We start from the raw sequence: 72,089 nt of genomic DNA, 5'->3' as shown, positions 1-72,089 counted from the left end.
GACAAAACCCTAATATTTAGGGTTTGCACCCTATTTAAACACTTTATCTCGTCCCAAGACAGCCTTCATCACCCTCCCAACTCAGAGAAACCCTAGATTGAAACCCTAAACCCTTTGTGAGTGATTTTGAGCTCTTGTGCCATTTTTTGCAAGTTAGAAGGTTGAAGAGAAAAACAATGAGCTTGGGATTTCAGAAGGAGCAAGGAGATCCAGAGGATTTACTTCATTTCCTGATTATTGGAGGTAAAAAGTCCAGACCTTGCTTCTTCTTTCATTAGATACTCTTTTTGGAGTAACTTAGGGTTTTTGGAAGCCATTTTGGAGCCATGCTTGGATGTAATCACGATTTTGGGATAAGGACTTCAGATCTGGAACCCTTGAGGGTTCCCATGGCATAAAGGTGCCAACTTTATGGCCATGGGAGACCCATGCATCATATAATACCCTTTTTATGGCTTTTTGAGCCAAAGGCCTCATGCATGTAAACCAAGTTTGAAGCTTTACGTATAAAATGGACCCTAGGAGGACAGATCTATGGTTTTGACGCGTTAAGACCCATTATAACTGACTGTATAGTTTTGGACAAAGAGGGACTCGGTGTGACATCCCCTAATTTCTCGGCCAGAAAAGACCGATTTAATTTATGCTCTTTAAAATAAAGTCAGAGAAATCCTTTTAAAAGATGTTGCGGAATTGGTCCCCAAAATAAAACATGATAAAAGTTTATCAAAACCTTTCTTTAAGAAATATATAATTTCATTTCATATCAAAACCTCGGGATGTCATGTTCCGATACAGATCAAAAGCATAAACAAGACATTATAAGCCTTACAACAGTTATTTACAACTATCGGCCTATAATCCAAAAAATCTCTCATCATCCTCCGACTATGCTCGGGGTCCACTACCTGTAACATAAAAAGCTGAGTGGGTCAGGCTTGGGAGCCTGATGAGCATATAGGGTTTTCAACCCACAATAATAATAAACTTATTAAGTTCACCAATCAACAATAACCCTGATTACCCATTCTCGTTATCCTCACTTTACGTCCCTAAATACCTATCACAAAGGGACCTAGCCTAAAGAATATCATCGGGATGGACACTGCTGCTAAGGGGACTCCTCAGCCATACATGTCCTAAAGGCAACCATGAGGGGGATGGAGTACAACAAATGAACACCCAAGCTCATTAATACCTACAGGTTGCGAGCCTGCCAGCGTTCCACTGGACTGTCTAGAAAAGTCTGTGGTCGTCATCCATACTCCGCTAGATGACTGGATCACAATCACATCGAGGCCTCTCATCATTTTAACACACATCGGCTATTTCGTCTACCCATGTTTTACCCAACATATTTGTAGATAAAATACATATATAGTTTAAAACTTGTATAAAACATCTATTCAACAGTCACCTCAATTAAACAATTAATATAATTACACATAGCACGTATTTTATAGAAAATACTTCATATCTAGGTGTAAGATGAAGGTGACTACACACTCACTTTATTTAATGATAATCAGGCAGCACTTCGTTTCCTAAAACGATCGTTTCTAATAAAACCGGGAGTTTTATTGAGAAACCGGGCTCTGCGAGGGTCGGGCTTCGAAACCGAAAAGATAAATTTCTCGGGCTTCTCGGGCACTTCGAGATGTATTTCGGGTGTTTGGTATAATACCGGGGCTTTTGGGGAAGTTGGAATGAAAGAAATATTGTTTAAAGGGTTAAAAATGACAAGTTTCCAAATTATCCCAGGGAGGTCTCGCACCCATCTATTTATAGGGGCGAGGCTTCTGATCGGACGGTTGAGAGGCTACCAGGTGGCAGCAGATCCGAAGAGGAAGCACATGGCTCGCACGTGCGAGGGTCCTGGTGTAGGCTTCTGATTGGACCGAAGTCTAGGTCCGAGGGGGGAGTCGTGGCGCCTGCGAAGCTCGGACACGCTTCTAATGACACACCGAGATCGGACACGGGGCAGCTTCCGATTGGACCGAACCTCGGACTCGAGAAGAACGCGACACGCCTCGGCAGGTGGCCTCGGTGATTCAGCAGTTTCGGAAACGTGGCGCGCATGCAGCGAAGGTGACGTGGCCGAAGTCCCCCCATGCGAAATTTCTCGGATTTGACATTTTTTCTCGATTTTTGTGCAAAACTTCTAAAATCCATAACTTTCACATACAAGCTCCGTTTTTGACGTTCTTTATATGCACGCGTAGGTAAAATTACGCTCTACAACTTTTGCTTAGACTTCGTCGGCTAATTTTGACTTTAATTTTTATATTATTATTTTTAACAGACCGGGACAGAAAACTCGTTAAAAATTCATAACTTCTTCATCCGACGTCCGTTTTCGTCTGTCTTTTTACCGTTGTACTACTATTGACGAGACATTCGATTCTCGTTTAGGTTGTGTCGGCTAAAAATCACTCGATCTAAAATTCGAGTTTTTAGTTGTCTACTACTAAGCTGAAACTTAGAAAAATCATAACTTCCTCATACGAAGTCAGATTTGGACGTTCTTTTTATACATACTCTCGGTTTAACGAACACTACGACTTTCGTTTAGATCACTAAGGCTAAAAAGTAGTTTATCAAAAACTCACTTTTTACGACATTCGGCACCGTGCTGGTTTTGTCGCGAAACTTCGACAGGTCATAACTTCTTCGTTATAACTCAGATTTCGGTATTCTTTATATATCTGTAATCCTTGTCACGACCACTACAACTTTCTTAATAGATATCGGCTTTATCTAATATTTATTTTCGACGCTCATTTTTATTCTTATTTAATTAAATCCTAGTAATTAAGCATAAAACACATAATTTTCACATAATTCCTTTTCATTTCTTCAAAATGAGTTACAAAGGTTAACCTAGACTATCACATCAATATTAATGCCTAGCCTAGAAACACGGGCGTTACAATTTTCTCCCCCTTAGGATGATTCCGTCCCCGGAATCACACATCAACAAACAAATGCGGGTAGCGACTCATCATGTTAATCTCCGTTTCCCAGGTGAGATTTGGCCCATTCGTATGTTTCCATCGCACAAGCACTAAATCGACCATCTTGCGTCGCAACTTCTTAGTCTTACGGTCAACGATTGCCTCAGGTTCTTCAATTAACCTCTTGTTTTCATCCAACCTTAATTCAGAAAAGGGAATTATGTCGGGCACATCTCCCGTGAAATTTCTCAAATAACACACATGAAATGTATTATGAATACCCTCCGATTCTTCCGGTAATTATAGCTTGTAAGCTTGATTTCCGATCCTCTGAAGAACTTTAAACGGTCCAATAAACCTTGGACTCAACTTTCCCCTTTTACCAAATCTTATAAGTCCCTTCCACGGCGAGACTTTAAGTAAAACCGAATCTCCAACTTCGAATGATATCGGTTGTCTTTTCTTGTCAGCATAGCTCTTTTTTCGATCTTAAGCAGCTAACATCCTTTCCCTAATCACTTTCAACTTTTCAGCAGCCTGATGGACTATTTCAGGTCCCATAAACTGCTTTTCCCCAGCTTCCAGCCAACATGACGGCGTTCGAAACTTTTCTCCATACAAAGCGTGATAAGGTGCCATCTTGATGCTCGAGTGGAAACTATTATTATAGGAAAATTCTACTAGAGGTAAGTGTTCATCCTAGTTACCTTGGAATTCCAGGGTACATGCTCTCAGCATATCCTCCAATGTTTGAATTGTTCGTTCGCTTTGACCATCGGTTTGCGGATAGTAAGTTGTACTCAAAAACAACTTGGTACCCAATTCCTCTTGTAGACTTCTCCAAAACCTTGAGGTAAAATGGCTGTCACGATCGGATACAATCATTAACGGAACACCGTGAAGCCTCACAATTTCCTTCACGTAAGAATTCGCAAGTTTATCCATAGATCATTTCTCATTGGCTGCTATGAAATGCGCACTCTTAATGAAGCAATCAACGACCACCCAAATCATGTCGTGACCGTTCCTTGTTCTGGGCAGTTTAGTCACAAAATCCATAGTGATGTCTTCCCGTTTACCCATACGTACAGGTAAAGGTTCTAAACTCCCATACGGTTTCTAATGTTGTGCCTTAACCCTAGCACAAGTTACACACTCGGCCACATACTTAGCAACATCGAGCTTCATCGTCGGCCACCAGTAATAGGGTTTTAGATCCCTATACATTTTTGTACTGCTGGGATGAATCGAGTACATGGTCTTGTGAGCTTCTTCCATCAGAAGATTTCTTACTCCTCCCGTCTTAGGTACCCAAATCCTATCTTTTAATACCTTTAGTCCTTGAGCGTTTGAATCAAACATCGACGTTTTACCCAAACGTTCCTCCTTTTGGTCATTTTTCTCTAAAGCTTCCTCTTGAGCTTTCTTTATACTTTCCACAATTGTCGAGACAACTTCAATTCTCAACGCTCTTGGCCTTTTCTTTTCAAGATTTACCTTCCGACTGAGAGCATCAGCAACAACATTTGCTTTACCAGGGTGGTAAAGTATCTCACAGTCTTAGTCCTTGAGTAACTCTAGACAGCGCCGTTGCCTCATGTTCAATTCCTTCTGATTAAAGAGGTATTGAAGACTCTTATGATCAGTTAAAAGTTTGCATTTAGTACCATAAAGATAGTGCCTCCATATCTTTAAGGCGAATACTATCGCTGCCAACTCCAGATCATGAGTGGGGTAGTTCTTTTCATGCTCTTTCAATGGCCTCGATGCATACGCTATCACTTTATCCCTTTGGGTCAGAACACAACCTAACCCAGCTCCAGAGGCATCACTATAAACTGCGAAGTCATCAACTCCTTCAGGTAACAAAAGAATCGGTGCTTCACACAATCTCTTCTTTAACTTATCAAAGGCTTCCTTATGCTTCTCATTCCAAGTATAAGTAGCTCCTCTGTGGGTCAAAGCTGTTAATGGAGTAGCGATTGAAGAAAAGCCTTGGATAAATCGGCGATAATATCCAGCTAATCCTAAAAAGCTTCGAATCTCCGTAGGACTTTTTGGTTGTTCCCACTTCATCACAGCTTCAATCTTTGCTGGGTCAACCATTATTCCTTCTTGGTTAACCACATGACCTAAAAATTGGACTTCTTGAATCCAAAATTCACATTTGGAGAACTTTGCATACAACTTCTCCTTTTTCAGAACTTCTAGCACTTCACGCAGATGCTTGTCATGCTCCTGCTTGCTTTTTGAATAAATCAAGATATCATCTATGAATACTATCACAGATTTATCAAGGTATGGTTTACAAACCCTGTTCATCAAATCCATGAAAGTTGCTGGGGCATTGGTTAGTCCGAACGACATAACCAAAAATTCATAGTGTCCATATCTTGTTCTGAACGCAGTCTTCTCGATATCCTGCTCTCTCACCTTTAGTTGATGATATCATGACCTAAGATCGATCTTCGAGAAATAGCTCGAACCTTGCAACTGATCGAACAGGTCATCAATCCTCGGCAACGGGTACTTGTTCTTTATTGTCGCTTTATTCAGCTCTCTGTAATCGATGCACATTCTCATGCTCCCGTCTTTCTTCTTTACAAATAACACCGGGGCTCCCCAGGGTGATGAACTAGGTCGAATAAAACCTTTGTCCAATAACTCCTGAAGTTGTATCATAAGTTCTTTCATCTCTGTTGGTGTTAATCGATACGGTGCTTTTGCTATCGGTGTCGTTCCTGGTAACAAGTCGATACGGAATTCTACTTGTCGATCAGGGGGCAATCCGGGAAGATCTTCGGGAAAGACTTCCGGATAATTACACACCACCGGAATATTCTGCACCTCCTTCTTTTCCTTCTTAGCATCGATCGCCAACGCTAGATATGATGTGCATCCCTTGGCCAAACACTTTCTGGCTTTCATTAGGGAAATGATTCCAGAGTTTACTCTGCGTTTGTCTCCATACACCATAAACGATTCTTTCCCTGGCAGGTTTACTTTTACTATCTTCTTTCTACACAATATTTCGGCATCATTGGCGCTAAGCCAATCCATTCCTAAAACTATGTCGAAACCATTTAACTCGATAGGTAATAATTCCTCGTGGAACTTATTCCCATTCAAGTCAATGAGGATGTTTTTCATACGATGTCTAACAGGTACAAACTTGCCACTAGCAATCTCGACTAATAAAGCATTAACTAGTCTATCAACAGGCAAAGCTAGTTTTCTACCAAATTCATGCGAAAAAAAGGAGTAATTGGCTCTAGAATCAAAAAAAATTTGGACAAGCAATTCATTTACGAGAAAGGTACCTGAAGTGACATCGGTTTCTTCTTTCGCAGCTTCAAGTGTCATCTGAAAGGCTCTCGCCTTCGGCTTTGGTGGAAGATTGGGCTTTGTTGCATCCTTCTTCTTCGAATAGTCTTTCAAAACGTGCCATTCTTCGTTACATCCAAAGCATACCCTCTTGTTGGACGGACACTCGTTGGAATAATGCCCAGTCTTTCCACATTTGTAGCAAGTCACCCCCTCACTACATTTCCCAGACTGCTTATTCTTGCACTTCTCACACCATTTCACTTCGCCTCCTCCTCCTTCAAACTTCTTAGACTTTAAAAATTTGCTTTTCTTGTTGGAACCTGAAGTTCCTTCAAACTTTCTCTTTTCGCCAACTTTTGCCCTCTCCAGACCTTTCTCTCTGATCTGAGTCTCAACATTCTTTGCAGCCCAGATAGCGGCTTTCAAAGTGGTTGCTTGCTTTACCATCGGACCAAAGTCCGCTGGTAATCCGAGGGCAAACTTGTTGACCTTGGAGAGTTCAGTTGGAACTAGATAAGGAACAAGCTTCATCTTTTCCGTAAAACTAGCAGCGTATTCAGTAACGCTCATCTTTCCCTTCTTCAAATTCTGGAACTCATTGTTGATTTCCAGAAGATCCTGCTCAGAGCAGTATTGCAATTTCAGTTGTACCACAAAGTCTTCCCAAGACATCTTGCTAGCTTCTCCCTTGGGCATCGAATCAGCTAGTAACTTCCACCAGCTCAATACACCAGATTTTAACAGAGGAATTGCAAGTGCGGTCTTCTGTTTGTTGTTGCACTCACCACTTTCAAACATTGTCTCCATTTCAGAGATCCAATTCATGACTTCCACCGGTGTCGGACTTCCAGATAGACACGGTGGTTTGGATGCCATGAAATCTTTGTATTTGCATCCATGTCCATCAACTCCTCCATCCTGGTTGTTTTGTCTAACTATCGGTGGGTTGGCTTGACCAAGAGTCCCACTGTAGTTCCCTCCTACTGATTGCCCTTCATTCAATTCGGGTTGTTCAACAGGTATCGTAGTTTCCTCCCTATTCTGTTGTAGTAATCGTCTTGTCTCGTCCATTTGGCGATCTAACATCATCTGCATCATTGCATGTACCCCAGCCATCGTCATTGGCTCAGGTGCAGCTCCTATAACAGGTACTTGCTCAACTACTTGGGGTTGAGGTTGTTGATTCCTGTTTCCGTTTTCATTCCCAACTCCACTGCGAGTTCTTGCCATTATAATCTATATACCGAATAAGGCGAATTTAGGTCTTTATCCTCGATAGATATTTTAATTCCCTTATCACTCCGAAACGTTTACATGTTAGTTCTAATATCGTAATCGTACGCTAGAATCCTACACACATAAGGTTTCCAGATCCGGTCGGCAACAGACCATAGATCCGAACAAATAATGGCATATATGGCAAACATATAACATTTAGCACATAAAAGCATTTTAGGCACCTTTCCTAAAATAAACTAGTGCTCGTGTCTAAAATATGGTAGACACTCATCTCACAATCATCACTTAGCATTCTAAGTTTAAGTTTAGAAATCCTACAAATTCCTAGTTCGCTTAAACTAATGCTCTGATACCAACTGTGACATCCCCTAATTTCTCGGCCAGAAAAGACCGATTTAATTTATGATTTTTAAAATAAAGTCATAGAAATCCTTTTAAAAGATGTTGCGGAATTGGTCCCCAAAATAAAACATGATAAAAGTTTATCAAAACCTTTCTTTATGAAATATATAATTTCATTTCATATCAAAACCTCGGGATGTCATGTTCCGATACAGATCAAAAGCATAAACAAGACATTATAAGCCTTACAACAGTTATTTACAACTACTGGCCTATAATCCAAAAATCTCTCATCATCCTCCGACTATGCTCGGGGTCCACTACCTGTAACATAAAAAGCTAAGTGGGTCAGGCTTGGGAGCCTGGTGAGCATATAGGGTTTTCAACCCACAATAATAATAAACTTATTAAGTTCACCAATCAACAATAACCCTGATTACCCATTCCCGTTATCCTCACTTTACGTCCCTAAACACCTATCACAAAGGGACCTAGCCTAAAGAATATCATTGGGATGGACACTACTGCTAAGGGGACTCCTCAGCCATACATGTCCTAAAGGCAACCATGAGGGGGGTGGAGTACAACAAATGAACACCCAAGCTCATTAACACCTACAGTTTGCGAGCCTGCCAGCGTTCCACTGGACTGTCTAGAAAAGTCTGTGGTCGTCATCCATACTCCGCTAGATGACTGGATCACAATCACATCGAGGCCTCTCATCATTTTAACACACATCGGCTATTTCGTCTACCAATGTTTTACCCAACATATTTGTAGATAAAATACATATATAGTTTAAAACTTGTATAAAACATCTATTCAACAGTCACCTCAATTAAACAATTAATATAATTACACATAGCACGTATTTTATAGAAAATACTTCATATCTAGGTGTAAGATGAAGGTGACTACACACTCACTTTATTTAATGATAATCAGGCAGCACTTCGTTTCCTAAAACGATCGTTTCTAATAAAACCGGGAGTTTTATTGAGAAACCGGGCTCTGCGAGGGTCGGGCTTCGAAACCGAAAAGATAAATTTCTCGGGCTTCTCGGGCACTTCGGGATGTATTTCGGGTGTTTGGTATAATACCGGGGCTTTTGGGGAAGTTGGAATGAAAGAAATATTGTTTAAAGGGTTAAAAATGACAAGTTTCCAAATTATCCCAGGGAGGTCTCGCACCCATCTATTTATAGGGGCGAGGCTTCTGATCGGACGGTTGAGAGGCTACCAGGTGGCAGCAGATCCGAAGAGGAAGCACATGGCTCGCACGTGCGAGGGTCCTGGTGTAGGCTTCTGATTGGACCGAAGTCTAGGTCCGAGGGGGGAGTCGTGGCGCCTGCGAAGCTCGGACACACTTCTGATGACACACCGAGATCGGACACGGGGCAGCTTCCGATTGGACCGAATTTCGGACTAGAGAAGAACGCGACATGCCTCGCCAGGTGGCCTCGGTGACTCAGCAGTTTCGGACACGTGGCGCGCATGCAGCGAAGGTAACATGGCCAAAGTCCCCCCATGCGAAATTTCTCGGATTTGACATTTTTTCTAGATTTTTGTGCAAAAACTTCTAAAATCCATAACTTTCGCATACGGGCTCCGTTTTTTACGTTCTTTATATACACGTGTAGGTAAAATTACGCTCTACAACTTTCGTTTAGACTTCGTCAGCTAACTTTGAATTTAATTTTTATATTATTATTTTTAACAGACCGGGATAGAAAATTCGTTAAAAATTCATAACTTCTTTATCTGCGTCCGTTTTCATCTGTCTTTGTACCGTTGTACTACTATTGACGAGACATTCGATTCTCGTTTAGGTTGTGTCGGCTAAAAATCACTCGATCTAAAATCCGAGTTTTTAGCTGTCTACTGCTAAGCTGAAACTTAGAAAAATCATAACTTCCTCATACGAAGTCAGATTTGGATGTTCTTTTTATACATACTCTTGGTTTAACGAACACTACGACTTTCATTTAGATCACTAAGGCTAAAAAGTAGTTTATCAAAAACTCACTTTTTACGACATTCGGCACCGTGCCGGTTTCGTCGCGAAACTTCGACAGGTCATAACTTCTTCGTTATAACTCGGATTTCGGTATTCTTTATATATCCGTAATCCTTGTCACGACCACTACAACTTTCTTAATAGATATAGACTTTATCTAATATTTATTTTCGACGCTCATTTTTATTCTTAATTAATTAAATCCTAGTAATTAAGCATAAAACACATAATTTTCACATAATTCCTTTTCATTTCTTCAAAATGAGTTACAAAGGTTAACCTAGACTATCACATCAATATTAATGCCTAGCCTAGAAACATGGGTGTTACACTCGGCGAGTCACTTGGGTGACTCGGCGAGTCGGGACGCTTTTCCCCCAAAATGTCTTCTAGAAATGGTTTTGATTTAGTTGAAGGAACACTCAGCCTGCTAGGGGTTTGTCTTGGACCTGGAAGTCATAGGACTCGGCGAGTGTATGAACAAACTCGGCGAGTCCAAGGCAATCTCCCAACCCATGAAGATGAACTCGACGAGTTGTTCATACAACTCGACGAGTCATAGACTGAACACATTCTTATGAGGGAGATGAACTCGACGAGTTCAAGGGGAACTCGACGAGTTCAAGGGGAACTCGACGAGTCGGTTGAGGATGGTCCCGATATTATGGTTGAAGAAGGACCCGTCGAGTTGTTTCTAGACTCGACGAGTAGAGTCGGGAGTTGGATCATTTTGGAGGAATAGGGACTCGACGAGTTGGTAGACCAACTCAGCGATTCAAGTCAACTGGAGGTTGAATTTAACCAAAGTTGACTTTAACCATGATTTGGGTTGACCCTTATGGGGGTTGTGGGTACGAAATTGATAACTTAGTAGAGTTTTCGTGTAGGGATTGAGGAGTCGAGGAAAGTCGATTTTCACGCCGGGGACAGTTCAGACACTACGCGACATTGAGGTGAGTTACCTTCCAGTAGAAGTGGGTCTAAGGCACCAAGGCCGACCCACTAGTAGTTGATTAGAGTTGAGATGATTGTCTTTGTGATAATTGTCTGGTTTGCTATTACTTGATATGTTCTATGTGCCAGTATGCTAAGTTCTATGTGATAGTGGTAGTGCGAGGGGACTAGTCCCACGATCGATTGTTAGGACCGAAGGGTAGGTCGGACACCCCAGATATGTCTGACAACATGTTTATGATAGTTTATTATGTGATAGTAGTAGGGGGTGAAATAGTCCCTGTGACCGGGTGAGATAGACCGGAGGGTAGGCAGGCACCCCAGAATGGCCTGACACGGGTAGTCAGCACCCCAGAATGGCTTGACACGGGTAGTCAGCACCCCAGAATGGCTTGACATGGGTAGGTCGGGCACCCCAGAATTGCCTGACAACTTGTATGATTGTATATAGTATGTGGTGTGATGGGGGAACTCACTAAGCTTTGTGCTTATAGTTTCAGTTTCGGTTTCAGGTACCTCTTCATCCAAGGGGAAGGAGTCGGCGGCGTAGCAGCGCATCACACACACACATGGTTTCCGCAATGAGTTTTCTGGGATTGTACTTTGATTTATATTACTGTTCGATGTTTTGATTTTGAGACATGTTCATGATGGTTTATGGATTGATATGATATTGACAATGTTTTCAGTAAACGACTTTATAAATTACTTCATTACAAACGAAATTTTTAGACTCGAAATTTGGGATGTTACAATCATTCTTATTTATTAGGGTAGATTTGCATTTGAATTGACATACGATATATCTAGTAGGTTAGTTTTTTACTTTTTTTTTTGGTTGAAGGTAATAGAACGCATAAGTTTCAAATTAGTTAAAAAGGCTAACGTTGCAATTAGTTACGGAAAATTAATTTTTTTATTTTTAATTTTTAGAAAAATAAACTAACTTTTAATTTTTAGTTTTCATTAGAAAAATTAGAAATCTTATTTAGTTAAAGGGTAATTATGGTGGTGATGGTGGATGGATTTGTGTGTTTGGGTGGGGGGGTGGTGCTTGGGATTGGTTTTCAAAGTGTTTAATTTTATATATTAGAAATGTTTAATTTTATATATAAGAACCATTGATTCACATACTCATTAATCATATTTTTAAGTCTATCATTTTGGTTTATCACGAGACTTGAACCTTCAACCATTTGGAGGATGGATGCTTTATCAATACAACTAATACGGTTGTGCTACAAGCCCTTTGGTATGTTTAATATAAGTATGAAGATTTAAAAACAGACAATAAGTTGTGTCACTATCCATTTCTCAATGGCAAAACCATCTAATCCGTTAAACTTTATTGATGAGCTCTACAAACGCTGGTGCAAGAAAACCAAGACTATCAAATGTGAGAGGTTCATTGTTGTCCATTACGGGTTATTATGGACTCAATGGAAAGTAATGAATGATCGACTATTTCACACGAAGCCAAATACACCATCAAAAGTGGCTGGAAATGTCAAATCTCTAGTGTATTTATGGATTAAGCAAGGGGAAAAATGACATTTGTAACCAAATGTTTCCCCATTTTCATTACTGTAATTGCTTTCTATTGTACTCTTGTTATTGCCCTTGTTTAACTACTTGTTTGCGAGGGTCGTTCTTATAAAATTTTCCGTTTCCAATATATATATATATATATATATATATATATATATATATATATATATATATATATATATATATATATATATATATATATATATATATATATATATAGAGAGAGAGAGAGAGAGAGAGAGAGTTAGGTTCAAATGTTTTTAACAACTATTGTGTGCCTCTTAGCACCAATCAAAATTCAGGAAATATGAAATAATTAACAAATTGTTTTGGGGGTATAATAGTAATCTTTACTTATTTAATTTTAGTAATTATTCAAAACATTTAATATCCCTTTTTGTCACAACTAGGAATTATGATGCTTTGTAAAACCCTTAACAAAGATAACATTGTAGTTAAAACTTGAAAACATGTATGGTGCTTATTCAATGACCACAAAATTCCATCAAATACTCTATACAAACATTCAAATAGTCAACAAAAGGTTGGAAACCCTAAAAATCCCGGTTCAAGTCCATTTTGGACTAGGATTTTCTTATTGGGCCTAATGGACCAATAAGCTTCCAATTTGACTATTTTGGGCTTAGAACTCTTATATGGGCTCTAATTGGACCCATTAGCATGAAACTTAACATTTTGGGCCTCATAAGCCTAAAATGGACTAGTTTATCTTTAATGGGCCTTATTGGGCCATAACAAATCTAATTAGCCCTAATGGGCCATAAAACTCATACTTTGATGAATATTGGGCCGTGAATTACTCTAAAAGGCCCAATGGGCCGAAAATCATCAAAATGGGCCCATAATATGGACTCAAGAACAAAAAGGCCCAAACCATTCTTTACCCTTACCCTCTCTCGGCCCAAGTAGAAAGAAAAAAAAAGGGGAGAAATTAAGGGATTAAGGAGGGTTAGCCACCTCCTTATTACTCATTGGATTTCCATACAAAACTCACATACCTCCATGCATCCATCCTTTCACCTCTCTCTCTCTTCTCCTTCTACTACTCTCGGCCGAGAGTATCAACACAGACACACACACTTATTTCACTTCTAAATCCTCTAAAGAACTCACAACAACTTCTTCACTTCTCCTTCAAAATTTTCGAGAGTTAGGGCTCTTCAAGGAGGTTATTCCATAATAATCATCATCATTGGTAAGTTATTGTTTAGATCCATAACCTAGTCTCTTTATTTCATTAAAACTTCTTCCTAACTCACACCATTTTCGTGATCTACTCCTTAGAAGCTTCTTAAGTTCGAAATCAACCCAAGAAAGCTTGCTAGGGCCGAAAAATAGCATCAAACTCTTCCCTTTCTTCTTCAAATCGAAAACAACAATCAAAGGTGAGTTCATACCCCTCTATTTTCGGTTTTCACAAGTTTTATGGCGGAGAATACAAGTAAAATGTGTAGATCTATGTGTATGTGTATGTTATGTGTGATTTCATGTGTTTATGTGGTAAATATGTAACAAAAAGGAAAGAAATCTCGAGATCTATGGCACAAGAAGGAAAATAAACATGATCTAAGGTATATTACACTAAACAAGTCAAGAAAAATTACCCTCTAAGGTTATAATAAACATATTGCAACATAAAACTCATTTTTGGACTATATTTGTCAAATAAGCAAAAGTTGGGTTAAAAATTGTCATTCACGGTTTTCTTAAGGACCAAAAGAGTTAAAATACTTAAAATAAATGTTTTTATGAATATTATGCTCTTCAAAGGACTAGAAATGTGATTTGTAGCCTAATGGGCCGATTTTTGGGCTTTTCGGCCCATAGGCCCAAAAATTGCGAAAAATGTGATTTTCAAGGGGTTGAAATGGTAAATTTCTCAAAACAGGGGGTAAAAGGGTAAACAAAACTATTTCAGGGGTTAAAATGATTTTTTTTCCAAAAAGGATCAAAAATGTAAAGTTTTTGGAATTTGGGTCAAAATTGTAAAAGTTGCGAAAAGTTTGGACTGTAACTGAAAAACTCTTTGCTGAAAGGGATGAAACTGCCAAAGAGTAAATTTTGAGCTAAAAACATTACTTAAACAAGTCTATGGATCAAAAATGTCAAGAAAATGGTTTTAGGGACCTAAAATGTCTTTTTTTTAAATAAGGGACTAAGATTGTCATTTTTATTGAAGAAGGGTTGAATAGGTCAAACCAATATTTTGAATCAATTATTTTATTATTAAAATACTTGGGTCAAAAATACCAAATTACAACTTATGAAAATAAAATAAAGAATATACATTTATTTTCAAATATCGTTATAAACAATCGACAAGCCTCGTGCCGTTGCGAATATTAACAATTGTTCAATCAAGCTTCCGACAATTATACTATACCTAAAACAACTAAATATTCAAATTGTTGGGCTTGAAAGATCCTAATCATGCTTATTGGGCCTTCGTGGCCCATTGACATGACTTTCGGGCCTAACAATGATAACACATGTCTATTGGGCCTCCTGTGACCCAATTACATGTTTAAGGGACCCTCAATGGCTTTTATGTGCTATTGAGCCTCAGTGGCCCATTAGCATTGCTAGTAAGGTCCAAATAAATCAAATGTGAAATGGGCCAACGCGTCCTTCGTATACCCAACAGCCTTAAATAACACACGTAATTAGCAGGACCTCGTAATCCTCTTCTCCTCGTTTGTTAGGCTTACCTTCAATTCAAGTAAACAAATACAGGTCGTTAATCAATGGTAATCAATTTCGTTTGGATTAAGTGAGTAATAACGGGCAACACCTCTAAGTGTCGTTCGTAGTCTGTAGTTATAATCGAAGTCTCCTGGAGGGAGAGCGAGAGTTTGTATATAGATCTATACGGGGGTGACTCCCCCACACCTCAGCTGTTCGCTACAGTTAGACTCGGCCAGTCTAGGGTGACAAAATCTTAAGATCAATTCCGGCGTTCGCTAGAATGCCAAGACAGACGAACTAGTCATTATCATGCATGGTTATAACGACTCACATAAATAAATAAATCCAATACTATCCGAGTAATCAAGGAAAATCATAATCATTCGTTGTGACGGTATAGCAATTTGAAACAATTATATTATCTTATCGGAAAACATCGGGTTTTTCGAGGAAATCAACACCATTTACTTGTACTTTTCAATAACTATAATGCAAAACTTCTCATTTATACACGCTTTGAAATCATTCATGCACAAACTTATGGACCTTCACACTTTGGTATAAACAATTGTCTTTTCAGAAAATATCGGATTTTCTGGGTTTTATAAACTAGACAAAACATTTTTATAACAACCCTGCTTATGAACTCACCAACATTCCATATGTTGACGTTTTTCAAGATAACTTGTATTCTCAGGTAACAGGTAAGCTGAAGAGTAATACCAAGTATGTTAGGGTGTTATGCTTTGAAAAACTTTCAAACAATTTATGATATGAATATGTAATATTTAAACAATGTACTTGATGTGAACAATGTCAGTTGTAATGTATTAATGCATGGTGAAGTTTATGTTGTGTTTCATGTATATTCATTGTGGTGATATTCAAGTTGAGTCACGCGAGCCCTCAGACGTTTCCGCCGTCTGGTTCGGAGGTGTGACAGGTTGGTATCAGAGCTCTGTTTATAGTGAACTGGCATATCTAACCACACATTGATATGCAACTATAAACCAAAGAGGGACTAAAACAACTCTGAACAAAACAAATAAAACACAACGATAAAACACCTCTACTTGTACGATATAGGAAAAAGAACATAATACCAAATCAAATAAGATGATACTGACATCTCGGTTAAGTCGGGACTGTTCATAGTTGTATTAAGGGGTGAATGTAGCCTGATCAACTACATTTCCTCCAAAGTACAACTATCACATGCCCCGGGGAAATCGCGATGGTCGTTAAACCTAAAAACATACCCCTTTTTTACCAAGAAGAGAACATCAACTCAATTTACATAATAATTAGAACATCTAAGGAATAATATTAGTATATTTATACACTCTCGCAGACAGTATGGCCGGCTTCCATCACCCCGGAGATCCGTATTTCCCTAATCAGGGGAATAACGGATGGTTGGAGGAGGAACCTGAAGAAGACCCTGAGGAGGAGTCTGAAGAGGAACCTGAGGCAGAATGATCGAGGACGAACCCGAGGGAGATCAAGGGGGAGCACACGGCGTTGGGCCCGAAGAGTACACGGACACAGACTATGAGTTTGATGGGACCGATGACGACATGGAGGAAGAACAAGACACAGACGAGGATTCCGTCACACCACCTACCAGCGAGACGCAGCAGAACCACCCTGCCCCACCAGGGAATCCCGCGAGAGAGAATCGTTCTCCGGAAGCTGAGATTGCCGCTCTGCGGCAACAGCTATTCGCCATGGAAGCACGAGCGGTGCAGGCCGAACAGGAAAGAGATGAATTCATTGGAGAAATGACTGAGATGGCCCAGTTGTTGGCACAACACTTCGGTATATGACCTCGCTGCCGCCGTCGGGCGCTCCTTAGGGTGTTAGGACCAGCTTTACCCTACTAGTACTATGATCCATGCTATGTACCATCGACTCTATGTTTAAGTGATTACACTACTCATAGAGTCGTTACGCTGCCGAACTTGCACCACTTATGTATGCTCTTTCGAGCAAATTTTCATGTATCAAAGTACGGATATTATTAATGGAAAAATATATGTGTTCTATTGTGATGTTGTTATCTGTTATGTGTTATGTATCCATGATTTTATGTTAATATGTGAAAATACTTAAGTACATGCAATACACCTAGTTTATAGGACCACAAACTCACAAAAATCATAGGCACTCAACATCTTTCCGTTCCATGACAGAAAGATGCCTCAACGACCAACCCGTGGAAACCCTGAGCCAACCCCACCAGAAATCAACTCAGCTACTTTCAAGCAGCTGTATCTGCTGCAGTCACGGTAGCCATGGCACAAATCCACCAAGGGAACAATGGTGGAGGCAATGGACAAGGGGCTGGAAGTTCGAACAACGGAATAAATCAAGGACCTACCAAGACATGCTCTTACAAGGACTTCACCAACGCCAAGCCACGAACCTTTAATGGCACAGGTGGAATGATAACCCTAAAGAGATGGATTGAAAAGGTGGAATCGGTATTTGAGATATGCAAATGCCCCGAGGAGATGAAAGTGAAGTTTGCCGCATGCACATTCGTTGATCAAGCTCTCACCTGGTGGAATGGACACGTAGAAGCCATGACTCTCCCCGTAGCCAACGCCATGTTGTGGGCGGAGTTGAAAGAGATGCTGATGGCCGAGTACTGCCCGCGAGGCGAAATTCAGAAAATGGAGCAAGAGTTATGGAATCTCACCGTCCGAAACTCCGACATTGATGCATACATATCAAGGTTTAGCGAACTGTCACTGTTGTGCCCTGGCATGATTACTTCATAGGGAAAGAAAATCGAACGATTCATCTGGGGATTAACCTCCCCAATTCAAGGAAATGTGATAGCTGCAAATCTTGAAACCTTTGACAGTGCCAAGAGGTTGGCCAAGAAACTGTACGACCACAACAACAACAAGGGCGAGAAGCCAGGGGAAACTGAAGGCAAGAAGGAGAGTGACAACAAGAAAGGAAAGAATAACAAGAGAAAGGGGCGACAAGGCTCAGAGTCGTCAAAGAAGCAACAAACAGTGACAGTCAATGCTGCAACCACCCAAGTTCCCTCCACACCACATGCTCCAGTCTCAGCTACTCCAAGTGCCCCTAGGCAGTATTCCGAGAATCTCCCAAAGTGCAACAAGTGCAGCCTCCATCATAATGGCGAATGCAGGGAGATGCATTGTACCAGTTGCAATCGAAAGGGCCACACGGCAAAATATTGCAGGACCTATCCTCCCTAGAACCAACAGCAAGGAAACAACAACAACAACAACACCAACAACAGCGGAAATAATGCGGGACCAAGCCACACCTGCTATGGGTGTGGAAAGACTGGGCATTTCCGTCGAAACTGCCCAACATCAACAACTGTGGGAATGGAGGAGCAGGGAGAGTGCTGACTATGGGTCAGGGAGAAGCGGTTCAGGATCCCGCTGTTGTCACCGGTACGTTTCTACTAAACCACACTTATGCATGCATCCTATTTGATACCGGGGCAGAACGAAGCTTTGTGAGTAATAGATTCAAACACTTGTTAAAACAACAACCCCGGAAGCTTAATGAAACCTTTATGGTGGAAATGGCTAATGGGAAAACAGAATCCACTGGGGAAATCTACATCGGATGTACCCTGACCTTGAACCATCACGTCTTTCAAATAAACTTAATGCCTATATCCATTAGGAGTTTTGATGTGATTATCGGCATGGACTGGTTAAGCCCCCACCATGCTGAAATTATGTGTCACGAGAAGGCCGTTCGCCTTCACCTCCCAAATCGCGAAACCCTAATTATATACGGAGACAAACCCAACACTAACCTTCGTCTTATCTCGTGCATTAAGGCACATAAGTATCTACGAAAGAAGGATTTGACGTTTCTGGCTCATATAGTGGATAAGTCCAAAGAAGAGGTCAATATTCGAGACATCCCAGTGGCTTGCGATTTCCCGGATGTCTTTCCTGAAGATCTTCCGGGGATACCCCCAGAAAGACAAGTCGAGTTCCGAATTGACCTCGTGCCAGGAGCTACACCCGTCGCCAAATCGCTATACAGATTGGCTCCTGCGGAGATGCAAGAGCTATCCAGCCAACTCAGCGAACTTTTGGACAAAGGTTTCATCCAACCCAGTTTCTCACCTTGGGGAGCTCCGGTTCTCTTTGTTAAGAAGAAAGACGGTTCCTTTAGGATGTGTATTGACTACAGGGAACTAAATAAGCTCACTATCAAAAATCGCTATCCACTTCCGCGAATCGACGATCTATTTGACCAACTTCAAGGAGCAAGTTACTTCTCTAAGATAGATCTACGATCCAGATACCACCAACTCAAAGTCCGGGAAGAGGATATCCCCAAAACCGCTTTCCGAACTCGTTATGGACATTATGAATTTGTCGTAATGCCCTTCGGTCTAATGAATGCCCCTGCCGCATTCATGGACCTAATGAATCGAATCTGCCGACCATTCCTCGACAACTTTGTCATTGTTTTCATCGATGATATTCTAGTATATTCTCGAAGCGAAGAGGAGCATGGCCAACATCTCCAGCAAATCTTAGAAACCCTAAGAACCGAAAAGCTATACGCAAAACTCTCTAAGTGTGAATTCTGGCTCCGTAGTGTGAACTTTTTAGGTCATGTTGTTAGTCAAGAAGGGATACATGTGGATCCTTCTAAGGTCAAAGCCATCAAAGGATGGGCGATCCCAACGACATCCACAGAAATTCGTCAATTTTTAGGTCTCGCAGGCTATTACAGGAGGTTCATTCAGAACTTCTCCAAAACAGCCAAGCCACTTACCATGCTTACACAAAAGGGCGTACCCTTTGAATGGACGGATAAGCAAGAAGCTGCATTCCGAACTCTGAAGCAAGCACTCTGCAGTGCACCGGTACTATCACTACCAGAGGGAACAGAGGACTTCGTAGTTTACTGTGATGCATCGAATCAGGGTTTAGGCTGTGTACTCATGCAGCGTGGGAAGGTGATAGCTTATGCGTCCCGACAACTAAAGACACATGAGGTGAATTATACCACCCATGATCTCGAATTGGGAGCTGTGGTCTTCGCCTTGAAGATTTGGAGGCACTACCTTTATGGTACCAAGTGCACCATTTTCACTGACCACAAGAGTCTCCAACACATTTTAAATCAAAAGGAGTTAAACATGAGGCAACGAAGATGGGTTGAGCTGCTGAACGATTATGAGTGTGAAATCAAGTACCACCCAGGTAAGGCTAACGTGGTAGCTGATGCCTTGAGTCAAAAAGAATACTCGAATCGTCGTGTGAAGACTCTCTCCATAACCATTCAATCCCAACTGACCTCACAAATTAGAGCAGCCCAGTTCGATGCCATGAAGACAGAAAACAAAACAAGCGAAGCGTTACGTGGAATGGAAAAGAATTTCGAAGTGAAGGAGGACGGAGCATATTATTTCATGAACCGCATTTGGATCCCTGAACTTGGGGGATTCAGAGAAGTAGTCATGAATGAAGCCCACAAGACACGATACTCCATCAATCCGGGTTCAGATAAAATGTACTTGGATATCAAGCAACATTATTGGTGGCCTAACATGAAGGCAGAAATTGCCACTTGCGTTAGCAAGTGCCTCACGTGTGCTAAAGTAAAGGTGGAATATCAGAAGCCCTCAGGATTACTACAACAACCAGTAATTCCCGAGTGGAAATGGGAAATGATTACTATGGACTTTGTAACCAAACTACCCAAGACGACTGATGGTTTGGATACCATATGGGTAATAGTTGACAGGTTGACAAAATCCGCTCATTTCCTGCCAATAAAAGAGTCATACAAGATGGAACGATTCACAAGGATCTATATCAAGGAAATTGTGAGACTCCACGGAGTGCCAATATCTATCATCTCAGATAGAGATAGTAGGTTTACTTCACGCTTTTGGCAATTGCTTCAGAAAGCTATGGGAACACAACTTGACATGAGCACTGCCTACCACCCACAAACGGATGGTCAAAGCGAGCGAACCAGTCAAACGCTAGAAGATATGCTTCGCGCATGTGTGATAGACTTTAGAAGGTCGTGGGATACCCACTTGCCTTTGATCGAATTCTCGTATAACAACAGTTATCACTCAAGCATCAAAGTTGCTCCTTTCGAGGCATTGTATGGGCATAAATGTAGATCACCGTTGTGTTGGGCTGAGGTAGGTGACACTCAACTAGCAAGAGGACAGACACCAGGAAATGCATTAACGGGACCAGAAATCATACACGAAACGACTGAGAAGATAATTCAGATCAGAGCCCGACTGCAATCATCACGAGACAGACAGAAAAGCTACGTCGATAAACGGCGAAAGCCCTTGGAATTTAAAGTCGGGGATCGGGTGTTGTTAAAGGTCTCTCCCTGGAAAGGGGTGATTCGTTTTGGGAAAAGGGGGAAAACTAAACCCACGATACATTGGACCCTTCGAGATTCTTGCCTGAATCGGTCCAGTGGCTTATAGACTGCAGCTACCCGTTGAGCTCAGCAGTGTACACCCCGTATTCCATGTTTCCAATTTAAAGAAGTGTTTATCCGATGAAACTCTCGTCATTCCATTAGAATAAATCGAAATCAACGAGAATCTCCTGTTCATCGAACAACCAGTCGAAATCATGGACAGGGAAGTGAAGCGTACTAAGCAAAAGTCGCATTCTAATTGTGAAAGTTCGGTGGAACGCGAAACGCAGACCAGAATTTACAGGGGAACGCGAAGACCAGATGAAGCAGAAGTACCCTCACCTATTCTCGCATTCTCAAAGCTAGCCTTAAAAAGAATTTCGGGACGAAATTCCCTCTAACGGGGGGATGATGTCACAACTAGGAATTATGATGCTTTGTAAAACCCCTAACAAAGATAACATTGTAGTTAAAACTTGAAAACATGTATGGTGCTTATTCAATGACCACAAAATTCCATCAAATACTCTATACAAACATTCAAATAGTCAACAAAAGGTTGGAAACCCTAAAAATCCCGGTTCAAGTCCATTTTGGACTAGGATTTTCTTATTGGGCCTAATGGACCAATAAGCTTCCAATTTGACTATTTTGGGCTTAGAACTCTTATATGGGCTCTAATTGGACCCATTAGCATGAAACTTAACATTTTGGGCCTCATAAGCCTAAAATGGACTAGTTTATCTTTAATGGGCCTTATTGGGCCATAACAAATCTAATTAGCCCTAATGGGCCATAAAACTCATACTTTGATGAATATTGGGCCGTGAATTACTCTAAAAGGCCCAATGGGCCGAAAATCATCAAAATGGGCCCATAATATGGACTCAAGAACAAAAAGGCCCAAACCATTCTTTACCCTTACCCTCTCTCGGCCCAAGTAGAAAGAAAAAAAAAGGGGAGAAATTAAGGGATTAAGGAGGGTTAGCCACCTCCTTATTACTCATTGGATTTCCATACAAAACTCACATACCTCCATGCATCCATCCTTTCACCTCTCTCTCTCTTCTCCTTCTACTACTCTCGGCCGAGAGTATCAACACAGACACACACACTTATTTCACTTCTAAATCCTCTAAAGAACTCACAACAACTTCTTCACTTCTCCTTCAAAATTTTCGAGAGTTAGGGCTCTTCAAGGAGGTTATTCCATAATAATCATCATCATTGGTAAGTTATTGTTTAGATCCATAACCTAGTCTCTTTATTTCATTAAAACTTCTTCCTAACTCACACCATTTTCGTGATCTACTCCTTAGAAGCTTCTTAAGTTCGAAATCAACCCAAGAAAGCTTGCTAGGGCCGAAAAATAACATCAAACTCTTCCCTTTCTTCTTCAAATCGAAAACAACAATCAAAGGTGAGTTCATACCCCTCTATTTTCGGTTTTCACAAGTTTTATGGCGGAGAATACAAGTAAAATGTGTAGATCTATGTGTATGTGTATGTTATGTGTGATTTCATGTGTTTATGTGGTAAATATGTAACAAAAAGGAAAGAAATCTCGAGATCTATGGCACAAGAAGGAAAATAAACATGATCTAAGGTATATTACACTAAACAAGTCAAGAAAAATTACCCTCTAAGGTTATAATAAACATATTGCAACATAAAACTCATTTTTGGACTATATTTGTCAAATAAACAAAAGTTGGGTTAAAAATTGTCATTCACGGTTTCCTTAAGGACCAAAAGAGTCAAAATAGTTAAAATAAATGTTTTTATGAATATTATGCTCTTCAAAGGACTAGAAATGTGATTTGTAGCCTAATGGGCCAATTTTTGGGCTTTTCGGCCCATAGGCCCAAAAACTGCGAAAAATGTGATTTTCAAGGGGTTGAAATGGTAAATTTCTCAAAACAGGGGGTAAAAGGGTAAACAAAACTATTTCAGGGGTTAAAATGATTTTTTTTTCAAAAAGGATCAAAAATGTAAAGTTTTTGGAATTTGGGTCAAAATTGTAAAAGTTGCGAAAAGTTTGGACTGTAACTGAAAAACTCTTTGCTGAAAGGGATGAAACTGCCAAAGAGTAAATTTTGAGCTAAAAACATTACTTAAACAAGTCTATGGATCAAAAATATCAAGAAAATGGTTTTAGGGACCTAAAATGTCTTTTTTTTTAAATAAGGGACTAAGATTGTCATTTTTATTGAAGAAGGGTTGAATAGGTCAAACCAATATTTTGAATCAATTATTTTATTATTAAAATACTTGGGTCAAAAATACCAAATTACAACTTATGAAAATAAAATAAAGAATATACATTTATTTTCAAATATCGTTATAAACAATCGACAAGCCTCGTGCCGTTGCGAATATTAACAATTGTTCAATCAAGCTTCCGACAATTATACTATACCTAAAACAACTAAATATTCAAATTGTTGGGCTTGAAAGATCCTAATCATGCTTATTGGGCCTTCGTGGCCCATTGACATGACTTTCGGGCCTAACAATGATAACACATGTCTATTGGGCCTCCTGTGACCCAATTACATGTTTAAGGGACCCTCAATGGCTTTTATGTGCTATTGAGCCTCAGTGGCCCATTAGCATTGCTAGTAAGGTCCAAATAAATCAAATGTGAAATGGGCCAACGCGTCCTTCGTATACCCAACAGCCTTAAATAACACACGTAATTAGCAGGACCTCGTAATCCTCTTCTCCTCGTTTGTTAGGCTTACCTTCAATTCAAGTAAACAAATACAGGTCGTTAATCAATGGTAATCAATTTCGTTTGGATTAAGTGAGTAATAACGGGCAACACCTCTAAGTGTCGTTCGTAGTCTGTAGTTATAATCGAAGTCTCCTGGAGGGAGAGCGAGAGTTTGTATATAGATCTATACGGGGGTGACTCCCCCACACCTCAGCTGTTCGCTACAGTTAGACTCGGCCAGTCTAGGGTGACAAAATCTTAAGATCAATTCCGCCGTTCGCTAGAATGCCAAGACAGACGAACTAGTCATTATCATGCATGGTTATAACGACTCACATAAATAAATAAATCCAATACTATCCGAGTAATCAAGGAAAATCATAATCATTCGTTGTGACGGTATAGCAATTTGAAACAATTATATTATCTTATCGGAAAACATCGGGTTTTTCGAGGAAATCAACACCATTCACTTGAAAACCCACCAAAACAGTCGACACCACCATGGAGGCCGGTGACACGGACTGTTCCAGCGGGATGGTCCTGGTGTTAGCTGTTGATCTTAAGCAGATTTAGACAGTTCCTTAATCAGTTATTTTCATTTTTTTAGTGTTTAGAACAGCTCCAAAGCCTCCCAGTGCAAGACCCATTCTTTTTACTGTAATTTCTAAAATTCTGAAGGCATTTGATTATTGCTCGCCAACTGTTTGTTAAAATGCTTGAATCAAATATTTCATCCATTCATTTGCAGATGGTGTCCATTGATAAGTATATATACCCACTTGGAAATTAGAATATGTAGTTTTGTTAATCGGGACTGGTGTTGGCCTAATGAGATCTTTATATTTCTCTATTTTGACTTTGCTTAACATTAGTTATTACATTAACATGATGTCTACTGATAAGTATTTATACCAATTTGAAAATTAGCCAATTTAGTTTTGTTAATCTAGTCTTGTGTTGGTATAATGAGGTGTTTATTTTTTTTATTTTGACTTTGCTTATGATTAGTTATTACATAAACATGATGATTTAATTTGCTTATGAAATCTGATTTGAATGCTAAACACATGGTAATTACTTCCTGTTTTTGAATTGCCACTATTCTGTACAGGTAAACATATTCTTATATATCTTTTAGTTGCAAAACATCATACGGACTTCCTCTATACTTCTAATCACAGGTAATCATATTCTTATATCCTTTTTAGCAAAATTTTGATATGTAATTTGGTAATGGTGAATTTTGGCTTTGGTCTTATCAACAGGAAAAAAGAACACAAGATGGAGACTTGAACCAAATAAATGAAACAAGATTGGCTTGATGTATTAAAAAACATAAGTTTTAGGAAAGAGGGAGTTCAAGAAGCTGATAAATCTGAAGATACATGATGTCTTCGATGAAAATATAAACCTACAAAGTTTGTCTCCAAAGTCAAAGGTAACAAAATCAATCACTCCACATCAATTTTATTTAGATTTGGTTGTTTTTCATTGTATATGTATGTTATTGCACTCTAGTATTCAAGAATCTTAATATTCCATAACATACAACTGAAAGTGTTGTTCATACAATTTAAGAACCAGAAGATGTTTGTTAGGTTCAAGAATATATACATTTTATATCATATACACATTCTGTTTGAATTTTACATTGTAATTGTGCTTTTAGTTTAATGATTTTTTAAGAATGTTTTATGTTGGATGGTTTTGGTTGTTATTTTTGAATTTTTTATTAAGGATTAAACTCCATGATATGACATATAATTGTTTTTTTTTCAGTATCTTGATTACAGCTTCAATTATATTTGTTCACATATCATCAAACATTTATAATCTTTCCAATAGAAGTATTGAACAATTTCCTAACCATTATTTATGTTTTATTCCAGAAATTTTGATAATCGTAGCGACAAGATATATCCAGTTTGTAGATTATGGGATACAAAAGTCCATATTCTCTCTACTGTGATGAAATTCGAGGCATGAAACTTTGATAATTGGCACCGAAAGACAGATGATTCATTCCTTGAGAATATTATGCGACAAGTATATTATTCTGTTAGAATATTCAACAAAGAACGTTATATTCTGGTATAATAATCTACAAAAGAATGCTAAGATTTTTGCCAGCGAGTGCAGGTAAATCTAGGGTTTCAAATTTCATTCTTCTCACAACTTAGATCTGTTTACATCACTAATTCATACCATATTTTTATATACTGATGGGGTTGATTTCATATGCCAACATAGTGAATTAATTTTGTTTGATTTCATATACCAACATCGTAAAGGTTTGATATCACATGCCAACATAGATTGGTGAAAGCTACTTATCTTGTTCTAGAAAATTGTTTAAAAATGTAATTAATTTGTTTATGTATTATTTTGGTTCAATTTGTGATTTTAAATTCCAATTTCTATTGTCCCTCGTTATTGTGTATTTGGAATCTAAAATTATATTAGCAGTAAATACGATACTTTTGAATGTATTCTGTCAAAATATATTATGCCAGAATAAAATCTATGTATTATGCCAGAATATATTCTATGTATTCTCTCATATTCTATGTATTCTACCTGAATATCTAAAGTGATAGTTAATTGCAAGTAACATGTTTTTAACCATTATTAGTTTTTGTTGTATTTATGATAGGAATGACTGAAAGAATGTGTTGAAGACCTAAAAGGAATAACTTGAAGAATGAATAAACTTTGATCATACTCACATTTTAATAATGTTGTTATTTTTTAAGAATTTTATTCATTTTTGTTGATATTCTTTTAGAATATTTATAATTATATTAAATATATAAGACTTTTAGTCTGTAAGAATATGTATGAATTTGTATTTAAGTTCGGATGTATAAGAATATATTAGAATGTTGTTATTTTTCAACCTTGGATTTAAGAATTTTGTTATTCTTCAATAATATTCTAATAGAATAAAATTCTGAAAGAGCATCATTCTAACAAAAAAAAATATTCTGACAGAATAAAATCGGTTATGTTTACAAATTACGTTAGAATTAAAATTGAATTAATTTAAAAAATTATGATTTTTAAAATTAGAAGAATTAATTATCCCTAAAAATCCGAAAATTTCCTTTTATAATTGTAGTTAATTGTCCAAAATACCCTTTTGCTAAAATTTATGTGATTATATGGTACATGTTATCCCATTGTAATATCGTATACTCTCAAATCATGTTCATTGATTAATTTCAGCCGATGGTCCAGATCTGTGCATTCTAGCACACAATAATTAGTAAAAACAAAATAACCTAAGCATATATATATATATATATATATATATATATATATATATATATATATATATATATATATATATATATATATATATATATAGGGAAGGGTTATATGGAATACAAAAAAAAAACCCTAAAAATGCATAAAAAATACTTAGAGATCACAAATCATTTTTTGAATTTATATACCAAAAAATCGCAGGTTTTTTTTTAAATTCGCTGAAAAAAAAAATAAAAAAATCATTTTTTTTTGTTTTTTTTTCAAAAAAAAATTCAGCGGATTTAATTAAAAAGTAGCGATTTTTTGTATATATAAAGTATTTTTTTTATGTATTTTTTTGATTTTTAGGGTTTTTTGTTTTCCATAGAACCTATATATATATATATATATATATATATATATATATATATATATATATATATATATATATATATATATATATATCAAATGTGAATGGTATAAACACGTGTTGATTTTTCATGTACGTTTTGTCGTGTTTGTGACCTTAAATGATACAGCTTTTGAAGAGTTAGTCCCACATTGAAACCTCCACTCATCCAATCTATGAGAGAACAAAGACATTTAAGATTTCATATATGTGTTTCCTTCCAACTCATCTAAAAATTAAAACGTTAATAGGTCTTAGTTTTGATCTTTATTCTAACGGGTCTGTCAAAAAATTCACATGCATTTCGTTATTTATGGAAACCTCGACACACCTATATTTGTGTCCTATCATTATACACAAATTTTTACTAAAGGGCTTCTAGCCCAGCGGTACCGGGTGTTGCCCTCCCTTCTTGAGGTTGAGGGTTCAAGTCTCATTGGAGACATAGGTGGTATTAGGAGTAGTTAGGAATAGTGTAGATTTGCCGTTCTAAAAAAAAAAATTATACACAAATTTTAAAATTATATAAATTATATTGAAATTTTATTATATAAATAAACTAAAACCGATCTACTCCCGCAACCATGTTCTCTCTCCGAAAACAAAATATAATCATATATCAATTCCAACCGTCTGAAAAGGATATACAGTATCTTATTTCTATCAAGTTTTACTCTACTTTTTATGTATAAAAATGTTTATATGTTTTGTTATTGTCAATGGTATTTTCAATAATCTAACAATAAAAAGTAAAGGGAAATTGAAACTACATGACAACTTGGTCCAGAACATAGAGCTGCATCTGACCTTCACGTCCTATAAATCCCAACGTATTTCCAACCAAACCTTCTCCATCCCCCTCCTATTCTTCTATTCTCCTCTTCTCCTCTTCCTATATCTCCTCCTCTTCTTAATTTCTGTTCCGTTCACCATATTTATTTATTTCCGGCTACCATGATCAGAAACACCCCACGCCTTCGCGGTTTAATCCTGTCTTCCTTATCAAAGGTTTTGTCCTAATTGATTTTTGTTTCTTTTTTAATTAATTAAGCTCTTTGTTTCCCTATTTTAATGGCGGTCATTTTAATAGATTTTCGTTTAAACTTAGGACAATTAAGGTTTCTGTTCTTATCAAAACCAACGATCGTTTATAACAAAACAAACAAAACAAGCTGCTGTTTGATATATATGAATTCCGTGTATGAGATGAATTACCTCACCATCTTGCCGTTGCGCATCTCGGCAAAGCCAAAGCCACCTCTTTATATATGATTTTAGATATCCTCTATGTAATTATTATTCCAGTTACATTCATTATTTGTCGTTGGATTAATTTCAACAATTTTTGTTTTTCCAATAATTAAAAGTTTGGTGGTTAGCGAGATCCAAAATTCTCAACGGTGTATTTAGTTTGATTAAATAATAATTCAAAAAGAGTGTGGAAATGATTTAGATGGATAAAAGTAAATGAACAAGTCAGAAGAGAGCAACTGGGAATTAATATATAGTATATAGTATAGTATTATTAAATAGGGCTGCTGGTCAATGGGAGGTTGTAGGAAGAAATTGCACTTTTTCAAACTTGATAAAACGATGGCGTAACGTAGGTAGCAAAATTTCATTTAGCATCCATATGTTACAAAGATATAAATTTGTAGCCAAAACAAGAATATTGTGTTATTTGCATTAAAATATATCGTCTCCTTGGTGTGATTTTGATTTTGAAGGTTGGTGCAAGATGCTTAACGGCACAGGCTGCAACTGCGCTTCGAGAAAGTGAACCTATGTTCAGGTTAACCTTTATAAATATAATTACAACAGTATCATATTTTCTTTCATAATGTATTAATCAATACTTATCAGATATATTTATGTTTTAGATACGAGGAATATGCTGATATTGACTGGAATAACCTCGGATTTGGTCTCACGCAAACCGATTACATGTATACGGCTAAATGCAAAGAAAACGAAAGTTTTCAACAGGGCCAATTACGTGATTATGGCAACGTAGAGTTAAGCCCAGCTGCTGGAGTTCTAAACTATGGCCAGGTACAACACTTACATACTAATTAAACTTTTTTTTTTTTTTTTTTTATAAGAGAATTAAACTTTTTTATCACCTAAATTAGGACAAGGCTAAATGTCATCTAAACTGTATTGTATGTCTGATGCCTTGCAAATAGTCATATCCATATTGATAATTTTCTAATTAAGTATATATAACAAACAATGATGTTAACAAAGCAAGGGTTAATTATTTTATCTATACAGGGACTTTTTGAAGGTACAAAAGCTTATAGGGGAGAGAATGGTCGAGTTTTCTTATTTCGCCCAGATCAAAATGCTATTCGTATGCAAATGGGAGCCGAGAGAATGTGCATGCGCTCCCCATCTGTACAACAATTTGTAGATGCGGTGAAACAGACAGCTTTTGCTAACAAACGTTGGGTATATATCCTTTTCAATTTTTAATAGCTTGTCATTTTCATCATGTAACAACAAATAAAGATGAAAACCCATATATGATCATAATTCTTGATATTTTTCCCATCACATCCCCGTGGGACATATTCTTAATTTTCACCTTCATATGTTATAGAAACTAGACCCACAAAATAAAAATGATTGTTTTTTGTTTCTTCATTTCTTCATCCTTTTTAACTTATGTTGGCTTTGCTTTTGTGTAGATTCCTCCCCCAGGAAAAGGATCTCTTTACATTAGGCCTTTGCTCATTGGAACTGGGCCTATATTGGGCTTATCTCCTTCTCCCGAGTATACGTTCTTAGTATATGCTTCTCCTGTTGGCAATTATTTTAAGGTTTGATTCTTTATATATATATATATATATATATATATATATATATATATATATATATATATATATATATATATATATATATATATATATATATTTAATCGTGTTGATTAGTGAGTGTTATATCTTTATAATATGGTCTTTAATTATGAAATACAGGAGGGTACAGCACCATTGAACTTATATGTTAATGACGAGTTTCATCGTGCAACTCGTGGTGGAGCAGGAGGTGTCAAGAGTATTACAAATTATGCCCCGGTAAAAAGATGCATATATACAACATATATATTAATCGATTAAATATGATAATTAATTAATCCTCCATGATATAAATTATTAAAACATTAATGTGACTCATGCATGTATGTTGTGTATGAAGGTACTACAAGCGATATCAAAAGCAAAGGAACAAGGGTTTTCGGATGTAGTATACCTTGATTCAGTCCACAAAAAATATGTTGAGGAGGCCAGTTCATGTAATATGTTCCTTGTCAAGGTACTTAATTACTTTTCTTAATTCATATCAAAGTGTGTGTGAGATTAATAGGTACATGATTTTAATTCGTATTTTTGTATATATTTAATTAGGGAAATGTTATTTCAACTCCTGCAACCGTTGGTACTATTCTCGAAGGAATCACAAGAAAAAGCATCATTGATATTGCACGTGACTCTGGATACAAGGTAAACTATTGTGTTAATATTAGGGCGGTCAAATCGGACAGTCGTGTCGTGTTTTTTTTCTGACACGACACGACACGACAAGATTTTCTGTAACACGAACACGACACGACACGATGTCGTGTTTTTTTTCACTAACACGAAAACGAAACAATTAAAAAACGACAACACGACACGACACGAAAAAGATAATACTACAAAACTATTAGTTTCTTTAATTCATATTTAATCACACATAACACGATAAAAACCACAAACACGACAAACACATACTCAATCGTGTTAATTTCGTGTGGATTTGTAAACACGAACACGACACGACACGACATCGTGTTTTTTAAACATGACACGAACACAACACGAACACGAATTCGAATTTTGATTTCGGCCCGATTTCATTTCGTGTCGTGTATTTTTGTCGTGTCGTGTCATAAATTGACACCCCTAGTTAATATCATTTCTAACTCTACTCTACAGTCTACACTTCAAAAGTTTTGTTGTTCTCTTAATTTGAAATTAGTTTTGTGTGTTTTAATTAGAGTAATTTTATATGTTCTTAAATACATCATGATCGACCTAGTGAAATCTAAATACTCCATTATTATGATTTAATGCCTAAATGTGTTTATGGGAAATAATATGAGTATGTATATTGTATCTTACTCTTGATTTATTTTATTATTTTTTCAAACCACTAAAATAATTTCATCCAACTTTCTACCTTTGCAAAATACCTTTTTATATGGAAATATACATTTGTGTATTGGGTAAATGATATATATATTCTTTGGTTAATGTGTATTTACTTGATTTTTTGAAAATCGTCTAAAAATGTTTTCAATTGTTATATATAGGTCGAGGAACGTTTAGTCACAGTAGACGAATTGATGGAAGCCGATGAAGTTTTCACTACCGGAACAGCTGTTAGTATTGCTGCCGTTGGTAGTATTACATACAATGGTCAAAGGTAAAAAACACTAGTTACAACTCATCTCAAACTATTTTCCACTCGTTCTTTTATATATTAGTAACACTCCAATCTAATACAAGTTGCAAATTGGTATTTATTTATCAATTTTCACTTGACAAACGACAACCTTCTTTTTGTAGGGGTTTCTCTTCATCTCTTCTTATAATCATATCATTCTGTGTAACTGAACTTTGTTAATAGTTTTCTTGTGTATTATCAGTTCTTTAGTGTTAATCTATTGATATTTGATTTTACAAATGATTGTGATTGTAGAAAGGAGTACAAAACTGGCGATGGACTCGTGAGCAAAGACTTATATAAAACACTAGTAGGGATTCAACTTGGAAAGATCGAAGACAAACATAACTGGGTTGTTCAGCTTGATTAATTATCCATTATAATTTTTATTTGTGTAAACCGGAAAGAAATATTCAACAAGAAATATAAAAATCAAAGGGGAAGTAACTGATATACCCTTATACATATACCATTTTCTCTGCCTGTAAAAAAGAAAGTTTTCATTTTGTGATGTACTTTACATTAGCCCAAATTTTCATTAATCTTTTCCGACCATAATTGAAAAAATATTTGCAATCAATGATATCTAAGAATTTATAATTGAAACATCTTAAAGGGTAACAAATAATATTGTACATAAAAATGACATATATTCATAAATGAATATATATGTCATTTTCATGTTTATATACACAACATATTCATACATTAATATCTACCTTTCTTAATAAAAAAGTAGTTTTTTTATGTCACGTGTCGATTTAATAGCCATTTGCCACGTGTAATTTCCTTAACAATTTTGCCACGGCTATATCTTCTGCACCTTATATACAACCTGTAATTGTAAATAAGTCTGATCCCCAAAATCTCGGCAACTTTAATTGGCAAGTTTCTATCGGTTTGCATGAATTAAGGATAATAAGAGGGCTTATTTCAAATTTCGAATTTTGAATTCACATTCACCTCCAATCAAAATTGTGATCATCTTTTCCTCTCGAGGGTTCTAACAATGGTTTTTGTTATTTTGATGAACATTGTCTCACCGATGAATACTACATGTAATGGTTTCTTTCCCTTCTCAGGTTTGATGTTTGAATATTGATTCCCATATTTAGTTCTTAAAATTTTCTGATTTTCAAATCTCTTGGCGTTAGCGGTTAATTTGATCTCCATGTAACACCCCGACTCCCAGGTATAAGTTTTAAAACCTTATATACATGTTTATGGACCTACTCGACGAGTTGGTTGGCCCAACTCGCCGTGTAAAGGCAGGTTAGCCTGCGTGGATTATTGGACCTACTCGGCGAGTCGGAGGACCCTGACTTGACGAGTAGGAGCTGAAAAATGAAACCCTAATTTCCGGGGTTTTGCACCCTATTTAAAGGGTCATTAGCCTCCCTCAGCCTCCCCTTACCGTCCCCCTTGAGTCTAGAAAACCCTAATCTCGAATACCCTCCATTTGTGTGTGTGAAGAAGCTTGGAAAGTGGTTTTTGTGAAGAAGGCTTGAAGTCTAAGGAGCTTGGAGCAAAGAAAAGCTTGTGGATCTGACTCTACTTCTTCTTGGCATCATTTTGAAGGTAACAAGTCGTTACTTTGACTTCCCTCTAGCTAGATCTCTCCATGCTTAAGTTTAGGGCCATTTTAGCATATATGTGAACTATTTCGGGTATTGGTCATGATCTGAAGTTGTAACTTCAGATCTGGACTTCTCCAAGTCCCTATAGCCATAAAGTTATCAGATTTAACAAGCTTGGGCCTTTCTCTTTGGGTTAAACATTTCCCTTAGCTTGGTTTTGGCATTTAGGACCATGCATGCACGTAAAGTTTGCAACTTTACGTGGAAACCATGCCCTAGGAGGTTGGATCTGCATTTTGGAGCTTTGGGGTGGCTTAAAAACATCTGGATAAGAAATGAACTGAAGGGACTCGACGAGTCGCATAGCCGACTCGGCGAGTCGGATGAAGATTTCCTGTATTGGTCCTGTATGAACTCGGCGAGTCAGTAAGAAGACTCGACGAGTCAGTTAGGTTTTCCCGACATTTGGACACGCATGGACTCGACAAGTTGGTTGGAAACTCGGCGAGTCAATTAGGGTTTTGACGATTCCTGAGTTATGGAGGAACTCGACGAGTTGCTAGCTGCACTCGACGAGTCGGGTCAACATGAACTGTTGACTTTGACTGTTTACTTTGACTTTGACCAAGGGTTGACCAGTTTGACTTTTGAGGGTATTTTGGTAATTTGGGATTCTCATGGACTTGGTCCTATGGTGATTATAGGTGGTTGAGTTCGTGACAGTGTTTCGGGAGTTTGATCTTATCACTACAGTTCGACATCGTGAGGTGAGTTCTTCTCACTATATCAACAAGGTCTAAGGCACCAATGTCGGCCCTTTTTTGGATTTTGTATTCGGGTTATTTCATGATATGCTTATTGATTTACATCCTGGTAGTTAGGATGGTGATATGCTTAGTGACCTGGTTAGGTCGTTATCTTGGTATATAGGATGATGCTATGTCAGTGATCGGTTAGGTCTGTATCCTGGTTATAGGATGTTGATATGATTAGTGATCTGTTAGATCGGTTTGACTGTTATATATGCTAGTGTATGATATTTATGTGCACATGATTGTTTGATTGGGGGTTGGGTTGAGGAGGTCCTGCTTTGTGCTGAAGGCCAACATACCCAGGACGGTCCGGATAGACTGAAGGACCTGCGAGGCGGTCCAGTCAGGCCGAAGACCCGGCGAGCGGTCCGCATAGGTTGTAGGCCCTGCGAGGCAGTCCAGACGTGCCGAAGGCGCGAGAGCGGTCCAGATAGGCTGAAGGCCCTGCGAGGCGGTCCAGTCAGGCTGAAGGCTCATTATGAATGTGTTTGTTTATATGATATGGTTATATTTGTATGGCGTTGGTATTTTGGGGGAACTCACTAAGCTTCGGGCTTACAGTTGTTGATTTTGTTTCAGGTACTTCTGATGATCACGGGAAGGAAAAGACGTGATCGTACACCTCCTTATGTTTGATGATTTGATTCTGGGATACTCTGACACTAAACTATTTTGAAAACAAGTTTTGTAATAATTATTTGGTTTTGAAATATTTTAAAAGTTTAAATTTGGCATGATTTTTATGGATGTTACAAGTTGGTATCAGAGCATTGGTTTGAGTGAATTGGAGGAAACACTCGTGTGTATCCAATCTCAAACTGAGGACAAGAACTTTAAAATGATTTTCAAAAGGTTTTCAAATTAATAAAGGAGGATGCAAATGTATGATCAGCCGGAGCCAGTAAGTAGCCCCAAAATACCTTACGGATTATTTGATTTATGTGATATGTTAGAACAGCCTGCTAGTACTAGGCTAGGGATCTTTAGGAATTGCATGATAGAATTGCCTGATTATATGATGCCTGATGGCCTAGGGTTTTTCCTTATATGAAATTGACATCATTACTATAGTTGCTTAGTGTATGCATCACGGCTGTACATAATTAAGATCTTATAGCCTGAGAATGTTTGATTTGGCCTTATTTCCTGTTCTTGTTTGATGAAGGGCTTAGGGTAGGATTAGGTGTTCGAAAGTCTATAGGGTTCAGCGTTATGTATGGCTAGCATACACTAGTGCTGCAGGGTTGGTGGAAGTTTCATGGGAGGGTGAGTTATTTGGGGGTCAGTCCGCCAGTTATGAGATATCTAGCTTTCCTCTAGGAGTGAGGATTGAGTGCGCGCCTTGCTTATATATATAGTGTTAGGGCGTTGTGATGATACTTGAGACAAATATGGGTAGGTGTGGAAGGTAGTATGAGCCCGTACTACTGAAAGCACAAGACCCATACGCGTAGCAAGGAAGTCACAACCCCTAGGGTTTTATTGGGAGTTGGTTCCCAGATTATTCTTTGGAGTATTTGATATCTTCCTGGTATATTTTCAGCATGGTGGTTACTCGACGATTTGTGACTGGATCCGGTTCAGGATCAGGAGGCGGCGGACAGGAGGCACCAGCAGTGCCCGAGACTATCGGCCATATGGGGCCAGACGAGATGGACGCCAGGATCCGGGAGATCCTGCATGATGAGGTTGTTGCGATGTTCCAGGCTCAGTGGTCTACTAAGACCGCCATGGTGGAGTATTTCGATGAGCGTTATGCAGCCCTCACTGAGGCGGCTGCCGCAGCAGCTACAACAGTTGTAATGGCGGCAGGGGAAGGAGCCAGTCGAGCTTTTCAGTATCGGGACTTCGACAACACGAAGCCCCCTACTTTTGATGGGACTTAGGACCACATCAAAGCCATGAGGTGGCTATCTGACGTGGAAGGGTGTTTCTTCACGTGTTCATGTCCCACTGACCAGAAGGTCAGATGTACCATGAACCTAGTGAGGTCTGGGGCAAAGGACTGGTGGAGGTTGATGATTGGGTCTTACACTGATGATCATAGAGTTGCGGTTACTTGGGAGCAGTTTAGGGATATGTTCCGCGCTCGCTACATTTCACGGGTCGAGTGGGAGCGGCTAGCTCAGGAGTTTCTGGATTTGAGACAGGATGGTGAGACGGTGACGGAAATCACCCGTATGTTCACGGAGAGGACGATGTTCTGCCTGGAGTTTGCTTCTGAGCAGGCTCAGATGACACTTTATCTGAGCATGCTCAAGACTGACATTCAACATTTTGTGGCGACCCAACGTTGTGATACGCTTCTAGATTTACAGGAGGCGGCTAGGCGGCATGAGTTAGAGATTGAGTTGTAGTTGAGGGAGCAGCGGCAGGCCCCGTCACAGTCACAGTCGGCGCCGAAGCGGTCTAAGACCGCTGATTCTAGGTAGGGAGGAAAGCAGGGCTGCACTTGTGGCAAGTGCAGGAAGGGTCACTCTGGGGTTTGCAGATCGGGTAGCGCGTGCCGCAAATGCGGAAAAGAGGGGCACTTTGCGAGGTATTGTCGCCAGCTAACCCCGGTTCATGATATGAGGATTTGCTACCACTTCCATCAGGTTGGTCACGTGAAGACCAACCGTCCACAGTTCGCTGCCAGGCCGGCGCAGGCTCCAGCGCCGGCTACACTGAGGATTACTGACGGGAGTCTGGGTAGAGCAGCGCCCCCGAGGGCTCAGGGATGCGCCTTCTAGCTTACAGCAGAGGAGGCCAGAGCAGCACCAGATGTGGTTGCTGGTATGTTTTTATCCCTTATCTTACTAATTATATCTGCTTTATGCTTATATGTTTGTACCTGTGATTAGGTACATTTTTAGTGAACTCCTTACCTGCTTTGGTATTATTTGACTCGGGGGCGAGTCGTTTGTTTTTCTCTCAGACATTTAGTAGGGAGTTCGGTTTGCCAGTAGGAGAGCTAGAGTGTCCGTTGCGAGTCTCTATCGCCAACGAACACGAGAATTTCGCTTCTTCGGTCTATCGGGGTTGCGTATTGGAGATCTTCGGGGTATCTTTCCCGATAGACGTGATCCTGATTCCCATGGGGGATGTATGTGTGATTGTGGGTATGGATTGGCTTAGTCGCTTCGGTGCCATGATCGACTACGAGGGTCAGTGGGTGGTAGTTCGAACCCTAAGTGGGGGAGAACTGGTTGTCTACGGCGAGGGCACCAGATTGGGACCAAGGTTTTGTTCGGCTGCCAGGGATCGGCAGTACATTCAGCACGGGTGTGCGGGTTATCTAGCGTACATGGTGGATACGTGGGTCAGGGATCGGATTTCAGTTTCAAAGGTTCCAGTAGTCAGGGAGTTTGCTGACGTGTTCCCGGAGGAGTTGCCCGGAGTGCCTCCGGAGAGGCAGGTCCAATTTAGGACCGACCTAGTGCCAGGTGCGGCCCTTATCGCCAAGGCGTCATACCGATTGGCACCACCAGAGATGCAGGAGCTGTCATCACAGCTGCAGGAACTGCTGGGCAAGCAGTTCATTCGTCCTAGCGGTTCTCCGTAGGGAGCGCCGATCTCTTCGTCAGGAAGAAGGATGGTTCACACTGGATGTGCATTGACTACCGGGAGTTGAACAAATTGAAGGTGAAGAACCGTTATCCACTCCTGATGATAGATGACCTTTTTGATGAGTTGCAGGGAGCATCTTGGATCTCCAAGATAGACCTGAGATCCGGGTACCATCAGGTCAGGGTTAGGGACGAGGACGTGGAGAAGACCGCGTTCCGGACTCGTTATGGACATTACGAGTTCGTGGTGATGTCGTTTGGGCTCACCAACGCGTTGGCAGTATTCATGGACCTGATGAATCAGGTCTGCAGACCGATGCTCAATCGCTCGGTCATCGTGTTTATAGATGATATCTTGGTGTACTCCAAGACCAGAGAGCAGAACGAGGAGCATCTTCTGGAGCTATTGGGAGTCTTGAGGCGAGAATGGCTTTATGCCAAGTTCTCGAAGTGCGAGTTTTGGTTAATAGAGGTCCAGTTCCTTGGACATCTCGTTAACCAGGAGGGGATTTTGGTCGATCCGGCCAAAATCGAGGCGGTTATGCAGTGGGAGGTTCCAAAATCTCCCTCGGATATCAGGAGCTTCTTAGGATTGGCAGGGTACTACCGGAGATTCATTTAGGATTTCTCCAAGATTGTAGTACCCCTCACTCGTCTAACGAGGAAGGGGGTGGATATCCGGTGGGGCCCCGAGCAGCAGAGGGCGTTTGAGACCCTCAGACAACGACTGTGTGAGGCTCCAGTCTTGATTCTCCCAGAAGGAGTTGAGGATTTTGTGGTATTCTGTGATGCCTCCATCACAGGACCAGGAGCGGTCCTCATGCAGAGAGGACGGGTGATAGCCTACGTATCGCAGCAGTTGAAGCCGCATTAGACGAGATACCCTACTCATGATCTAGAGTTGGGAGCGGTGGTATTCTCAAGATTTGGAGACATTACCTCTATGGGGTTCGTTGTACCATATACACGAACAACAAGAGTCTGAGGCACATTATGGATCAGCCGAACCTGAACATGAGACAACGCAGGTGGCTGGATGCAGTCAATGACTACAACAGTGAGATCCTTTACCATCCTGGTAAAGAGAACGTGGTTGCGGACGCTTTGAGCCGCAAGTCAACTAGATCTTCTACTCCAGTGACATGTATGAGGATATCAGTGGATTCTCCACTTATGAGTTTGATCAAGGAAACTCAGGCTGAGGGTATGCGATAGGAAATTGGAAGCTTGAGAGGATTAGGGGTGAGAACACTCGGTTTGTGCAGGATAGCCGGGGATTATTGACCCGTTACGTTCGGGTCTGGGTTCCGATGTCTGGTGGGATCAAACAGACTATACTGGAGGAGGCTCATAAGTCTCGCTTCTCTATTCACCCGGGGGCCACCAAGATGTACATGGATTTGCGATTGAGTTACTGATGGTCGTGCATGAAGCGAGAGATCGCTTGGTACGTTGAGAGGTGCTTGACCTGCAGGATAGTCAAGGCCGAACAGCAGAGGCCGGATGGCAAGCTTCAGCCTCTAGAGATTCCCATGTGGAAATGGGAGTAGATCACGATGGACTTCATCACCAAATTGCCGAGAAAGGCAAAGGGGTTCGACGCTATATGGGTCATCGTGGATCGATTGACCAAGAGTGCTCATTTTCTGCCCATTCGGGAGATCGCATCGGCCGAGAAGCTGGCTGGTGTGTATATACGCGAGATTGTCGCTCGCCACGGGGTTCCAGTCTCTATCGTTTCAGACTGTGACGTTCGGTTTACCTCCCGTTTCTAGCAGAAGTTCCACGAGGAGCTGGGTACACGGATGCACTTCAGTACAGCCTATCATCCGCAGAAAGACAGCCAGAGTGAGCGGACTATACAGACTCTCGAGGATATGCTGAGAGCCTGCATTATTGACTTCGGTGGGAGCTGGGACTCCTAACTACCCCTTGCATAGTTCTCCTATAACAACAACTTTCATTCTAGTATTGGTGCTCCACCTTATGAGTTGTTGTATGGACGGAGATGCCGCACCCCAATCTGTTGGGGCGAGGTTGGTCATAGGGTGATGGGTCGGACCGAGGTAGTCCTGTAGACTACCGAGATGATTCAACAGATCAGACAGTGGTTGTAGACCGCACAGAGTCGAAAGAAGAGTTACGCCGACCGGCGTCGATCTGAGTTGGAGTTTCAGGTCGGTGACATGGTACTCCTGAAGGTCTCACCCTGGAAGGGTGTGATTCGCTTCAGGAAGAGGGGGTAGTTGGGTCCCCGATACATCGGGCCATTCAGGATCATTGTCAGGGTTGGTAAGGTGGCGTATAGACTAAATCTCCTGGAGGAGCTTAGTCAGATTCATAGCACTTTTCATGTTTCACAGTTGCGGAAGTGCATATTGGATGAGGAGGCAGTGGTGTCATTAGATGACATTCAGGTCGATGAGCGCCTGAATTACGTGGAGAGACCAGTGGCTATTGTGGAGAGGAAAGTGAAGGTTCTACGGAACAAGGAAGTACCTATGGTAAAGGTACAGTGGGAGCACAGGAGGGGATCCGAGTGGACGTGGGAGCCGGAGGCATAGATGCGGGAGCACTACCCATAATTGTTCGCCACAGCAGACTTCGAGGACGAAGTCTACTTCAAGTGGGGGAGAATTGTAACACCCCGACTCCCATGTATAAGTTTTAAGACCTTATATACATGTTTATAGACCTACTAGACGAGTTGGTTACCCCAACTCGCCATGTAGAGGCGGGTTAGCCCGCGTGGATTATTGGACCTACTCGGCAAGTCGGAGGACCCTGACTCGACGAGTAGGAGATGGAAAATGAAACCCTAATTTTGAGGGTTTTACACCTTATTTAAAGGGTCATTAGCCTCCCTCGGCCTCCCTTACTGTCCCCCTTGAGTCCAGAAAACCCTAATCTCGAATACCCTCCATTTTTGTGTGTGAAGAATCTTGGAAAGTGGTTTTTGTGAAGAAGGCTTGAAGTATAAGGAGCTTGGAGCAAAGAAAAGCTTGTAGATCTGACTCTACTTCTTCTTGGCATCATTTTGAAGGTAACAAGTCGTTACCTTGACTTCCCTCTAGCTAGATCTCTCCATTCTTAAGTTTAGGGCCATCTTAGCATATATGTGAACCCTTTCGGGTATTGGTCATGATCTGAAGTTGTAACTTCAGATCTGGACTTCTCCAAGTCCATATAGCCATAAAGTTATCAGATTTAGCAAGCTTGGGCCTTTCTCTTTGGGTTAAACCTTTCCCTTAGCTTGGTTTTGGCATTTAGGACCATGCATGCACGTAAACTTTGCAACTTTACGTGGAAACCATGCCCTAGGAGGTTAGATATGCATTTTGGAGCTTTGGGGTGGCTTAAAAATGTCTGGATAAGAAATGGACTGAAGGGACTCGACGATTCGCATAGCCGACTCGGCGAATCATATGAAGATTGTCTGTATTGGTCCTGCATGAACTCGGCGAGTCAGTAAGAAGACTCGACGAGTCATTTAGGGTTTTCCCGACATTTGGACACACATGGACTCGACAAGTTGGTTGGAAACTCGGCGAGTCAATTAGGGTTTTAACGATTCCTGAGTTCTTGAGGAACTCGGCGAGTTGCTAGCTGCACTCGACGAGTCGGGTCAACATGGACTGTTAACTTTGACCGTTTACTTTGACTTTGACCAAGGGTTGACCAGTTTGACTTTTGAGGGTATTTTGGTAATTTGGGATTCTGATGGACTTGGTCTTATGGTGATTATAGGTGGTTGAGTTCGTGACAGTGTTTCGGGAGTTTGATCTTATCACTACAGTTCGACATCGTGAGGTGAGTTCTTCTCACTATATCAACAGGGTCTAAGGCACCAATGCCGGCCCTTTTTCGGATTTGTATCCGGGTTATTGCATGATATGCTTAATGATTTACATCCTGGTAGTTAGGATGATGATATGCTTAGTGACCTGGTTAGGTCGGTATCCTGGTATATAGGATGATGCTATGTTAGTGACCGGTTAGGTTTGTATCCTGGTTATAGGATGTTGCTATGATTAGTGATATGTTAGATCGGTTTGACTGTTATATATGCTAGCGTATGATATTTATGTGCACATGATTGTTTGATTGGGGTTTGGGTTGAGGCGATCCTGCTTTGTGCTGAAGGCCAACATACCCAGGGTGGTCCGGATAAACTAAAGGTCATGCGAGGCGGTCCAGTCAAGCCGAAGGCCCGGCGAGCGGTCCGGATAGGCTATAGGCCCTGCGAGGTAGTCCAGATATGCCGAAGGCTCGGGAGCAGTCCAGATAGTCTGAAGGCCCTGCGAGGCGGTCCAGTCAATCTGAAGGCTCATTATGCATGTGTTTTTTATATGATATGGTTATATCTGTATGGCGTTAGTATTTTGGGGGAATTCACTAAGCTTCGGGCTTACAGTTGTTGATTTTGTTTCAGGTACTTCTGATGATCGTGGGAAGGCGAATACGTGATCGTACACCTCCTTATGTTTCATGATTTGATTCTGGGATACTCTGACACTAAACTATTTTGAGAACAAGTTTTGTAATAATTATTTGGTTTTGAAGTATTTTAAAAGTTGAAATTTGGCATGATTTTTATGGATGTTACACTCCATTTCGAAAGACAAACAACGAGGACAAAAGGGTATGTTTCAAACCCTAAAACAATTTGAAGGTATGTTCAATAATATCTTGATCCATCTTTCTTGCTCTTTTTTTCTAATTCCTTATCTGCATATGTTGTTTAGGAGTCTCTACTTCCGCCTACCAAGTATTCTCATTTCTATTCCAGGGTTATGTGTTTTAGCATTCTGAGTGATCGTTTTTTATTCTCCTCGCTATTTAGGTTACATGTATGCCAAGTGTTTGTGAAAATGCTTAAATGAAATACATCTATTTAAGATTATATGCTATTTACATGTGTATGTAACATATCACATATGCATGTGCAAGAACCATGACTAGACCATTGAATCTACCTTCTTGAATTAAGAACGTGAAGAAAGAAAGCAAAGGTTGGAAAAAGAACGTCCAGATGACATACCAACACACAAACCAGCACCTACTTCTAACACGTCTATGGATAATCATCTTTTTCATTGCAAGAACCAGAGAACATGTGATAAAAATAGGCTTTGTCCAGGTTAGTATCCACCAAGTAAACATTGCTTTAATACTTCGATATGATGCTTCACTGTAGTGTTCCTTTTCTATTATATTTTTTTATCATGTTTGTTATCCACTATTAACTTATAAGATACAGAGACGAAGTTGCGGAAACTATTGTGTCATTTATATTTTTTAAATGGTATTAGCTAATATTTCACATAATGAACTCTTTTAGTGTAAATTACAAAAATAGAACTCTAATGTTGCATGACATAAAAAGCATGATAAAGTGATTCCCTCTCATCTATTTAACCATATGGGTTTTTTTTACCTCTGATAACATGATGATAACATGACAGGGGAACGAAAATACAACTCTGAAAAAGTAGTAGCATGAAAGGGAAACGAGGATACAGGGCTAAAAAGAAAAAAGGTAAGCATGCTACTCTATTACCTTTTTATAACAACAAGACTTTAGATCACATTACTTTACTCAAATTTTAAATTGCTTAATATTATGTAAAATACATTGATTATTGTAGGTTGAACTGATGATTTCTTTTGGGCTATAAATTAACCTTGATTGACTGATGGTTTAGGGGTTGTTCAAGATAGGGCCCAAGGCTTGCTTTTCAATTTTGTGGAGTGCCTCAAGACATATTGTTGTTCTTTAATTTTGGAATGCATCTTTTTTTTTTTTTTTAAATTTGATTGCTTGATGAAAGTAGATGATAAATGGTAATATGGTATCACAATTCCAGATGATATGGTCTATTAATTTGCAAGTGTAATATATATTGTTATGAGATTCCTCAATTGATGGGCAATTGTGTAACTTCACATGATCGTTACCCCTAATGATATTTCACAATTGATCGATTTTTTTTAATAAACTAAATGAATCAATTTGATACTTACCACCATTACACAACACTTAAACTCAAGTGGGTACTTACACGTGCTTGTTGTTTCTTAATCACTTGCTATTAAATCCGTTACAACACCTGTAATGAAAACTTAACATAAAAAGATTCAATTTATTCCTTTTCTTTTGATCCAATAGCCTGTACCCATTGTTTATGATCCTTTTGACTCCAAGATTTACTATATATCATGTTTCCTATATCCATGTCATAATCTCCCGTAGCCACCACCATCTCTGCCAAAAGCAAGGGCCATGGAATTCTAACTAGAAAGTTAGTAGTCGAGTCTCTTTGAAGTTTTAGAAGATAGGTATTTGTAAAAAAAATTGGGTATTGATTGAGATGAGGGGTATTTTTGTCTTTCTGTCAAGATGAGAAACAAGGGTGTATGGGTTGGTAATTGGATGTTTGGTTATTTATATTAATAACTATCAGATATGTTTGAATATTTTTATGGGGAGCATTATTGGTATAAAATTTGTGAAAAGGTTGGTGTTTTTTTTTTGTGGTTTGAATGGTGATATTAAGGTGTGGAGAGGCAGGTTTGTTAAAGGGCAATTTGGTAATCTTTATTAGGATATTACCAAAAGAAAATTGATCCAGGTTTGTAGGGGGTTTTCGATGGAATAGGCTTCATGCAAGAAAACATGAGTTAGTTTAATTGAGGAACAACATGGTCTTTTAGTTTTAATAGTTAATAAATGCGTGAGATGTTATGATGGATATGTTTCGTTTAGCTTCATTATAAGCCTTAAAGCGAATTGTTTTTTATGGAATTTGGAAAAGAATTCTTCTTGGTAAAGGAATTAACGAAATATCATATGATTTTCCAAATTGGAGTAGTACTTTTGCATCTTAGAATTAATCGAGTATTGGAATTGTAGAAAAAGAGACCGAAAAGTTAGAAATGGTATTTTGTAGAATTTCATGGATGGTACCGATCATAGGACTTGTACCAAATGTATGTGGATTTTGTTTTGGAATTTTTTGTGGGTAGATCCAATAAATAAAATGATCAAAAGATTTATAAATTTTAATTGTAACTTATCTTTAAAAATTGTATTTTATAGTATAATATATAAATATGTATCTGTCTAACAGGAAAAGTCATTAGAGTAGCAAATATCCACAATCAATATGCACAACATCAATATAGTCAATAGGCGCACATGTGTGATGGTCAAATATAAAAAACAAACAAAATCAATTGATTTTGTGCAACTACTACTTTAATGAGGAATTTACATTTTATAAAACCAGACAAGCGTGACGTGCGTTTATTAGAGGGAATTGATAGAGAATGCAAAGTATAATTAGTCATTTTACTATGAAATGATAGTTTGTTAAAGTTTTACGCATTATTAGACATTAAAATAATACTTTATTAAAGGTTTGGTTTGTGAATTTGATTTTTCATTTACTTCATTTTTTGAACAATGATTGGGTTATTATTATTGTTATTATTATTATTATTATTATTATTATTGATGAATGATCGCATTTGAAAAGTGTAGTTATGGTAAATTGATAATGACCAATTTTTTTCAGTAACGTTTTCGATCTAAGCCGTTTTTCTTTCTTAACCATGGTATCCATGGGTTTACTGGTTTTATGGTATTGAAAATTTTCGAATACTTAATTATTTATTTAATTTTAATGTCATTCTTAGTACACTTTTTATTATATAAAGTACAAAAATATAAGTTTTTAGCAGAAAACTAACATTTATGCGATTTTGATCAATTTGGTCATTTTCACCATTTTTATGTCTTTTTTATCATTTCGAAGATTGTGAATGTTTTATATTGTTGGGTCTGGTGTTGCGTCTTTGGGCTCGGTTGTAAGTCCATTTAGTTAACCCGGTTTGGGCCTGTCCAACCGTGGATAATCATTAAGGTTAGCATATAAATATTGCATGCATGTATAGCTTTTAGAAGGATCGTTCTCATTAATTACTTGCATTGTAACCCTAGCACACCTCTACAGTCGAAGTTCTTCATCGAGCTCTTCTGAGGTGTGAGTTATAAATCATTCGACACCATTGATCCATTCTTGTGTTCTTTACTTGATTAAACATTATTTTTCTGTTTGGAATCTATCGATCTACAACTCAAATATTCCAACAATTGGTATCAGAGCAGGAGACTGTGTAATACATACGCATCTCTTCTGTTTGAAGAATACTTTAGGGTTTCTGCTTTTATCAATATAAAGACGCTGACTTCCTCCTGTCGACGGTATCTCTAGTGTTTGATAAAACCCTAAGTTCAACGTTACAAGTCTGATTCCAACAGAACACGTTCATCATGTCTCACGATGACTCTCAAAGCAATCCAATCAACATCTCCAACAGCATAGGATCAACTACAAGGATTCCCATTCTCTACACTCAAGATTATGAAGTATGGTCGCATCACTTCGAAGACTATGTAGTTGGATCTAAAGACAATGGCTACTTGATCTGGGAAGCAATAACATTGGGTCCGTTTGTTCACTCTGGAACAAATCGAACAGTCAAGACTCAAAAATAGTATAACCAACTCCTGGCGGACCAAGATAAGATGCCTCAAGACGAAAAAGACAAGGTGTTATGTAACGTCAAAGCCATGAGGATGATCCGATTCGCATTACAATCCGATACCTTTCGTCTGGTGAGTTCATGCACTACAGCTAAAGAAATATGGGATAGGTTGAAAGAATTATATTCAACAGATGAAGATCTAGAGCACTCGATCCAAACCCTTTTACTCTCTGAGTTTGGGGCTTTTGAACAGAAACCTGAAGAGAAGCTTGTTCAGACATTCGAGCGATTCAGTCATCTGCTCAGTAAGATGATGAAGCATGGCATTGAAAGGAAGGTGATTGAACAAAAGGTTACCTTCATGAATGGATTAAGGCCCGAATGGATGGCGGTAGTTTCGACAGTGAAGGCTCATGAGCAATTTAAATCATATTCACTGGCGAAACTGATGGGTATTCTAAAATCTCATGAAAGCGTGGTGATGAAGGAAGCAAAAGTAGTTTCGGGTGTGGGTTCTCTGGCCCTCGTTTCTAAAAGCAAGAATGTAGCAAACGAGGAGGAGGAATCTGATTTGTCTGAGTGTGATCTATCCAACGAAGAATATGCTATGATGGTCACAAACCCAAAGAAGTTTACTCGCAGAAAATTCTCAGTCAATAAGAACCGAAACTAGCAGGGAAGCTATAGTTCTGAAAAGGTGAAGGAAGAACCGAAGAACAACACCCAAAAGGACGATGAGAAGAATGAGAGTAAACTTGTGGGAGACTCTGGGTACGATTGTAACTACTGTCATGGCAAGAACCACTTTGCCAAGGATTTTATGCTAAGGAAGATGGCTGAGAAGAAGGAGGGTAAAGATGACGAGACTTACTACATGAGAAAGCTAGAGGAGATAAAGAAGAAGAAATCTGCTAACGTTTCCATGAATGCTTTGATTGTGCAGGAAAACGTTGTTGATGATGAGTTCGGTGGAGTGGAAGTTTGGTCTACAGATTCTGAGGATGAAGAGGTACGCAGACCCTCGCATGGAAGAGCATTTGTGGCGAGAGAAGGAGTTGTTGAGTCGGTTGGGAAATGCTTAATGGTAACAACTGAAAGTAAGCATGAGGAAGCGAAGGTCAAAGAAGAAAAATGCTTCGCTGCCAAGCCCATTAGTGAAAAGATCAGCGACTGCGATCAGTTGATCAAGAATGTACAAACTATTCTAGAATCTCATAAAGTACCAATAACAAACTATGAAGAAGACTTAAATGATTTAAAATCCAAGTTTTCCAATTTAAGTGGTAGTCTTATGCAAACTCGCTTAACCAATTCTAACCTAACTGACCAACTCAGCAGGGAGTCTTCCAAGAGTGAGGAGAGAAGAATATGGATTCAGCAGAAGGAGTTAGAGTTGAGTAGGGCTAGGGATGAACTTATTTATTTGCAAAGAGACAATTTGAAATTTTTGATACAACGAAATGTTTTATGTTTGATTGTTAAACGTCTATATACTAATATCACTCAGTTACATTTAGATTGTGAGATAGGAAAACAGATTCATAAAATGATTTTGCCTTTCCTTGAATTTAAGGAGGACGAAATCATTGCTGAATGTGAATCTATAATGTCCTCAGATGAAATCTCTGTCACCTACAAATATGGACTGGACAAAATTGAATCTTTCATTGAATCTAAAGAACATAAGTGTATGCTTAAAAATTTGCTGGACGAAAATGATAAATTAAAAATAAAGACCGAGACTATAAAAAAATTTGACTCGTCCAACGCCAAATTGAGTTCAGAAAATAAAATCAATTTAGAAACCACTTCTGAATTTGATGAGGAGAGTGAGATGAGTGAAATCTTTGTAGAAGACGTTGTCTATTGTTCAGAATTCATCAAAAGCGAACCCGAACCAACAAAACCCCTTATATCTGAAAATTCTGTTGAATACGCTCGGGTGTCAAAGGATAAATCAAAGAAGCTCAAAGAAAAGGTTGTTGTCTATCAGAAGGTTCAAACAACTCCAAACCAAGTGTATGCAGTGACTGGTGTAACTAAGAAGCAAACGACGGAGTTAACATCAATGGTTGACAAAGATAATGCTGAAGGATGTGATAACTTCTTCTGGTCGGCTCCCATCGATAATGCAGACGAAACAGTTTGTCTGTCAGAGCAAACCTCATGGAGAGTTAAGGGACGATACATACCCGAACCCCTCAACAAGCCCTCAAGCTTCGATAAACCCAGCACAAGTGGTACAAAAGATATACCAGAGGAACCACTGAAAGCTACCAGCGATTCATCAACTACAACCAGTGCTCATGAGAAGAAAGCGAAGCCTAAGGCCAACATTCACTTGACTCAAGAGCAAATTGCTGAACAGAAACGACAGAGGAACAAAAGATACAGGAAGAATCTCAATGAGAGAAAGCAGTTTTGGCACTCACAAAACCCCTCTTATGTTCGCTCTGAAAAAGCTTCTACTCTCAAAAAGGAAGCGCATGCCAAGTCTCATTCCAGCAATCAACATCAATCGTACCGACAGGAGAACCGAACGACCCGTTTCGGCCCTAATACTTGTGGTCACGAGAACCAAAAGACAAGTTTTGGTCCCAGCTCCTACTACGCCAAAAACCAAAGGACCAGTTTCGGTCCCAACACAAGAGCTCAGAACCGAAAGTCAAGTTTCGGTCCCAAATCCCATCCTCCTCACTCTCATCCTAAACCCAACTCCGTGAAGGATGTCAAAGGAAAAGTAAAGCTGTACTCAGATACTGAAAACCAAAACACCAAAAAGTCAGCTACCCCTAGATCTTCCAAGAAAACCTATACTGAGAAACCTACTAACAATAACACACACCGGTTAAAACAAGATAAAAATAAAATAAAAGTTTACACCATAAAACGAAAAGATGAAACCACATTAATAAAAAGAACATATATGGTTGATCTTTCGGTTGCAATTCCCTATTCTGTAAAAGGCTCACAAGGACCCAAGAGACTTTGGGTTCCTAAATCTGCTTAATTTTGCAGGTTCTCAGTGACGAGCAGTTTGACGAAGAATGGTATATTGACAGTGGTTGCTCTCGTCACATGACTGGAAGAAGGGAAGAACTTAGGGAGTTTCGGTCCCTTAAGGATGGTGGATGTGTGAAATACGGAAACAACTCTTACGGCACGATCAAAGGATATGGCATGATAACCAACGGAGAGTTCTCTATACGAAGGGTAGCCTACGTGGAAGGATTGCAGCATAACCTCATCAGCGTTTCTCAACTAGTGGCAGGAACAGGTTTGAAAGTCTCGTTTGACGATGAGGGCTCTGAAATAATTGAAAAACAAACGAAGAAAATTATGTTAAAATCTGAGCGAAAAGGGGAGATGTTTCCTCTAAATCTCAACCCAATAAAAGGAAAGCCTGCAATATGTTTACTGTCAAAGGCGAACTCAGATGAGAGCTGGTTGTGGCACCGAAGACTATCGCACCTGAACTTCAAAGATATCAATAAACTGGTGCTTGGTGATCACGTGCGTGGACTTCCTGTTCTCAAATTTGACAAGGAACATCTGTGAGCAGCATGCGAAATGGGCAAGCAGAGTAGTAAAAGTCACCCCTCTCGAATCAATACAAAGATCATTGATCCTCTGGAACTACTGCACATCGATCTATGTGGCCCTTCGGCTATCGAAAGCTTCGGTGGTAGTAAGTATATACTCGTAATTGTAGATGATTTTTCTCGCTTCACCTGGGTTTTCTTTCTTAAACAGAAATCAGAAGCGACGCCCAAGCTGAAAGTTTTCATCAAACAAGTGGAAGTCCAACTGCGAAAGGTGATACGAAATATAAGAAGCGACAATGGTCTTGAGTTCAAGAATAAAGATTTCGAAGATTTTATGGCTGAAAAGGGAGTAACTCACAATTTCTCTGCTCCCTACACTCCACAGCAGAATGGGATCGTCGAAAGGAGAAACCGTTCTTTATGTGAAGCAGCGAGAACCATGCTGAGCTTCGCCTCACTTCCTCTATATTTCTGGGCGGATGCAATTGCTGCTGCATGCTACACTCAGAACCGATCCTTCCTGAACAAGCGATTCGCCATCACTCCGTATGAAATCTTGAATGGTCGAAAGCCAAATGTGAAGTCTTTCCACGTGTTCGGTTCAAGATGCTTCATTTTCAACTCCAAAGAGAACCGAAACAAGTTTGATGTTAAGGCAGACGAAGGAATTTTTCTCGGTTAGTCACTTACCTCAAAAGCATATAGGGTTCTAAATAAACGCTCAAAGAAGATTGAAGAAACCTATTACGTTACTTTTGACGCTAATTACGTGAAGAAAATGCAAACAACCGAAAAACCAACGGAGGAAATTTTTCCAAAATCTGGTCAAGTCTCGGTTCCTATTGCTAACCTGTTTGATGAGTACATGCTACTCTTTGATGAACCAGAAAAGGCGATCCACTCAGAAGCAAAAGCAGCAGATAAAAAAAATCGATAACTTGAAGAAAATCATCGATGAAGCTGCTAAAGATATGGAAAGCGAACCAAACCAACCAACCGGGAAGAAGACACAAAGCGAACCTACAGTAGCAAGTGATCATCCAGCTACTGATGACCCTCCAAGAGAAAGCTCAATAATCCAGGGGGAGGGTTCGTCTACTCCAAAACCACACGACATGCCTTTCCAGGGGGAGAATCCTTCAAAGGCTCCAACCCATGAAGATCCATCTGAAGGGGAAAGCACTGAATCTGACATAGGATTCGGCTCGCCATTTGAGGGGGAGAATGAAAATGCAAATGACGAAGGCGATATGTCAGAAATGGAAGAAGAAGTCAATGCTGAACTGGATCCTGCCTATGATCCTAATTACCCTCCTCTTATAAAATGGACAAAGGATCATCCTAAAACACAAATAATTGGTGAATCATCTGAGGGTGTTCTCACATGCTTACAAATGAAAGCGAAGCAAACTGCTTTATTCTCTCAAGTAGAATTCTGCATGTTTAATTCGTTTGTCTCTAAAGTAGAACCGAAGACGGTAAATGCTACTCTTGATCACTCTGATTGGGTGCAAGCTATGCAAGACGAACTCCATGAGTTTGAACGTAATCGTGTTTGGAGACTAATTCCCACACCAAAGGATGCATCTGTAGTCGGCTTAAAGTGGGTGTTTAGAAATAAATTGGATAAAGAGGGAAATGTTATTCGCAACAAAGCGAGACTGGTGGTGAAAGGATATTGCCAAGAAGAAGGGATAGACTATGAAGAGACCTTCGCTCCAGTAGCAAGGTTGGAATCTGTAAGAATCTTTTTGGCATATGCTGCACACAAAAACTTTGAATTTTTCCAAATGGACGTAAAATGCGCTTTCTTAAATGGAGAACTAGAAGAAACGGTATATGTTGAGCAACCACCCGGATTTGTGAACGAGAAGTATCCTGATCACTGCTACATTCTGAATAAAGCAGTCTATGGATTGAAGCAAGCCCCGAGAGCCTGGTATGAAACTCTTACTCGTTTTCTCAAAATGTCAAAATTCAAGCAAGGTTCGGTTGACCCAACCTTCTTTCGCAAGAAAGAAGGCGAACAATTAATGATAGTTCAGATTTATGTCGATGACATCATCTTCGGCTCCACGAATCCTAGCTTAACAGCTGAATTTAGGAAGTTGATGGAGACTAAATTTGAAATGAGCGCAATGGGATCAATTAACTTTTTCCTTGGTTTGAATATAAGACAGGGTCCAGAGGGCATCTTTATTAATCAGGAAGCATATACGAAGACTCTATTAACGAAGTTCGGCATGACGGGTGATTCCAAAGTAAAGGTTCCAATGGAATTTGGCACGAAGCTGACTCCATCTCTAAAGAAACCAACTGTTGATATGACTCTTTATCGTCAAATGATAGGGTCTTTAATGTATCTAACGGCTAGTAGGCCATACATAATGTTTTCTGTCTGTTATTGTGCCAGGTTTCAAGCTAATCCTAGAAAACCTCACATGATTGTAGTGAAAAATATCTTTCGGTATTTAAAGCGAACCTCGTCTCTCGGTCTTTGGTATCCTGCAAAATCTGGCTTCTTTATTCAAGCTTTCTCAGACGCTGATCTTGGTGGATGTGGATTGGACCGAAAGAGCACAACAGGTGGATGCCAGTTCCTAGATGGCAAACTTGTCAGCTGGCAGTCAAAGAAACAGACGTGCGTATCTCTCTCCACAGCCGAAGCTGAGTATATCGCTGCAGCATCCTACACATCACAGGTCATATGCATACAAAGCCAGCTTAGAGATTATGGCCTGAGCATGAAGAAAATCCCTCTATACTGTGACTCTGAAAGTGCAATACGAATATGTCACAATCCAGTGCAACACTACAAGACAAAGCATATCGTACTGAGATATCACTTCATCAAGAACCACGTTGAAGATGGAAATGTTGAAATTCACTTCGTTCGGTCCTCAGATCAATTGGCTGACATCTTCACTAAGGCCTTACCAGAAGCAAGCTTTAACAAAATACTCCAAGGCTTAGGAATGATGGAAGCTGAGTCAGCACCGAAACCTCCTTCTAATCACTAAAAATGAATAAGCGAAATAGAGCGCATGCTCGGTCTATTTCGGCTCCTGAATTTTCGGGAACCGAAATGAACCGAACGCTCGGTCTATTTCGATTCTTAAATTTTTGGGAACCGAAATGAACTGAACGTTTTTCTAATGTTTTTCTTTTAAACATCAATGTCTAATATCAAGTTCACAGATGCGAAACACGCTGATGATGGGGAAGGTATAATCTTCTTCTCTTTGTACTAGTTAAGTGTCCCTAGAAGCATGCGGCTGTATGTAGACCGAAGCCTCCATGACTCTGAGTGAAGCCTTAATGATTCGATAAACACCAATCGTTTCTTCCAAATCAAGCTGCTTAAATCACTCAAGTCACGAGCTACCTAACTCTTCTCATAGTGAGTTAAGAGTTTTATGCTTTGTCCTTCTAATATAGCAGAGGTACTTTCGGTTCCTTAACCACCTCACATTTCTCCATTTCAGTTTCGCTTCATAAAAGTAACCCTTGAGACTCTCAGTAATTACCACTGAGGTTTATGGTTACACAATCTCTGTGTTGATGATCTTAGTTTCGTTTACCACGTGCTAAGTGAAACCCAAAATCCAACACCTTGAATGCATTGACGGTGGACGCTCTAATGTTCAAGCTATTACTTGTTACCTCACGAAATCTCTTTTTCTTTTTACGTGATCTTTATGAAACTGTCTAACACCAGGATGTTTCTTCCTATAAGATCCAGTTTATTTTTTTTTTTGAGATTTCTTACTATTTTCCAGTCACTTATTATATTTTCAAACCTACTTGTTCAACAAACCACATCGGTTTCACAAGTACTTCACCCGACTTTCGGTCTTATTTCAAGCATCAAGGTTCGGTTGAAGGTAAGCCACCTTATAAAGCCTATAATTGAAAAGATGTCTTTCAATGTTTCTTTACAAACATTTGATCGTATTTCACGGGAAACCACACAGACACTTCTCAGTCTCTCTATACTTTGAAGGAAGAGATTCGTGCCCGGGATCATCAGTTTCATGTCTCAATAGACATCACTAAATCCCACAAATATTTTGCTTTATTTCTTTATCATTGGCACTCTCTTGCACGAAAGTCTTAATGATTTTCCAAATTCTTGTTCGTGATTCTAATAGCAATTTTCAGATTTGAGCTTTCGGTTCTACCAGATATGGCGATTTCCTTAATTATGGAGAAGCGACAGTTGATTTCCACAACGCGAAAGGATGTGACGCTGATTTATTTTTATAATAAAAATCAAATGAGGGTGAGTCAGCATGAAGTTGAAACGGTTCGAAATTTGAATAGGAGATAAGGTCGAAAAGGCGCGTGAATTTGAAACGGTTTCTATACCCACACCTGCTGACGCATTTCTAGGGATACGAAGCTGTCATATCGCGCTTTTTCAGGCGACGTTTCAGAAATTCAGTCATCATCACAACCGGATTTTTCTCTCTCCTAGAGATGGTATAAAGGATTTTCTCAAACTTCTTGGACTCCTTTACCAACTCTTATTACTCTCTCACAAACTCATCGGCGATTATACACTGTTCATCTTCTTCTTCCTCACTGTAACAATGGCGAAATCATCCTCAGCCCAAGATCAAACTGTGTCATCATCGTTGCTCACGATCAAACCCAATCAGAACCTCATCATTCAATTGGATCCTTTTCTCTACGATTCCTACATGCTCCATGTTGTCGAGTGCCTCAAGTATTCTCCGCTGGTAATTGTATTCCATTCTCTTACATCTACTGGAAGCTCACGACTCCATTCTAACCATCTCCATCTGACGCCACTTGGCTGAAAAGCTAAGACCTGCATTGGATGTGTTGAGTCGCATTGAAGGTGTTCCGGCGACTGGTGTCCATCCGAAACAAGAGGGAGATAAGGCAACTCAGGGCATAGGCCAATCTCAACCCCCTCCAAAACCGAATGTCACTACTGAGCCGAAGGTTAATGAAGCTTCGGGCAGTATGAAGGACAAGAAAAAGAAGAAGATTGGAGATGATGATGTGGATTAAAATGATGATGATGATGATACAGGAGGGATTTCTTTGAAAAAGGAAAGTTTGAAAGTCAAGCCCACTGAACAAGAAATTCAGGATAAACTTCAAAAGGAGAAGGAACTTCTTGAGAAGGAGTTGAAAGCGAACAAGCTTCTAGAGCAGAAGAAGTCCATGTTTCCTGAATGGACTATGGAATCGCTTCTCAGGGAAGTCATTGATGCACCGAGCACTCATTGGCTTAAACCAGATTTTTCGTTCGGCCTTGAGAACTCGAAGGACTTACAGTTTGACATGCCAATCACCCGAAAGGCATTCATCTTCCATTGTTTTGAGTCGACGGTGGACATTCCTTCTCAAGACCCGAAGGTATATCGGGATTTGCTCGAGTATTATCTCGAGTTTGCTCAACCACAATACCTGACCTGGAGCACTCAGAAAATCACAACGGTCAAGGTGTTGAAGCCCACTTGGGCAGGGAAATTCATGAACATTAAATTCAAAGTGACCCGAGGCTCTGATAGCTCGGTCCATATGATTTCCCTGGCTGACCTACCGAACTTGAACCCTCATGACTGGATACTCCTTAATAATATTTTGCTGACCAATCCACAGGAGTATCAGCCTATTATCGATCACATCAAGCGAATGCTTGTATGTTATATTCATGAAGTCGCAAATATGGATCAGGAGATCGCTGCTGCTATTCATAAGCGACCCACTGTGAAGGCAATTGGAAGACCATGCGATGTAAATGCGATGGTTAAGGGGAAGATTGATCCAAAATTTCAAACTGTTATGTTCACAAGGGGCGAAGGTCAGAAATGCATGTTCGCTCTGATCGACAAACACCTATTTTCCACCGCTTGCTTGGAGCACATTTTGGAGATCATACATAGGTGTAATCAGAACAGTGAAGCTGATAAGAAGTTGTTCACTGATATGCTTCGGTGGTATATTCAGTTTCGACAAACACTTCTTGCGATCATCCTTTGGTTGTTCAAGGTTGTAAAGAAGATCAAGGTCACTCAATCGAAGTAGTCTCTCGCCTCAATTGACACAAAGGGGGAGATTGTTGGGTCTGGTGTTGCGTCTTTGGGCTCGGTTGTAAGTCCATTTAGTTAACCCGGTTTGGGCCTGTCCAACCGTGGATAATCATTAGGGTTAGCATATAAATATTGCATGCATGTATAGCTTTTAGAGGGATCGTTCTCATTAATTACTTGCATTGTAACCCTAGCACACCTCTACAGTCGAAGTTCTTCATCGAGCTCTTCTGAGGTGTGAGTTATTAATCATTCGACACCATTGATCCATTCTTGTGTTCTTTACTTGATTAAACATTGTTTTTCTGTTTGGAATCTATCGATCTACAACTCAAATATTCCAACATATATGTTGGTAGACAACATGATAGAAAGCTTCAGTTTTTGGTAGAACATCATTTTTTTCATTAATTCGCAAATAAAAATTGTTTCATATATCTTGAAAAATAATTTCACATATTTTTTTGAATAAACGATTATAATTTTATATAAATAAAAAACGTAAATTTCTTAATTAAAATCTTATTTAAAATAATCGATTAATAATTATGAGTTTTTACTATAAAATTTTAATTATAAAAATCAACTATGGTTTCCACGGACTATAACTTAATATATTCATAAATAAAAATTGATCATTTTCATATGATTCTGTGGTTGGGTTGTATTAATTGGTTTTATGTTGAATATATATATATATATATATATATATATATATATATATATATATATATATATATATATATATATATATATATATATATATATAGAGAGAGAGAGAGAGAGAGAAAGAGAGGAGAGTTTAATCGAGAATATTTTTTATCACAAGAACATTTGAGAACAAATTTTAACTAAACAATTTTTTAAATTAAAATCATCAAATAATATTAATATAAATAAAAAAATTAAAAAAAAAACACACTAACCAACACTACTCACCACCCAAACAATACCATCCACCACCACCACCCACCACCACCACCCGTCACTGCCACCCACCCATCACCCATCACCCCCACCCCCACCCCCACCCACCACCCACGAAAACTACCACCAAACATCTCACCACCACCCGCCACCGCCAACCACGACTACTATCCACCACCACCACCACTACCACCCATCACCACCACCTACCACCACCAACCCTACCCGCCACCACCACCCACCACAACCACCACCACCATCCACCTCCACCACACATCACTACCACCAATCCACCACTATGACCATCACCTGCCATTACCACCCACCATTCATCACCACCACCTGCCACCACCATCCATCACAACCACCCGCCTCCACCACCACCCACCACCCATCACCCCCACCACCCACCACCCACCACCCTCACCCATCATCACCGACCACCACTCGCTACCATCGCCCCCATCCACCACCCACCAAAACCACCACCCACCACAACCACCACCACCATCCACCTCCACCACACATCACTACCACCAATCCACCACTATGACCACCACCTGCCATTACCACCCACCATTCATCACCACCACCTGCCACCACCATCCATCACAACCACCCGCCTCCACCACCACCCACCACCCATCACCCCCACCACCCACCACCTCACCCATCATCACCGACCACCACTCGCTACCATCGCCCCCACCCACCACCCACCAAAACCACCACCCATCACCATCACCACCACCCCAACCACTCACTACAACCACCATGCACCCACTTCCACCACCTATTACTACCACCCACCCACCACCCACCATTATGACCATCACCTGCCACTACCACCACCCACCACCCACCACCCATCACTACCACCCGACTTCACCAACACCCACCACCCCCAACACCCACCACCACCACCCATCACCACCGACCACCACCACCCGCCACCATGACCTACACCCGTCACCCACTAAAACCAACGATCACCACCCAACTCCACCACCCATCACAACCACAATATTCTTTTTTGTTCATATAAATCATATGTGATTAGATACATATAATCACATGTGATTAGATATATTTAATCAAATGTGATTAGATATATTTAATCACAAATGTCATTATCGCGTTCTCAATTCAATAATTGTTTTTTTATAAACTTTAATCATATGTGATTAAATACATATGATTACATGTGATTATATGTATCCAATCACCTATGATTTATACGAACAATATACATTTTTGAGTTTTCGTTTCAATAATTTTTCTCATATATTTAATCACATGTGATTATAAGTATTTAATCACATATGATTAATGTGGACACATATTTGTTTTAATGTTCTTGATTCAATAGTTGTTCTTGTGTGTGTGTGTGTCTATATATATATATATATATATATATATATATATATATATATATATCATCACATATGATTTATTGAATCAAGAACGTGAAAACAAATCTTTTTCAGATAAATCATATGTGATTAAATACGCCAGACCAACTATTGAATTAAAAGTGCAAAAAATGAATATTGTCCACATAAATCATATGTGATTAAATACATATAATCACATGTGATTATATGTACCTAATCAAATATGATTTATGTGGACAATATTCGTTATTTCTTTCTTGATTCAATAGTTGTACTCATGTACTTAATCACATGTGATTATATGTATCAAATCGCATATGACTTATATTGATAATATTCGTTTTCACATTTTTTATTCAATATTTTTTTTCTCATGTAGTTAGTCATATGTGATTGTATGTATTTAATCACATATGATTAATGTGGAAAAAAACTATTGAATCGAAAACGTGAAAATGAATCTTGTGTACATAAATCATATATGACTAAATGTACAAGAACAACTATTGAACGAGAATGCAAAAACGAATATTGTCAATATAAATCATATCTGATTAGATACATATAATCTAATCTAATTAAATACACAAGAACAAAAACTGAATCGAGAACACAAAAATGAATATTTTATATTTGATTAGATACATATATTCACATGTGATTATATGTATTTAATCACATATGATATATGTGGACAATATTTATCTTTGTGTTCTCGATTCAATAGTTGTTCTTGTGTATATAATCATATGTGACTATATGTATCTAATCACATATGATTTATATTGACATCATTCTTTTTGTCCATATAAATCATATGTGATTAGATACATATAATCACATGTGATTAGATGTATTTAATCAAATATGATTAAAGTAGACAAAAAACATATATTGAATCGATAATGCAATAATGAATCTTATCCACATAGATCATATATGATTTGATACATATAATCACATGTGATTATATGTATTTAAACAGATATGATTTATATAGACAATATGTATTTTTGCGGTTTCGATTAAATAATTGTTTTTGTGTATTTAATCAAATGTGATTATATGTATATAATCACAAATGATTTGAGGTGGACAAGATTCATTTTTGCCTTCTCGATTCAATAGTTGTGCTCATGTACTTAATCACATGCGATTGTATATATATATATATATATATATATATATATATATATATATATATATATATATATATATATACTAGCCGTTACCCGCGCAAAGCAGCGGACGGCGAATAGTTTGTTTCGGCATATAGTTTAATGTGGCGATTAGTTTCCTTTATGCACGAGCTAGTTCATTACGGCTTTTTGGCAGTCTGTTTTGTGTTGGATAGTTTATTTCAATAGATAGTTTCTACCTAGGTGGATAGTTGGACAATACAGCGGAATTGTAGTAGGAATGTAAGATAATGAAAACCGTGATGTGTCCCTCTTTTCTTTTCTTCCTTCCTTCCAAGTGAAACCCTAAAATCAAACACTTCAAAACAAGTTGTTAAAAATTAAACATAAACTTAACCCACACAAAAATTAAAATGAATGATGAACTATAAATCAATATAAATCAAAAGTTAATATAATTTTCATTATTGCAAAATTTTAAAGTTTTATTCGTTTGCAGGTTGTACATTGAAATCCAAGCATTCATTAATATGTGTTCTTAATAGTAGAGTATAGGTGATGTATATTTTTGGATTTGTTTGAACCGTTTGTTTTAATTTCATTTACTTTTCTAATTGTATACAACATATTATACGTTTGAATGACAAATCAATTTTTCAAATCAAACAAAAACATAACAATTTCATTATTCAAATCAATAGAAGACATGATAATAGAAGGGTTAATGACTTAAAAAGGTAATTAAGTTTCAATATTATACAAAATATATCCTGTTTAAAAGTGACCAACCAACTTAACAAATCGTTCACATAATACCATCTGAATTGACTTTTCTTTCAACGATTACTGTTCATCGTCCTCTTCATCTCTTCCTTGCTTTCGTTCTAGCTCTAACCGGAGACCTTTGTCAAACCGGAGACCTGCTGTACCTCCCCCTTGCGCACTTCCTTTTTCGATCCAAAAACCAAGCAACCCCTTGCATGCTATTGTTCATCGTCTTCTCCATCTAAAAACCTGCAACAAAAATCATAAAAGGAACCAACAAAAAAAATGATGTTGCTCACTGAGAAGTCGGAACCACCTCTTGCTGCTTTGCTTTGCTCCAAGAAACATCAACAAACTAACCGATTTTCCAGCCCCTGTTGGGATGACTTTTTCAAGCCATATTCAAACCTCGGTAACCCATAGCCGAGAACCACCAAAACCCATAACCACCTCATTGGTTCCAGCCGAGACCTGAGACTCACTCTCGCAACCTCTTCATTCTCGCACCACCTCCAAACAAACTCACATGCTGCCTTCTTCGTTTCAGTCCAACCGGAGACCTTGAAATCCACGGGATATTACCTTCAAAAACTCGAACACCATCACCACCTCTTACCTGTTTTTGCGGGAATCATCAAGAACTGAAGCTACTGTTCATCTTTCCCAATCGAAACCTTGAACAAAAAAGAAAATACAAGAGAATCCAAATATCAACTGTTCATTCATCTTCAATCTTTCTCTGCTGCTTCTTTCTTCGTTTTTACCGAGAACCTAGCACCTGAAACCACCATCGAAAACCACCTCACCACCATCGAACATACCTACTGTCACCACTCTTTTCCGTCGCCACCACTTCGCCGGTTCCAGCCGAAACCCGAGACTTCCTTAGCAGATTCTTCCCTTCGATTCCAAACTAACCCATCTTGAAAAAATGGTCTGTGGGGATGGCTTTTTCCAACCATATTCAAACCACCCAAGTTACATTAATTCCATGTAGTAGACTAAAAAGCCACAGTAAGTGTTATTTTTTTTCCTGGTAAACTATACCTCAAAACCAGCTGAACCAGTTAGACAAGGGAACAGAAGAACAAAAAGTCAATTTAGATGGTATTGTGTGAACGAAAACTTAAGTTCAATGTAATTTGTGAATAGGATATACTTAAATGGTGTTTTTTTTAACAAAAATGAAACTTAGTTACCATTTTAAGTCATTAACCCATAATAGAATATTAGAATGTCATGAGTTATTCCATTATCTTCTTCATTTCATTCGTTTGTGAATCCATTCAATTACACCAAACAAACTCCCAAGTTTAAAGTCCATGATTTAAAAGATTCAAATTTAGAATACAATTAACATTACCCAAAATACTCAGTTTGATTATGAGACCATGATCAAAAGAAACCAACTAAACTACAAAATCTGAATACAAAAACTACAGGTAATTCGAAGAGAAAAACAAAAGGCGAAAATCAACTTTGAACTCATATAGAAACCATGAAATTACTTACTGTTTTATTGAATTATTGTTTCAATTTCATCTGTTTGATCCTCTATTTTGTTGACCTCCTGAATCCAAATCTTCACTGTTTTATCATTTTCAAGAGCACCTGAAGCAATCATATTCTCAATTAGGTGATAAGCAACTATTATTACAGCATTTGCGTGACGTTCAAGTTTCTGGACTACTTTTCTTATTTGAAGTTCCCATAAGTATACACAATTGTCCTCTGAGCCACTCACGATGTATTTGCCATTTGTGATTGAAAATGCTGATGACATGGAGTATTTTGAGTTTGTGTGGACATTGTTAGTCTTTAAGAACTTGCCAGTTGATAGATTCCATAACCTCTGCATCAAAACAAAATGACATTTTTTAGGGAAATTGGTGGGATTCAATGTGAACATAAGGCCAATCAGATTCAAGGGAAAAGATTATCATTGTGAATACTATGAACAAGATATGAATTACTGATGTCAAGGAAAAGAAATAAGAATTCACTCACCAATGTACTATCAAGGGTACCTACAAGAAAAAACTTTCCATTTGGGGAAATTTGACAAAGCTAACAGGGGGGTTTTCATCATCGATCAGAGTCTTCATACAATACCCTGTGGATGCATCCCAAATCATGCACAATCCATCTTAACTACTGGACACAATTAATGTCCAGTCTCGATTAACGTTCACAACAGTTACGGGATCAGAATGCGCAGGAAGTACCTTCAAGCATTTGTCGGATTTCACGTCCCAAACCCTAACTATCTCATCGAAAGAACCAGAGACAATCATGTTCGATTGAGGGTTGTAATTCACGCAGAAGACGTAGTTTGTGTGTCCAGTTAGCGTTTTGACGAGTGAGCTAGCGGATACATCCTAGAAGCGTACAGTTTTGTCATCGGAAGCGGTGGCAAGGTACCGAGCGCCAGATGAGAATGCGACGTCTGAGATTCCTTGTTCGTTTCCGATGAATTCTTGGATAGGAGATCCGTCGGAGCTGGACCATGTGCGGGCGGTGTTGTCGGCGGAAGAGGTAGCGATTAGCTTGCCATCACCATTGGAGACTCAACATGATCAAATATGGGGTAATCATTCCTCGTTTTGATGTTGGTGTCAAGGGAATTAAATTTCAGGTGAATTTGCCATTAAAGAAAAGAATTTTGTAACGAAAAATACCTTCTCAATTGTGATCAATTCAAGTTTGGGAGTAAACCAAAAGAAATCCAAAACCAATACAGAAAATCAAAAAGTGCAAGAACCCAAAATCCAAAGATATCAAAAAATGCAAGAAGCCAAAATCGGGCGACAGAAGTCCTATACGGTAAAACATGAGCCAACTGAGATATGATGAAACATAGAACATAAATAGGTGAAAGTCAAATCGAAACACAAAGAGAGATGAGAGTTAGAAAATCGAAGAACAAATAGGGTTTCTATGGGTTTTATGGTTTGGTGAGGGAGAGAGAGAAGTTGAAGACTGGTGAACAAAATCTTGTAATGATGCAATTGTGAGCATTGGCTTTTTGTAGGTGGTAGAGCCATTAAATTTGCTGAAGGCATAAGGATATCTCGGCGACATACCAGGGATCTTTTTAATAAAAATTTTAAAATTATGTTGACTCTTTCTAGTCAAAAGGTTTATTTTTTTAAAATTTAAATCCAGAACTATATTAGGAAAGATAAGACACATTGTACTTAATGCATTATATTTTGTAATTTAATGATGGTTAGTTGTACTAATAGCTTAAGCACTTGGACGTCTTAATTCTATTTTTAGAAATAGTAAGGTTTGTATAATAATATAGTAAGATATATATATATATATATATATATATATATATATATATATATATATATATATATATAATCACATCTGATAAAATACATTAGAACAATTATTGAATCGACAAAGCGAAAATGAATTGTGTCCACATAAATCATATGTTATTAGATTCATATAATCACATGTTCTTAGATGTATTTAATCTCATATGATTAATGTGGATAAAGGTTTGTTTTCGCGTTCTTGATTCAATATTTGTTATCGTGTATATAATCAAATGTGATTATATGTATCTAATAACATATGATTTATATAGACAAGATTCGTTTTTTTCCAAATAAAATCATATGTGATTAGAAACATATAACCACATCTGATTAAATGTATTTAATCACATATGATTAAAGTGGAAAAAACAATTATTGAATCGATAACGCAAAAATGAAACATAGCCATATAAACCATATGTGATTAGATACATATAATCACATGTGATTATATGTATCTAATCGCATATGATTTATGTGGACAATATTCATTTTTGTGTTCTCGATTCAATAGTTGTTCTCGTGTATTTAACCACATTTGATTATACGTATCTAATCACATATGATTTATATGAATAAGATTCAAATTCATGTTCTCAATTCAATAGTTGTTATCATGTATTTAATCATATGTAATTTTATGTATTTAATCACATACGAGTAATATGTACAAAGAAAAACTATTGAATCGAAAACACAAAAATGAATCTTGTGCATATAAGTCATATGTGATTAAATCATATAATCACATGTGATTTAATACCTGAGAACAATTAACGAATCAAGAACGCGAAAATAAATCTTGTTTGCTTCTCTCACTAGAGAACAAACTACTTTCTACATTTCCTTGTCCACTCTATTGGATTAGGGTATACGTGAATTATAACCAAGGTTCTAAATAACGTAAGGCGTGAGTTGGCAGAAATATCAAGCCTCAAGCTTTTTAGAGGCTTGGCGAGTCACGTCGTTTGTAAGGCGTGACATAACTCGGCAATTTTGTATATAATTAATATTTTTATATGTATTTTCTATTATTATTCATTTTATACACATATATGAGTTAAGGCGGCGTTTTGGTAAAGCTGGACGGCATGTACAAGCCTTGGAGCCATGGCGTGCTATGGCGGAGCCATGACGAGCTTTTTAGAACCTTGATAATAACATAAAACAAGTAATGCCTACATAATAGAAGAGTTAGTCTAACTCACCTCCTTGAACTTGAAAATCAACTAGCGTGACCTAGATGGATCCTTTCCTTTCCGAGAACCTACACAACAATTATAACATTATTTAGCTTGTTCTTTGTTGTATTACTCTTATAAAACTTATGTAAATATTTCCTTATTTTCTCTTTGATTGTAGTGCTCTGTTTGCAATCTATTTTCTTACCTTTCAACCTACTTTTAAATTCCGATAAAATAATATTAGTAAATTTCCCCCTTTTATCTTTTCATAAATATAAATATCTCTTTCCAATGATTATTTGTTGATTTTATATTAAATTTACAAGTTAGTAACTTTAAGCTGTCACTTTCTGGACAACTCAACACTCTTGGAATAAATTGTACCAATCTACTAAGAATTACATCAGTCCCTTTATATGTAGGAAAATATACATCCATATCTAACTATAGGCTTTGGAATTTTGGTATTTGGAGTTCTGATGAATTTATTATGATTTTTTGAAGACAATGAATGAAATATGTGATAGCATGGACCAGCCAGAGAAGATTTCCAAGTTTACCCCTCAAGGTGTTGGAATTTCGAAATGTGGTTCAAATTTTGAAGAAACTAGACACACTAAGATTTCCAGAAAACTAAGTCTCGTGATTTTTAGGTGTTCTTATTGACTTGCACTAATTTTAGAAGTTGGAGGAAAATTTTGGGAAAATTGATCATAATAGCTTTTAAATCACTTTTGGTGTTCTTTTAAGGACTTAATGGTTAAGTCTTATGTTTATCACTTTTTATATGATTTTTGGTTACTTATTAGGTTATTGAGATGTGAAATTCAATTTAACTTAAGGGCCTTAATGCTTTGCTTAATGAGGGTTCAAAGTTAAGGATTTTCACATAAAATGTCACTTTTACACTTATTAGGGTTAAGTTGCCAACTTAACCCATTAAGCTCTTTAAGTCACCTCTTGGAAGGAAAAAAGAGTCCTACACAGAGGCAAATTAAATAGAGACATCAAAATATGTTTGGGGAGACTATGCAAGAATATAAAATTTAGTTTATAATCTCAACAACCAAACATTCTAGTTGTTGAATATGTTTGGGGAAATAAAGTCCACTATAAAATGTTGGGCTAATTAATGTGTTGTGTCAAATGTTTTATATGTATATAGTCTTATTTATAACGGATTGGGCCTGTCCATCTGGGTTTATGAGTTGCTAGGGTTAGACTATTTAATGTGCATGCATGTATCGTTCTAGGGTTATCAATTGTATTCGCTCTACTTAGCTTTTATAGAAAAGTTCACGTTGAACTCTTCTAAAGCTATTCAATCTAAGCACTCGACACTATTTGATCTTCATTGTTTGTGTTATTTTGTTCACATCATTTGTAGAATCTATAGATCTAAGTTTTTATTGTTTCAATAATTGGTATTAGAGCAGGAGATAGTGTAATTCATTCGCTATTCTTATGACGAGTTTTTCAACTAGGGTTTATGATTTTTTCTTGGATCTGTTGTTGGTGTCTCAACTGCTTCAATCGGTTGTAGGATCCAGATCTAGATCTCTTGTTTTACCCTATATCTCGATTCACATTATTACACATATGATTCTATATTCGATTTTGTGAACTCTTGTGAATATGAATCACGAAGATCCTCATACTCTTTCTTTCAATATTTCCAGCAGTATCGGATCTACTACCAGAATCCCAATCCTTTTTCCGTAGGATTATGAAGCCTGGGCACTGCACTTTGAATACTTTTTTCTCGGCATTGAAGATCATGGCACCACAATATGGGAAGCCATGACGCAGCAAACATTCTCTCACACGGCTACAAGGAAGGTCGTCAAGACTCAAGCCGACTACAACACAATTCTTGTTGAAAATAAAGATATTCCTCCAGATGAAAAAGATAAGTTGTTGAGCAACATCAAGGCGGTGAGAATAATAAGGTTTGCTCTTCCTACAGACACCTTTCGTCTGGTGAGTGCATGTGAGACTGCGAAGGATATATGGGACAGGTAAAAAAAAGCTTTATTCAAGCGACGCAGATTTGGAGCACTCCGTGTAAACGTTGATTCTTTCTGAATTTGGAGCTTTCATTCAAAAGCCTGATGAAAAACTGGGTCAGAAATTCAATCGGTTTAACCATCTATTAAGCAGGATGCTTAAACACAATCTTAGGCGTGAAAACACAGAGCAAAAAGTTACGTTCATGAATGGGTTAAGGTCTGAATGGAAAGTGGTTGTGTCTATAGTGAAAGCTCATGAACAGCTTAAGAGCTACTCTCTGGCAAAGCTTGTGGGAATTCTAAGATCCTACGAAGATGAAGTGACGAAGGATGTAAAGCTTGTCTCTAGCATGGGATCATTAGCCTTGGTTGCGAAGGGCAAAAAGGTAGCTGAAGAAGATTCTGAATCCGACTTTTTGGACAGTGAACTTACCAAGTAGGAATATGCTCTAATGGTATCTAATCCCAAAAAGTTCATTAAAAAGAATTTTGGTCGATTCAAGAACAGGAACAAGCAGGGAAACTTCAGTTCAGAAAAGTCTAGATAAGAGAGCTTCAAGAACTCTCAAAAGGAAGAAGAGAAGCAGGAGAAGAAGCTGCTAGGTGATTCAGGGTACGAATGTAATTACTGTCATGGCAAGAATCATTTTGCCATAGAGTGTATGTTGAGAAGGATGAGTGAAAAGAAGGAAACAGAGAAGGATGAAGCTTATTATCTTCAAAAGATAGAGGAGCTTAGGAAGAAGAGTGTTACGAACGCAAAGCCTGCTTTGATTGTGTAGGAAGGTAGTGAAGAAGATGGACGTGTTGAAGTATGGTCCACAGATTCTGAAGATGAGGAAGTTCGGAAGCCCACACATGGTGGATGTTTTGTGGAAAACTATGAAGCGCAGAAGTAAGAAGGAAGATGTATGATGGTTCAGAGTGGGGTTTCGGAATAGAGGGGTTACGCGACTAATGGTGGCCAGGCCTCTGAAAATTGTTTTGATGCGAAGCCTGTTTCTGAACAGGTGAACGAATGTGAGAAGTTCATCAATAAGGTACACTCTATACTCCAATCTCTTAATATTCCTGTTACTCATTGCGAATCTGAATTAGATGATTTAAATTACACTGTCTCTAATTTTAGTGATAGTTTAAAGAGGACAGGCCTAAGCAATTCTAACCTAAATGATCAAAATCAGCATGGTAACAAATAAAAGTGAAGAGAGAAGAATGTGGATACAGAAGTTGGAATTAGAGCTTACTAGGTCAAAGGATGATGTCATTTATCTTAAGAGAGACAATTTGACACTTTTGAAACAAAGAAATATTTTATGTTTAATTGCTAAGCGTTTATATTTCAATATTACTCATCTGCATCTTGATTGTGAAATAGGTAAAAATATACACAAAATTATTTTACCCTGTCTTGAATTGAAAGAGGATGAAATCGATGCAGAGTGCTATAAGTGTTAATCTTTTGTGTCCTCTGATGATGTTTCTGATTCGTATAAAATTGGACTTGACAAAATAGAAGCATACATTCAGTCCAAAGAACACAAGAATATGTTAAAACAAATGTTGGATGATAAGGATAAAGAACAAATTAAATCTAATACTGTGCAAAAATTTGACTCGATGTGCACAAAATTGAGTTTAGAAAATACTTTTGATGCTAAAAACGATTATGAATTTGATGAAAGCGACATGAGTGAAATTTCTGTAGATGATGAGATAGATTGTTCTGAATTTGTACAAAATAAGGATGAACCAAAGAAAAACTTGATTTCTGAAAATTCTATTGAATTTGTCCGTATTGTTGAAAATAAAGGTTCAGGAGTTTTAAAAGCAAAAGCCATAGTTTTTCCGAAAGTACAAACAGTTCCGAATCAAGTCTTCGTAAAAACAATACTGAACAAAAACGACACTTCAGAACTAACGTCCCTAGTAGATAATGATAATGGAAAGGGTGCGACGAATTCTTTTGGTCAGGTCCTATTGACTATGCAGATGAAACCAAAGGTCTTTCCAAAATGACCTCATGGAAAATGAAAGGGAGATATGTTGCAGAACCACTGAATTGTGTTAACCCTTGTTACGATAAAGCTGGTCCAAGTGGCACCAAAAATGCCCAAATGAAACATCTTCCGAACAGACTGACACGCCGGTTAGAAAAGAGAAACCTAAAACTAACATTCATAAGTTAGCTGAGGAACTAATTGCTAAGAAACGACAACTGAATGCTAGATATAGGAAGAACTTGCAAGAAAGAAAATGTTTCTGGAAAAATAAGAATTCCAATCAAAACTCTGTTAATTCAGAAAGATCTTCAACTCTAATTACGAATTCTTCTCCCATTCAGAAACCGAAATCTAAACCTCTTTCAAAACCACAGGTTTCAAAACCACAAGTTTCTAATCCGATTGAAAAGCCTAATTTTTCTCCAAAAACAAATGTTTCAAAATCTGCCAACACGTCAAAAGATGTTAAAGGAAAAAGTAAAGTTGTTTCAGAACCGAAGATTTCTCTCCAGGAATTTGAACCGAACTTGAAAAAGGAGGAAAAGACATTTGTGAAAAAGATGGCCCAAAAACACAAAGAATTTATTCAAAGAAAAAAATTCATGTTAAGATTAATCTTTGTGATAATAAAATGAAGGTTTTTAAAATATTTAAAGGGGAGAATAGTGTTTTGTTAAAAGGATCCTTTTAGGTTGATACGAATAAAACTTTTCCTGTTGTTACGAAATCCTCACGAGGAACCGAGAAGATTTGGGTTCCTAAATCTCTCTGAATTTTGTAGGTAATGCGTGACGAACAATACGACTCCGAATGGTACATCAACAGTGGTTGTTCACGTCATATGACTGGAAGGAGAGAAGAACTGAGGGAATTACGATCGTTGGGGGATGGCGGCAGAGTAAAGTTTGGAAACAACGCCACAGGAGAAACTAAAGGCTACAACATGATTACGAATGGTGAATTCTCCATTCGGAAGGTAGCTTATGTGGAAGGCCTGCAACATAATATCATAAGCGTTTCTCAACTAGTTGTAGGTACCGGGCTGAAGGTGTCATTTGATGACGAGGGATCAGAGATTATTAAATAGAAAACAAAAGCAGTGCTTCTGAAATCCAAGAGAAAAGGCGAAATATATCCTTTAAATCTGAAACCGATCAATGTGAAGCCAACCATTTGCCTTCTTACGAAAGCATCTTCGGATGATAGTTGACTATGACACCGAAGGCTCTCGCATCTGAATTTCAAGGACATCAACAAACTCGTACTTGGTGATCTTGTATGTGTGCTGCTTGTGAGCTAGGAAGGCAAAGTCGTAAAAGTCACTCGACTATTATCAATACCAAAGTAATCAAACCACTAGAACTGTTACACATTGATCTTTGTGGCCCATCTGCTATCGAGAGCATTGGTGGTAATAAGTATACTCTAGTTATAGTTGATGATTTTTCAAGATTTACTTGGGTTTACTTTCTTAGACAAAAATCAGATGCCACTTCGAAGCTAAAATCATCAAGTAGATCGAGCTTCAATTACGAAAGCCCGTTCGGAAAGTACGTAATGATAACGATTCTGAATTCAAAAACCAAGTATTTGAAGAATTATTGACTGAAATAGGGGTTGCTCACAACTTCTCTGCTCTTTACACTCCACAGCAGAACGATGTTGTTGAAAGACGAAACCGCTCTCTTTGTGAAGCTGTAAGGACAATGTTATCCTTTGCGAATCTTCCACTTTACTTCTGGGTTGATGCTATCGGAACTGCTTGTTTCACTCAGAATCGCTCTCTAATCAATAAAAGATTCTTAATTACACCTTATGAGATTCTGAATAAACGAAAACCTAATGTTAAGTTCTTTCATGTCTTTGGTTCCAAGTGTTTCATATTCAATTCCAAAGAGCAACGGAACAAATTCGATGTGAAAGCAGACGAAGGAATCTTTTTGGGGTACTTTCTTACTTCTAAGGCATACAGGGCTCTGTACAAGAAATCCAAAAAGATAGAAGAAACCTATTATGTCACCTTTGACGATAGTTATCTATAGAAGTATCAGAAAGCTGTTTGTCCATCTAAGGAAATCTTTCCGTCAACTCCGTCTCAGACGATTCCTCTGATGAACTTATATGAGGAATTCATGAATTTGTTTGATGAGCCCGAAAAATCCATTTCTTCAGAATCAAATGCAACAGATAATAAGGAAGATGAACTGAAGAAAATCATTGATGATGCTGCCAAAGATCTTGGAAAAGAGCCACCCATTCCGAAGGCTTCTGAAATTCCACCTCAGCCACAAGCTACTAATGCTCCTGTTCAGGGGAGGGTTCCACTTCAACCTCCACAACCGATACACCTATTCAGGGGGAGAATTCAAATCCAGAAGTCAACACTGATATTCCAATCCAGGGGGAAAATCCGATTCCGAACGTAGAGTCACATGCAAACTTCCAGGGGGAGAATGAGAATTGAAATAATGACTCTGACGCTCAATCGGAATTCGAAGACGTGAATGCAGAATTGGATCCAACCTATGATCCGAACTACCCTCCATTGACCAAATGGACCAAAGATCATCCTAAATATCAAGTAATCGGAGCAGCATCTTCAGGAGTTCTCACAAGAGCTCAACAAAAAACAAATCAAACTGCATTATTTTCAAAAATGAAATTTTGCATGTTTAATTTGTTCATCTCCAAAATTGAGCCTAAAACTGTAAATTTTGATCATTACGATTGGGTGCAAGCTATGCATGAAGAGCTAAATGGGTTTGAGCGTAACAAAGTATGGAGATTGATTCTAACTCCAAAGGATGCATCTGTGGTAGGATTAAAATGGGTATTTCGGAATAAGCTTGACAAAGAAGGAAACATAAT

The 72,089-nt window shown here is 38.5% G+C and overlaps 2 protein-coding genes, 1 long non-coding RNA gene and 1 pseudogene across 3 annotated transcripts in view; 3 read left to right on the top strand and 1 right to left on the bottom strand.

Moving 5' to 3' along the window:
• The first annotated feature begins 28,715 nt into the window (after positions 1-28,715).
• On the top strand, positions 28,716-32,900 carry LOC145131620 (branched-chain-amino-acid aminotransferase 2, chloroplastic-like). The gene is made up of 10 exons (XM_079066287.1): positions 28,716-28,888; positions 29,608-29,672; positions 29,761-29,932; positions 30,155-30,331; positions 30,571-30,702; positions 30,859-30,957; positions 31,079-31,195; positions 31,288-31,383; positions 32,235-32,347; positions 32,624-32,900. The coding sequence occupies exons 1-10, from the start codon at positions 28,835-28,837 to the stop codon at positions 32,736-32,738; spliced, it is 1,140 nt and encodes a 379-aa protein (XP_078922413.1). The 5' UTR covers positions 28,716-28,834; the 3' UTR covers positions 32,739-32,900.
• A 6,876-nt stretch (positions 32,901-39,776) lies between these two features.
• LOC145131627 (uncharacterized) lies at positions 39,777-44,278 on the top strand. Its single transcript, XR_013717791.1, has 5 exons — positions 39,777-41,348; positions 42,053-42,115; positions 42,738-43,445; positions 43,771-43,844; positions 43,954-44,278. It is a non-coding gene; the product is annotated as an uncharacterized LOC145131627 (long non-coding RNA).
• Positions 44,279-62,209: 17,931 nt separating this feature from the next.
• LOC145169250 (uncharacterized) lies at positions 62,210-66,988 on the bottom strand (annotated as a pseudogene).
• A 4,889-nt stretch (positions 66,989-71,877) lies between these two features.
• LOC145169241 (putative mitochondrial protein AtMg00820) overlaps positions 71,878-72,089 on the top strand; it is a 417-nt gene continuing 205 nt past the window's right edge. The window contains exon 1 of the mRNA XM_079087811.1: positions 71,878-72,089. This exon is cut by the window's right edge and continues 205 nt beyond it. Within this exon, the coding sequence (XP_078943937.1) occupies positions 71,878-72,089 (212 nt within the window).

Source organism: Lactuca virosa, chromosome 1 (assembly GCF_052849685.1).
Source record: "Lactuca virosa cultivar CGN04683 chromosome 1, Lactuca_virosa_CGN04683_v6, whole genome shotgun sequence".
In the NCBI taxonomy this organism is placed as follows: domain Eukaryota; kingdom Viridiplantae; phylum Streptophyta; class Magnoliopsida; order Asterales; family Asteraceae; genus Lactuca; species Lactuca virosa.
The sequence above is the reverse complement of the archived record's forward strand: the minus strand, read 5'-3'. Positions and strand labels throughout refer to the sequence as shown.

Bases quoted from the DNA above. Each gene is read 5' to 3' on its own strand.
- LOC145131620 (XM_079066287.1), top strand. From the start codon at position 28,835: ATGATCAGAAACACCCCACGCCTTCGCGGTTTAATCCTGTCTTCCTTA. The intron at 29,673-29,760 runs GTTAACCTTTAT...TTTATGTTTTAG, and splicing joins GAAAGTGAACCTATGTTCAG to ATACGAGGAATATGCTGATA. The intron at 30,332-30,570 runs GTATATATCCTT...GCTTTTGTGTAG, and splicing joins CTTTTGCTAACAAACGTTGG to ATTCCTCCCCCAGGAAAAGG.